The 72,089-nt window shown below is 43.4% G+C and overlaps 1 protein-coding gene across 1 annotated transcript; it reads left to right on the top strand.

Annotated features, from left to right (window-relative positions):
- Positions 1-9,369: 9,369 nt before the first annotated feature.
- LOC310867759 (very-long-chain enoyl-CoA reductase-like) lies at positions 9,370-39,376 on the top strand. The gene is made up of 13 exons (XM_083777883.1): positions 9,370-9,718; positions 23,483-23,533; positions 24,680-24,731; positions 26,118-26,162; positions 26,882-26,985; positions 29,729-29,844; positions 30,106-30,211; positions 31,872-31,944; positions 33,259-33,302; positions 34,123-34,180; positions 35,016-35,107; positions 37,003-37,048; positions 38,353-39,376. Exons 1-13 carry the CDS (start codon positions 9,542-9,544, stop codon positions 38,478-38,480), a joined length of 1,092 nt encoding a protein of 363 aa, XP_083634009.1. The 5' UTR covers positions 9,370-9,541; the 3' UTR covers positions 38,481-39,376.
- Positions 39,377-72,089: the final 32,713 nt, after the last annotated feature.

The following is a 72,089-nucleotide window of genomic DNA, read 5'->3' on the forward strand; positions in this document are numbered from 1 at the left end:
ATAGGATTGGACACACCACGGGTGTAACGGGTCGTCGGGTCTTTCGGAACGGGTAGGTTTTTTTCGGATCCGAACCTGTTTTTATCGGCTCCTGATCGGACCGGGTCAAATTATTTCGGGTCCGGTTCTGGACCGGGTGCGGCCAATTAGAATGTTCTCGGATCCGGATCGGTTCGGTTCTGATATCACCGGGTCCGTTCCGGGCCGGGTCCAATTTTATGGACCCGTGCTGTGCTCTACCGGCAGGGCCCTGCGCTCCAGGGCCCGCAGCCGGCAGGGCCCTGCGCTCCAGGGCCCGTAGCCGGCAGGGCCCTGCGCTCCAGGGCCCGTAGCCGGCAGGGCCCTGCGCTCCAGGGCCCGTAGCCGGCAGGGCCCTGCGCTCCAGGGCCCGTAGCCGGCAGGGCCCTGCGCTCCAGGGCCCGCAGAGAGAGAGAGAGAGAGAGAGAATAGTTGTTTGGTGAAAGTACAGTAAGGAATGCTAAAGGTTTCAACATCAGAGTACAGCGCGGTGCGATGCGTTGGGTGCTGGTCGGTATACATCCGCTGTTTTCGATATGTTTTGAGTGGTGCAACCACTCCTACAACCAGCAATGTCCGTGTGCACCTATGTGTTGTTCACCCATGTATGTATGTGACGTTAATGAGCACCAGTATATGACTATTAGTACCAGTAGGGGGCGCCAGAAACAGAGAGAGAGGGATAGTGCTGCAGTGTTGCCTGCTAATGAGAGAGAGAGGTGTGTGTGTGTGTGGGGGGGGGGGGGGGGGGTTGCACCACTCAGTTTTTCTTCAAAAGTGGGAATGTAGGGAATGTCAGCCCCTACCTCTATAACATTCTCTGGACGTCACTGTATAGAGCGTCGCAGCCCCGCCCCCTCGAGAGACCCGGAAAATAAATCGCCGTTCATTTTCCTCATAGGCATTTCTTAAAGTATTTATTTAAAGACGGTTATGCCGCAGACAAAGACAACTCGGATCGTGACAAATCATGACAATGAACACAATATTTTGGGGCCGATCAAATCATTAGAAAGAAGAAAATAAAGGCAGGAGACAACACTATTTGTTTTGTTTTTCTTTCTTATAAATCATTTGATCGGCCCCAAAACATTGAGTTCATTGTCATGATTTGTCACGATCCGAGTTGGCTTTAACCGTCTTTAAATAAATACTTTAAGAAATGCCTATGGGAAAAATGCATTGGGATTTATTTCCTGAAAGGGGGAGGGACTGCGACGCTCTATTGTTTATTGTTTATAAGGATCCCCATTAGCTTTTGCCTTGACAAAAGCTAGTCTTCCTGGGGTCCGACACAGACAAACATTTAACATCTAACAAAGGCAATACTTACAATTGTTTACAAACACTATAACTCAAAATAAAACACAGTGAAATAAAATATAAAATAAGAAATAAAAAAACAAAGAAAAACATAGCAAAAAAAATCACTTTCAACATGTAGCAGTATGGGCGTCGACTTCTACTCTGCCCATCCTCCTCCCAGTAATCAGTGAGCTGATTGCTTGCGGTGTGTGTTCCCGAACAGAGCTGGCCCTTTGGGGGCTTCAGCAAGCCACGCAGTCCCACAGCGTGTGTGTCATGAAGGACCCCTTCATGACAATTATCCCTCAAACAAGGCTGGCCTATAATGGGCTTCAGTATTGTTTGTTTCATTATTATGCCCAAGCCAGGTATAAGCCTCTCTCGTGCCTGCAGTCAGTGTATTGAGTGAGTTATGGTCATGAAATTGACCGGTTGTCTCTTGCTTTGTAGTCTGTGTGCTACCGTCCGTCTCCTCGGGTTGTCTACCCCTTGTGTGCCTGGAGGCTGCCTGACTGTGCATCCTGCCCCTAAATGAGTGGTAGGTCTGTTTGTGTAGATATTCCTTGTGTAATATAATTGATTAGCTTAACTTACGCCTTATTGAAATAAGGCCTGCAGTGGTAACACTGCGGCTTGTGTTTCCAGGGCTTGGTGGTGAAAGGAAGCCACGCTGCTGTTTTGCCTTGTCTGAATGATATAGTTCAACACTGACCGACCAACTGATCCACTGCTCAAAGGAATCAAAGGAAGAAGCTCTGCCTGTGAACCGGGAATGTCCTATCGGACACTGTTTATGGAGACCTGTTTGTGTAACAGTGTAACCCTGTGTTGTCTGGATTCTCATTGAATGTGTTTTAACTCTCTCCTTGCTAGTTCCGGTGCTGAGGCCTCCGGGTCTGGACCAGGCGACGCCCGTCCCAGTGGTATAGTGGTATATCCCCTTTCCTTTTATTGTGTGGCATGAGTTTGTTTTTGCTGTGTTCTATGCGGTTTGGGGTGCCACTGCCCTGGGCGGGTTTAGCTGGTCCCCTGTCCCCCCTGGTAACCCTCAGCACCGGTCCCTGCAGTGTCCCAATCTGTCATTCTGAAGTACTTGAATACTAATGACTAATAACTTGTTTATGTCCAAGAAACATCCTGATCTTTTACCATGAAGTGAATGAAGCTTTGTACTTTGGTTACACACGTTTCTGCCTTGCCTATCTATATATACGGTTACTGAATCTGTGTCATTACGTGCTCCGGGTGTCCAGTATTGCATTTAGTGAATATCTCCTGGGGCGCAATTCCCCAGGTGGCGTAGTAGGCTACCTTAAAGGTATATTCAGTGATTTCACTTAATTCAAATATCACTTATTTTTTTGTTTTGTTGTGATAATCCTCCCTACTATAGAGTGTGCTGACCATATAAGGAGTTCCTCCCTGTCCCCAGTTAACCCCTGGGGGTCAAAAAACCTTAGGTTTCGTTTTTGACTCTCTATCCTGATTGGACGAAAGGCTGGGTCCCAGCCAAAAACGAAACCTAAGGTTTTTTGAGTGAAATCACTGAATATACCTTTAAGCAAAACCACCTTACCACAAACACATTATACATTTGAATTATTATTTTCCCAGGGTTACTGCAGTATGGTTTACATATTGGGTGTTCTTTTAACTTGATTTTAAAGATGAATTTTGTATTTGTATTGGTTATACACGTTGGTAGTGCATTCCAACCTATTTCTGCTCTATAGATAATATATAAGATTTAAGAATATTTGTTCTTGGTTTAGGTGCCACCAAAACACCCCAACTGGCTTGTCTATAGTCATATGGTTATGTTCGTCTCTTACCAGTGGCGTGCACAGATAGACACTAGGGGGTGCTAGAGCACCCCCTGCCCTTTTGGCAATTTTGCTCTTAAAAAAAAAGAAAAAACATTTTTTTTTTCTTAATTTGTAGTGTGTGGACCATGTGGTGACATTGATCAAATCTTGATAAACGCTTCTACTATATTATTTAGGCCCCCCACAATCTAAAGCTATGTTTCTATGTCAGTGGTTCTTCGATAAAAAAAAATAGCAGACCTACAAGCTCGTAGCGCGCCACTCGGTGGCGCGCTATGAGCTTGTAGATCTGCTATTTTTCAATAGCTATAAAGCATCAAAATGGGTTCCCGCACCCTTGTTTCACTTGAGCACCCGCCCCTCTAAATGTCTGTGCACGCCACTGTCTCTTACATGTGCTACCTGTTCAAAGAAATACTGTATGAAAGCAGCACCCCGGGGTGCACATTAGCATGCATGTGCACACACACACCCTTGCGCCACGCACAGCCTATACATGTGCATATATTTATATATCCCCCTCACATATTCATGGCCAGGGTATTCCATCTTCATATTGGATTTCCCCGACCGTTTTCACTAGAACATCATAAAGGTGTCGCTTCCATTTCAATGTCGAGCTCTGAATCTCAAAGCACAGCGTACGCACACACACACACACACACACACACACACACACACACACACACACACACACACACACTGGTTTGCACGCGCGCACACACACACACACACACACTAGCACGCGCACGCCCACACGAAGGTGTCGCTTCCATTTCAATGTCGAGCTCTGAAGCTCAAAGCACAGTGCGCACACACTCGGCAGTAACACGCACATGCAAGCTCGCACACTTGTGCGCACACACGCGCAACGCACACACACACACACACACACACACACACACACACACACACACACACACACACACACACACACACACACACACACACACACACACAGAGAGAGAGAGAGCAAAGGCTCCCATCTCTGTGAGGGAGGTATTATAGAAGGAGACATCTTGCTGGGCCCTCAGCAGTCATCACATGCTCCATTCCTCCTCCTCCACTCCCCCCTCCTCCTCCTCCACTCCCTCCTCCTCCTCCTCCTCCTCCTCCTCCTCCTCCTCCTCCACTCCCTCCTCCTCCTCCTCCTCCTCCTCCATATTTATGTATCAATGACAGAGTCCATATATATATATATATATATATATATATTTGAAAATACTTCAAATAAATGCATGCAGTTGTTTCAAAGTCAGTTTCAAATTGTTATGTCAACAGTGTAGAAATGGCTCACGATTGACGGGAAGTAAAACGTGTAAAGAACTGAATTGGTCTTTGTCAGTATGTTGATGTTTAATCTGGAGTTCAGCTGGAGAGAAGTGCCTGTTGCTGCTGTCAACATGCGAGGGAATGTTTTAAGCATTGTTATACTTTAGCTATATAAAAAAAAATAGCAGATCTACAAGCTCATAACGCGGCACCCATCGAGTGCCACACTACGAGCTTAGGAGCTTGTAGATCTTCTATTTTTGGCGCACATCTTTGAACAGATATTATTTCAGAGCGAACGTTTTTTTTTAACTCTAAATCTTTGCTTCTGGGGGGGAGGGGAGGGGAGGGGGGGGGGGGGTCCCTGGAACAACGTTTTTACAGATGGGGGGGCCAATTACATATAATTGTAACCCTTGACATGAAACAGTTTGAGAATGCAGAAACAGAAAACTGTCATGATTTAGAAGACACTTGTAGAATCCTTATATATATATATATATATATATATATACTCTAAGGTAGAATCGTCCTCTGCAGGTCCAAATGTCTTCTATATTGCTGTCTCAAACTGGGACGCACTGATCAGGTTGTCCAGCAGAGGGCAGTCACACTCCACATTGATGGAAGTGGTCTGTTGAGATTAGAGTGGAGCTCATTCATAGAGATTAGTGTATACTAGTCCTATAGTAGTCTGTACCAGTGTTGTTTTCGTCGACTAAAACTAAGACGAAAAATGTTCGTCGACTACCTTTTTTCACTGACGAAAACTAAATGGAAACTAAATTAAAACTATGCTATGGTGACTAAAACTAAGACTAAATATACTGACAATTTCGTCAACAAATAAAAACTAGACTAAAATGTTAGGAAGGGACTAGTGGACAAGAGATCCAGTATAAGTCATTTTACACTTGGTTGCATGCTGAAAATAGCCGATCTACAAGCTCACAACTGCGACGCGTTGTGAGCTTGTAGATCGGCTATTTTCAGCAAGTGTAAAATAAGTAATTATGACGGCAACAAGGCCCGCAAAAATACATTTTAGTCGACTAAATCGCCTGTAGATTTAGTCGACTAAAATCTTATGACATTTAGTCGACTAAAACTAGACTAACACTAATACATTCCAGGTGACTAAAATGTGACTAAAACTAAGTGAAAACTATTCAGGAGACTATGACTCAAACTAAAATAGAAATTTGCTGCCAAAAACAACACTGGTCTGTACTCATTCATAGATGGCTCATTAGGGCCTATGTTAATTGATTGAATTTAGTGGATTGAAAGAAAGTCATCCCCGACTATACACAATTTAAAAACTCATGATTCTAAATGACCGTATATAGGCCTATGTGCAATAACAATTGATCCCATTGATTGATTGATTGAAAAATGTATTAACAGTTTGTAGAATTACAGTATACATTTCAAGCACAAACTCAATACAAAGACTGTTAACTGTGAGTGCGGGACGACCCAATTAAGCATTACACTTGTTTACAACAGGGTCCACATTGTTCAATTCATCAAAACATTTAGAGACGTACAAATAGACACTTCTATGTAGTTAAAGAACAGAACAGGAATTCATCATAAAGGAAGCAAAAAGGGAACAGATACATATACAGTGAGGGGAAAGGGGGGGGGGGGGGGGGGAATTCAGATTTTACGGGGGCCAGTTTCTAATTGCAGCCGTCCGTAGGTGCCCTTTGAGAGCGGTTTTGAAGGAGTCAAGGGATTTGCATGTCTTAATGACTGTTGGTAGGGCGTTCCACATTTTGGTGGCGAACCAACCAAGTTAGCCTTTTAAGAAAGCCAAACCCTTTCAAACATAATGATATGTTATGTCCTTATATGGGAACAAACGCTGTAACTATAATGACCACTGGGTGGAAAAAGTACTCAATTGTTTTACTTAAGTAAAAGTACCAATACTGCAATTTAGAACTACTCCGTTACAAGTAAAAGTACGGAATTGAAAATGTACTTGAGTAAAAGTACAAAAGTATCGGCATCAATATGTACTTAAAGTACTACAAGTAAAAGTAATCATTGTGCAGAATGTGTCGTTTCACAAGTTCAAAATGTGTACCAAATCTATTGAAAATAGCAGATCTACAAGCTCACAATTGCGACGCATTGTGATGACCACTTCAGTGACCGCATCCCTGTCGCGGCAATAATCACGTTAACCCACACCCTCTCGTGTAATATCGCTTAATTGACCCACATTACAGGAATTGAAATAGTACTTCTTTACATTGTTCTCCCCTGCCATTACATGATGTGTGTGTACTCAGTGAGTCAAGATGTGTGAGCTGCTGTGATAGGAGAAGGATATCAAATGGAACACAACCACCCTAAAGACTAATCACTGTGTATATTCCTGCACTATACCTGCATCCTGCAGACATAGAAATGTCTATTTGTATGTCTCTAAATGTTTGTATGTCTTTAAATGTTTTGATGAATTGAACAATGTGGACCCTGTTGTAAACAAGTGTAATGCTTAATTGGGTCGTCCACTCACAGTTGACAGTCTTTGTATTGAGTTTGTGCTTAAAATGTACTGTAAATTCTACAAACTGTTAATAAATATTTCAATCAATCAATCAATCAATCCAGTGATCTTGGTACATAGAAGTTGATCTATTGAAGATCCTGACCTTCAGTTCAAAGTACATAATTTTTGTTTTGATTGTATTGCTGTATTGTTGTATTGTTCTTTCTGCTTTTGGCAATGCAAACGTATGTTTTCTCATGCCAATAAAGCCCTTTGAATTGAATTGAAATTGAGTCAGCCCCCCCCCCCTCGTGAGGTGTCATAAAGACCCCTCACGCTCCAGGATGGTGTCTTGTTACCCAACCCCCCTTTATGGCCTTAATGGAATGTGAAAGACCCACCAATTATTAGAGACCTTTATGTTGACAGGTCCCCCTCCTCTCTCTCCCTGACAAGAGCACATATCCAGATCACATGATACATTTACCCCAATTATTACATTGTTTTATTGGGTTTTTTCATTTTTTTAAAAATACAAGACATACAAGGAACATAGTGCACAAAAACTAAACGGAACAAAACACAAAAAAAAACGACACCATCCAAGACAAAACAAACCTGACAATAACACATTCCCACCCACCCGAGTAGCCTGAGCTAACGTGTTAGGTTTCTGGTCTAGAGGGGCGGGTCGCGGCTCAGATTTGCGCACGCCCTGATTGGATCTCTCATCGAAAACTAAGACTAAATATACTGACAATTTCATCAACAAATTAAAACTAGACTAAAATGTTAGGAAGGGACTAGTGGACAAGAGATCCTGCAGTACGAGTAATTTTACACTTGGTTGCATGCTGAAAATAGCCGATCTACAAGCTCACAACACGTCGCGCTGTGACGCGTTGTGAGCTTGGAGATCTGTGTAAAAGTGTAAAAACAGTCATTAAGACGGCGTCAAGGCCCGGCAAAATGCATTCTAGTCGACTAAATCAACAAGATTTAATGAAAGAACAAAAATAATACGATATTTAATCGACTATACAACTGGACTATCACTAAAACATGATTCCAGGTGACTAAAATGTGACTTAAGACTATAATGAAAGCTATATTGGAGAAGACCACTGACATGACTACAACTAAAATAGACATTAGCAGTCCAAATCAACACTGGATGTCAGCTGACATCCTCCCCCGTGCATGGCAACCCCCCCCCCCCCCCCTCCCCCTCCCGCTGGGGTCAGCTTTCTGCTGACTCAGCATAGCACATCAGGGCCTGGGAGTTACTGTCCGTTGCCACGTCTGCTGTTTATAAGCAACTTAAAGGACCACTTCACCACTTTTCAACCTATCTTCATGTAATAAGTCCTCACTAATAATCATGAAAAAATGGCGCAATCTTTTTCTACTCTGTCTGTGACTCATAATAGGGCTGTGGGCAGTTCAGAAACCGTCGTCCAGTGACATCATCGATGGGAATACATGCTGATAAAAACTGCAGGCTTTCTAGTCCTGAAAAGTTGCAATGTGAAAATGGAAGCCGAATCTTTCTCACAATAATGAAAATCTAAACATTTTTGTAAAAAAAATCTTGTTTAAAAAAAAAGAAATCTGCCTAATGATGATGTCACTGGAGGACGGTTTCTAAACTGCCCACAGCCCCTCCTATGAGACACAGACTAGAGTAGAAAAAAATCGTGCCATTTTATCATGATTATTAGTGAGGACCTATTATATGAAGATAGGTTGAAAAGTGGTGAAGTGGTCCTTTAATTGGGCTTGGTTTCTCTGTCAGGCTGTACTGTATATATAGTCGCTTGTAAATATTGGCAGTTGTGGCGGGGGGGGGGGGGGGGGGGGGGGGTTGTTTGACTTGTTTCCTAAACCCCCAAATAGAAGTTTGCACTTTTGCACTTTAAAGAAAACACATTAACTCGAGGTACGAGGCCAAATTAACATGTTCTCCTGTGAGCATTGAACCTATACCGCTGTCTGTCTGAATATATATATATTTTTAAAGAAATGAATACAAATAAATTAAAGGATAATTACATTAAAACTCTTTCACTGCCAACGTTTCTTTAATTCGTCCAAAGTGGTTTGTCCTTTTTAATCACTTTTAAGTAGTCAAGGGGATATTTATGTGTCCACTACAATCAATTATCTCTCCTCTCCTCTCCTCTCCTCTCCTCTCCTCTCCTCTCCTCTCCTCTCCTCTCCTCTCCTCTCCTCTCCTCTCCTCTCCTCTCCTCTCCTCTCCTCTCCTCTCCTCTCCTCTCCTCTCCCCTCCCCTCCCCTCCCCTCCCCTCCCTTCCCCTCCCCTCCCCTCTCCTCTCCTCTCCTCTCCTTCTCTCTCTCTCCCCTCCAGACACGGTGCCAAAATGACTCCCCCGACCCCCCCACCCCCCTCACCCCTCATCCCAAAGTTCAACAACCGAGTCCTCCAGGGCGAGAGGAGAGGAGAGGAGATACACCGACAGTGAGGGTTGGAGTGAGGGGAGTAGACTGGAGTCTCCTTCGCCGTCGGTGACAACCCTGATCTGATCCCCTCTGTCCCGGGACTATCGCTGTGTCCACTGGACGGACGGACAGACAGACAGACAGACAGACAGACATGGGATACCACTCAGAGAGAAGGGGTGGAGTGGACAAGAGGTCAGCCCCTTCGGGGGGCATTGCCGCGGACAGGAGAGGGGCCACCTGGCTCTGTGCCATGAGCAACATGTGTGGACTGAACCCGAGGGGAGAGGCAGCGGCCGAGGGCAGCAGGAGCAGACCCACCTTCTTTGAGGTAATTGATTGATTGGAATATGTATTAACAGTTTGCAGAATTACAGTACATTTCAAGCACAAACTCAATACAAAGACTGTTAAAGGGACACTTAACCCTTTTTGCAAAAATATATATGTTAATGACGTTTAGAAGCTTTAGATCACTTTCCTGGGGGTATTTATGTGTGTAATATGTGGTTTTAGTTATTTTAGATTGTAGCAGTGAGCCTGTTGTCTCTGATGTCATGGACACTGGTCTCACTACCTTCCTGGACTACAATTCCCATAATTCTTTGGTGCACTGCTCCTCCTTGTGGATAGGGGGAGAGCTGTCTTACTGAGACAACATGTAGTCCAGGAAGGAAGTGAGCCCAGTGTCCATGACATCAGAGACAACAGGCTCACTGCTGCAATCTAAAATATCTAAAACCACATATTACACACATAAAGATCTCCAGGAAAGTGTTCTAAAGCTTCTAAACGTCATTAACATATATTTTTTTGCAAAAAGGGTGAAGTGTCCCTTTAACTGTTTTCAGCATTGAACCAAGTGTAAAATGACTTATACTGGATCTCTTGTCCACTATAGTCCCTTCCTGACATTTTAGTCTAGTTTTTAATTTGTTGTCGAAATTGTCAATATATTTAGTCTTAGTTTTAGTCATCATAGCTTTCGTGGACTCCCATAAGAGATGTTTTTTTTTATTGATTAATTGAAATATTATATAACAGTAATAATAATTATATAACAATTTGCAGAATTACATTGTACATTTCAAGCACAAACTCAATACTGTTAAGACTGTTAACTGTGAGTGGACGACCCAATTAAGCATTACACTTGTTTACAACAGGGTCCACCATGTTCAATTCATCAAAACATTTAGAGACGTACAAATAGACACTTTCTATATAGTTAAAGAACAGAACAGGAATTCATCATAAAGGAGGTAAAAAGGGAAAAGAAACATATACAGTGAGGGGAAAGCGGGAGAGGGGGGGGGTAGGGGGGGGGGGAGATTTTACAGGGGCCAGTTTTGAATTGCGGCCGTCCGTAGGTGCCCTTTGAGAGCGGTTTTGAAGGAGTCGAGGGATTCACAAAATAATTTAGTCCCTTGTTTGTGCCGAATCTGGGTTGTACATGGTTCGTTGCACTCCTTCTGGTGTTGTGGGTGTGGACTTCGTTAACATTAAGGAAGTATCTAGACAGGTACATGGGTATCTTAGTGAAGTATCTAGACAGGTACATGGGTATCTTGGTGAAGTATCTAGACAGGTACATGGGTATCTTGGTGAAGTATTTAGACAGGTACATGGGTATCTTGGTGAAGTGTCTAGACAGGTACATGGGTATCTTGGTGAAGTATTTAGACAGGTACATGGGTATCTTAGTGAAGTATTTAGACAGGTACATGGGTATCTTGGTGAAGTATTTAGACAGGTACATGGGTATCTTAGTGAAGTATCTAGACAGGTACATGGGTATCTTGGTGAAGTGTCTAGACAGGTACATGGGTATCTTGGTGAAGTGTCTAGACAGGTACATGGGTATCTTAGTGAAGTATCTAGACAGGTACATGGGTATCTTAGTGAAGTATCTAGACGGGTACATGGGTATCTTGGTGAAGTATTTAGACAGGTATAGGGTATCTTGGTGAAGTATTTAGACGGGTACATGGGTATCTTAGTGAAGTATCTAGACAGGTACATGGGTATCTTGGTGAAGTATCTAGACAGGTACATGGGTATCTTAGTGAAGTATCTAGACAGGTACATGGGTATCTTAGTGAAGTATTTAGACAGGTATAGGGTATCTTGGTGAAGTATTTAGACAGGTACATGGGTATCTTAGTGAAGTATCTAGACAGGTACATGGGTATCTTGGTGAAGTGTCTAGACAGGTACATGGGTATCTTAGTGAAGTATCTAGACAGGTACATGGGTATCTTAGTGAAGTATCTAGACAGGTACATGGGTATCTTAGTGAAGTATCTAGACAGGTACATGGGTATCTTGGTGAAGTATTTAGACAGGTATAGGGTATCTTGGTGAAGTATTTAGACAGGTACATGGGTATCTTGGTGAAGTATCTAGACAGGTACATGGGTATCTTAGTGAAGTATTTAGACAGGTACATGGGTATCTTGGTGAAGTATCTAGACAGGTGCATGGGTATCTTAGTGAAGTATCTAGACAGATACATGGGTATCTTGGTGGTGTATCGAATCTTGTGGACCAGACCCACTGCAAGGTGCTGTACTCTGTCGTCGACCCTAAGCCATCCCAGCTTTTATAGACCTTTTAAGACTTTTATATAGTAGAGTTAAAGGCCCACCTTCTTTGAGGTAAGACTTTTATATAGTAGAGTACAGTTGTGGACGAATTGGAAGCTTTGTTGCATTTTATTTCACCCAGTATTTTGTGCGTGCGTGCGTGCGTGCGTGCGTGCGTGCGTGCGTGCGTGCGTGCGTGCCTGCCTGCCTGCCTGCCTGCCTGCCTGCCTGCGTGCGTGTCTGCGTGCGCGGAAAACATCATCCCATTTCTTTGATAAATAAAAGCAGTAGCCGTATTCTGTCACAAGTATAAACTGGAATGTAACATTTAAATATAGGCCCATAAAAGTAAAAATAACAAAAGGATTGGCATCAAAATGTAATTAAAAGTATACCACAAATGCAGAAAGTGTATAAAAAGCTATGAAAGATGATTTGAAATTTTGGAAAGTGTATACTTTCAAATTACCAACATGTATATATAGGGCTGAAATGGTTAATGTATGGGTCTACTGTACCCTTTGTGTTTAATAATAATACAAATCTGCACAGTAAAAGTACAATATTTGCCTCTGAGATGTAGTGGAGTAGAAGTGCAAGCACTGCAACTCCGGTAAGGTAAGAAAAAATACCAGATTTAAGTGCAGTACTCTGTGGTATTATATATACTTAGTTACATTCCACTATGACAGTCAGCAAAGTGTTAGTTAAACTCCTTGACTCTTTCATTTTTAAAGTTTTCATTAAAGGGATTGTGACATTAAAAAAAAGGTTTTGGAATTGTTCTTATTTTTTTTTAGGTTTTCTAATCTCAATTGCACCCAAAAAACATGAACTTTTAACATTCAGTAGACTTTCTTGTGGTCTGGGGTTTTCTGGCTCAAACAGGCGCTCTGATTTGCCGGCAGTTTGTGATGTAAGATCCTGCAAATCCCATATATGTCAATGGGATTTGCCAGCAGATGTCACTGTTTTCATAGCCTCGATACCCAGGCTTTCATTTCGTCTGCGCGAAAGATGAAAGCCTGGAAAAAGCTGTGGGCTGAACCAGTCTAAAAGTGGGAGTCAACCCTTCCGCGTAGGCGTCGCTCCAAATTATGTGACGTCAGGGCTCTGAGCGGTGTGCACCGCTCAAAATAACACCGTGGGGAAATCATTACCAGTGGAACTTCAAACGAGGCTAAGCGAGGAAAGTCAGGAAAATTAGGAGAATGGCTGAAGAACCCACCACACCGTCTAAGAAAAAACCCAACGTGTGCCGACTCTGTGGAAATAACTTTGACATTTCGAAGAACAGACACCAGTTAATAATAAAGGACGTCAAACAAGATTATGCAGTTGTTTTAGAGGAGCTCACGGCAACTGAAGTGACTGGCGCGGATGATGTAAAGGCAGTTTGCCACCAATGTCGCACTAAATTAAATGCATATCGACGATGTCAACAACAAATTGTAAAACTTGCGGATGAGATTAAAGAGTTGTCTCTCCGTAATCAAGCTTCAAGGGTGAAACGATGTGCAAAGTCCACACCAGAACGAAGAGAGAAAAAGAGAACTTGCGAAGAAAAGCCTAGTAGCCCAACTTGCCCAAGCCCTGCTCGGCGAAATCTATTCAAAGTGCCAACATGCATTAGCGATGTGAGTAGCCTACTATTTATAATTCATATTTAGCAGATGTACTATCTTTTTTAATATTGCATATAGCCTATGTATTATTTGTTGTTAGATTCAGGTTAATAACGAACTATTTTTCTTTATTGAAGCATATCCTGTGATAAACAAAACGAGTTTGATGCCTGAAAGCCCCGTTGGTGACCAGCAGTCTTTTGTGCACAAGTTTGACGTTTTATTATTAAATAATATTTCACCTCTTCTTTACATTGCCTTTCTGATATTTGACAGTCTTATCACCCTGCTCTCAGAGAGAATCCCCCCTCCTTATTTAACTTTTCTGTAAACCCATTCATTCATCCATCCATCCATCCATCCAATCTAATACTTTCATTCATTATCTCTAACTCAAACCCCAAACCTTCCTTTTTTATAGTTCTTGCTTTACATCTATCTTTGACCTTTTACCCACTATAGAACGTAGTATCTGTTATACACATACATTTGGTGAAATAACTGATCTACAAGCTCGATCTGAAAAGTTACAGCTTTTAGTTTTGAGCTTTTACATCATCTATTTACTGTCAAAATGTGTAAACAATAATATACATTGTTTTGTTTATATTGCTCATACTATTAAAGTTGTGGCTATCTAAATATGTATTCCCATTGTGCTATAGACTATCTCAGTTGCCATGAAGACATCAAACTGGGAGGCACTCCAGTATAGTTCATTGCCTTTGAAAGCACAGACCCAGCTGACTTCTACTTTGACTGGAGTGAGGAAAACAATATCTGTATTCTGTACACTAACATTATATTGAATTACAATGTTTTTAAATTTAAGGAAAGCCATTCTGATGTGTTTTTGGTGACAGACCTCTTGAGAGGCCAGAACCCATGCTGAGAATCACTAGTAGTAGAACAATGAGCCCTGTTATCTTTTACAACCAACACACTGCAGAGGATTTGACCCCAGCTGTTTCAGGAGTTCACATTCTCAATGTGTAGGAACCCCTGTTGTTCTCATGGAGATAAACAATTTTAAGCCTCCTAAAGAGAGACACTCTGTGAATTAATTTAACTATAAATGTAATTTGAAAGTGTCCTCAGAAATATTTAAAAGACCAACTTCTATTTATTTTAAAAAGCACAACAATTACATGATATCCCGTGAAGATTATCAACACCTTGTTGTGAACTTATAGATACATTTTCATACATTACAATCCCTTAATTACTGTTTGTTTAATATTATTTTTTTCACATGTTGCTAGTTATCAGTTTCCTCGATGGCCAAACAATGGGAAGAGCACCATCCCTGTTCTGCACCTCCGTCACCGTCAAAGTCATCATTTCCGCCTCATGACAGTACAGGAGCGGTAAGTATAAAGAGACATAATATGCTGTGTTCTGATGACCTAAACCCCTGGCTTATAAGTTATTGTGGATATGATACAATATTGAAATACTATACATTGTACAGACTGAACACAACATTTGTGCAATCACACCCACCTCAAAGCCCAATTATTTCCCCTGTTATATTGCAGAGTTCATTTCCTGACATGCCTGTAAATTGGGGGTCTCAAGCGTCCGGGTCATCAACCCCAAAGGCCAAAATCCTGACATTTCCCACTGAAGGAATGGTGGGAGAAAATAAATAACTTTTCTATTTTCTTATAAAAAAATATGATCATGTCACTAACACTCTTCTATCACTATTCCCATGGCTATTCATTCCTGTGATGTACACTATAGGCTTTTAGCTTTAATTGCTTGTAGATATGGTATTGTATGACAAAACTGATGATCTATTGCACACAAAATGTGTTACAGACTTCATTCCAGTCCATTTCACCACCACAGCCCAGGGCCAGATCCGATGAAATGGCAGTGAGACCGAAAACCACTGTATTGAGTGCACAAAAACAGGTGTTTTTATTTTAAAAAATGCATTAACTCGTGCCATTTCCATGGAACAAACTTAAATTCTGTTCCACAGGCTGTGTACAGAGTCTAGTTCTATAGCCCCTAAACAACTGTTGGGAGGGCTGTTGTTCTTGTGAACCCTTGTGTGACCCTGCTGATCCCTGAACCGTAATGAGCCAGTCTCAGTTCTCTTTGCTATCTTTTGAGAAACCCCTGCTGTGACTTCTGAGATAATTAACTATGGTATTTATGACCACTTGGGGCCTTATAACCTTGTTTAGAGATGTTAAAATGACACTTCTGTGTTTTGTGATATGATTTTGTGTGGACCACAGAAAGACTAGCTTATTGTCATAGTATTAGCTTGGTCCTTTTAGAAAAAATAACAAATACTGCACTCTTATTTCTTATAGACTTCACTTTCAAGTTGGGATAATTGGGAGAGCCTACGGTGTGTATCACCACCAATGGGACAGCCCCAGACAACCAGGCCCAAATCCATTGAAATTGCAGTGAGACAGAAAACCTCTAGTCCAGGCACTGTGTTGCCTGCACAAAGACAGGTATTATACATTACATTTGGATACATTTTTCATTTCATTTCCATTTAACCAAATTAATTTATAGTTTCCATTCGGAATGTACACAGACGGAGCAGGACACACACACTAGTGCTGACATCCAACCAACACTAAGATCACCAACATACCCACGAACGCCGCGGAGACGTCAAACAAAGGTTTGTTTGTATATATATATACAGTATGTGTTTTTTTTCTTCTAAACAAAACCTTGATGAGTTTTAGTTTTAGCCATTAACTTGTAGACTGTTTTGAAGTAATTGAGTTTTTCCCCCATAGATCAGCATGAGACATGCCTCTTCCTACCAAAGCCGGATCATTACTGGACCCTATGAGTCACTGATTGACAAGATATACCGAAGACGTGACCAAGCAATTCCACGTGCAGTTATGGCGATTCCTGGACTGTCTGACAAGGTGGTTGAGGAGCTAATGAAGAAGGTCCATAAGGAATGTCAGATTTTGACAAGTTTGAAATTCAATTCGAAATTGAGGCAGACAACACTAAATTCATTAAAGAATTTCAAATGGGCTGACATTGTTGCAGAGTGGAGAACAAATGTGTCTGTGTGTCTCCTGAAAGTGCCCTTCAAAAACTCAAAGACATTGCACGGACATGGGACAGAAAAGTCATCAAGTGGAAAAAACACGTGTGCAAGTCATATTTTGCAGGTCACCCCCTTGCCAGAGAAGAAGCTAATGCAATGGAGAAAGAGGCAGATCACCCTCTCACTCCCCCAGATGACCATCCTGCTCCAGCAGCTTTTGCTTCTGTGGACACAGGTGTGAATAAACCCCCCACTCAAGGAGCCAATGACCTCCAGGTTCCTGATGTTGAAAATCAGGTACATTGTAATACTTTTTTAAATGTTTATTTCAAGAATGTGTACAGTTGTGTACAGTGGTCTTTAAAGTAAATATGTACAGTTTAGAATGATTACCGTAATTGTAGTTTTTCTCTGCTACACCTCAGAGTCAAATATTGTACTTATACACCACTACTTTTTTTTTATCTGCTTTAAAAAAAAATACTTTATACATTTGAAAACTTGAAATTGGACATTCTGCAAAATGAGTACTTTTAGCAATTGAAGTACATTTTGATGCCAATATTTTTGTACTTTTACTCAAGTACATTTAGGATTCTGGTCTTTGACTTGTAATGGAGCAGTTGTACATTGCAGCATTGATACTTTCACTTACAGCACCGATTGTTTTCTACAGGAGTCCACAGGTAGTGGACCAATGCCAGAGGCTGTAGCTGTCAGATATGGTGCTGATATGTCATCATGTGAGTCTGATGTTTCCGACAAAGAGGTATGTTACCAATCAAGTTATGTATTTTCATTTATTCATAAAATGTTGAAATCAAAGGTTACAAATTATTAACCAGTTAATTATACTTAGTAGAATGGGATCTCCCAGAGGTATTTACTTTCTCCCCTTTATTCCTCTAGTCGACAGAATTTGTTCAGCAACAACAGCTTCAATAAGTGTTGTGTTGGGACACTATTTGTTGCAATTTCTTTCAAAATACGATATTACTGGAATAGAGATGCTATTGTTCAGTTTGTTAGAATTTAATGTTTACCCTGATCCTGCTTAAAAGAATGATAGCAAATATGCCCTCTATACTCGTCGCACTTATGTTTTAATAGGACTTGGAAGATGACAGCAAATCTTCAGTCGAACTACGCCATGAATCTACATCTAGCTCCTCCCAAGATTTGGATCAACATGTAAGTCTTTCCTAAACTGAAAGGTCTCGAGGCAAAGATTTGAGTTAAGTGTTAGCTCTGAAAGAATATATATTCAAAGATCTGTGCCACATTTTCACAATTTTTCAGAAATAGCAGATCTACAAGCTCATATCAATGTGGCCTGTCATGGGTATGTAATGGTAGTATACCATTAAAAAGATAATTTGTTATTTTCAATGTTTTAACAAGATTGTAGGTATTGTTTGTTCCAAGATAAAGTGATTTGTCCTGATGTCTGCTGAGTATTATACCTTTCTATTCACCTACGGTAATCTGTTCATTATATTTATATTCTATTTACATGTTGTGAATAAAGCCTCATTTTCTAATTACATCATTAATCATGGTGCTTTTGTTCATTGAGGTTTTGCCTTATCGATGTAAATTGTTTTTTAATGTGTATTTGCCGAGGGGCCCTTGTACGTAGGTGTGCAAAAGCCTTGCTTTTTATTGCTATTACAGTAGCCTCGATACACAGGCTTTCATTTCATGAAAAATGAACTATTACAGTAACACCTTAAATATGTAACTTCAGATATTATGCAGGCATTGCTAAAGGTTAACATTAAAGATGGCGACAACATTATTTTCAATGTTTAAGAAAAAAGGAGCACATAAACATATTTAGAGGTTGGTTGCTGACCACGGTAGATATACTGTACAACTGAAAAAAAGTTGTCTGTGCCACATTGGAATTGGAATACTTGAAATTCTTTCTCAATGGCTAAGAGCTGTGAAGACTTTGCTATCAGTATATATTCTTGGTGTGGTTAGCATATTCATATTCATATATTCATATTTCACATCATCCTGTGGGTCTATTCACCATTTGTGACCTGGGTGCATGGTCAGAATTAAACATCTCTTAATGTAAGGGATAAATACACTCATCTCCCCGCTCAATTAGGGGAGCGTGAACATGCATGTTTGACACCTCTGTCTGAATTGATCAAAGTGTGTAATGAAACCCTTTATAATGTCACTTTATTATATATTCACCACTGACACTTTACACTAGCAAAATGATTGGGCAGTTAAGAATCATTTCAATTAGATTACCATGACCACTACACTTTATAGCTTTGTAACACACCCCTTTTGGAAAAATCAAAAACATTGGCTTAAAATAAGGACGTGACAATTTATTTGAAGCTCTGACATGTTTTATTGGTTTTCAGGCAAATGTACACTTTGTCAACCACATAATTCTAATTCACCGAATGATGCTTCCAGTATATCTGCACTGTCGTCATCATCCATGCTCTCTTCATCTTCATCATATTCAACATCCTCAAACACATCCCTTAAAATGGTCATTATTGCAAGTGCCTCCTGGACATTGCTAACTTGGACATTACAAAATATGTCATCCAAAGTGAAAAGTACGTTGCTTTTAGCAATAACAGCATTAATGAGGTCTCCAATGTTATCAGACTGTGTAGCATGATAAACAGATACCGCTCCATAAAAACCTTCGTGATCAATATGCTGTGTCATGTCTTCTAACTTTTCCTGAAGAATACTTCTTTGATCAGGACTAACAGTTCGCTCTTTAATAGGGGCTTCCTGCCCTGCCTGTGTTTCTAATGCACTCATCTGCCCATCACATTCGTCATTGCAGTCACAAGAAGTGGCACAGTTGCTACAGCATTCATGCAGGCTAGGCAAAGGATCAGACTTCTCTCCATCAAAAAGCATTAACAGTTTTACTCTCCTACAGGTTGTTTGACCAGTGACATACTGCCTCATTTTGTCTGATAAATGTTGTAGCTGTCTTCCATTATACAGAATTAGAGAATGTGCTGCAGAACCGTCTCTCCCCGCTCTGCCATATGCTTGCATATAGGACTCAATGTCCCTGGGTGGCCCGTAATGAATTACATTGTTAACTCCTCTGAAATCTACACCCATACCTAGAGCTGATGTGGCGAACAAAACTCTAAGAACAGATGAAGGGTCTCGCAAAGACTGTCCAATGTTTCGTTTTTCATCCTCGCCTATCCTGGAATGGTACATGTCTACGACTCTGGCTGAGGTTACATCTTCTGCTCCAACTGGAAAGACTGATTTCGGGCCTAGGTTCAGTAGAGAGAACAATCATAGATGCTATTACAGTATATGACATATCTATCAGTGTCTTTTCCCTTTGACTCTACTTCACGAATGAGCCATGAGAATGTTTTGGCTGGATCAGCTGAGACCTTTTTTACAGCTAGCCTGATGTCCACACGGTCAGGGCTTTTGACAATCTCCACATACTGTCTCAGACCCAGCGTCTAGCCTGATGTCCACACGGTCAGGGCTTTTGACAATCTCCACATACTGTCTCAGACCCAGCGTCTAGCCTGATGTCCACACGGTCAGGGCTTTTGACCATCTCCACATACTGTCTCAGACCCAGCGTCTAGCCTGATGTCCACACGGTCAGGGCTTTTGACCATCTCCACATACTGTCTCAGACCCAGCGTCTAGCCTGATGTTCACACGGTCAGGGCTTTTGACAATCTCCACATACTGTCTCAGACCCAGCGTCTTGACCACCTTCTTGCGAACGTCTTTGGATGCAGTTGCTGTAAGTGCTAGTAGTGGCACAGGTTTTGGCAGCAATGATCTGAGTTCGCCAACCATTCCACACCACTTTCTGAAGGGCTGTTCTGTTTGTGTTGACTGGCCCCATGTGAGAAAGACAAAAACACAATGAAAATTAGCAAACAGCATTATGACATGATTGAATAGGACACACTTACAGTATCTGAAATCCTAGAATCAAGTAGTCATGTGATTATCCATAAAAAAATCACAATCACATGACTATTAGGATAATGAATTAAATATATAATACGGACTATCACACAGGCTTGTTTTAGTTTAAATTAGAGATAAATGGAAATAAAGCCTGTACTGTATTCAACATTTATACTCTCTACCTGGCAGCAGAACAAAAGCCATATTAGCATTTGAATGCCCAAGTTGGGCGGCCCAACACCTCTTGGCCCAAGGTGGGTGCAAACTACATAACAGACAAGGAAAACTACTTCCCATTGAGTCAATGTTATGCTTTTAAAAATAATAACCTGTGCATACATTTACTTTGTTGAGCTTTCTATAATACATTTAAAAGTATGGCTTCATAAAGACCACATTATTAATCAAATTAAAATAACGGGCGGTCTAAAACCTTCTTGTTTTTTTGTAATAGCATGTTGTAATGTTTTTGTTGTCCCGCAATTTCTGTCTTTGTTTCTCTCTACAACCACCCAAAAAAACACAACGAAAGCAAACCCTATTATTTGTTCAATAAACGAATCAATCAACCCAAATAAGAACGGGATTTTGTATTTGATTATTAAACAGCTATATTTGTACCACAGGGATTTAATGTTGTTTTACGACCCAGGAGCTACTTTTAACTGAAAGCCTAGGTAGCGACTACCGAGGCTACATACTCTCAGTATCAAATGCCTATGAACACATTATTGCCCTGTACACAACAAGATGTAGTCAATTCATTCATTACAGTTTAAGGATTTCTAATAACACATTTATGAAATCATAATTTAGGCTTACCATTGAATGACTGTGTGAACTTCGTCTACAGCTAATCCAATCAGTCTGTCGCGAAACAAAGGAGTTTGTAGGGATTTTCTCCAAAAGGCATTCCCAACGAAGGTTTCAGGAGATCCGTAAACAAAAGTAAAGTCTCCATTACAGATCCTCTCGTCTGTGATCGCGTCTTTACCAGCAGATGCAGCGGAAAGTCCCTTTTCGTTCAAATACTTCACTTGGTCCTCCATTATTGAATCCAGTGGGCAAACGATCAAAACCATTGCTTCTTTTGGAAATGTGCCTGGGTATTTGTTTGATAGCAAACTGCAAACTGTAGGCCACGCTTGATAAACTAAGGATTCCCCGAAACCCGAAAAACAAGCTAGAATATCAAGGTTTTGGGATATGAGTGTATCCAAACAAACGCGCTGTATAGGTCTTTCAAAAAGTCCACCCCATGAATTTCACAAGCCTGTAATATGGCCAGATTAAAGTCTTCTTCGAATTCGTCCATTTTTAGTAAGTTTCAAAATGTTAATCCGTGATAAAAAGCGTTAGAATGATTTACTCCAGCAACCAGTGGTTTCTGCTTCAGCGTGCTTCTGGTCGAGACAATAACAGTGCTGCACTCGGAGGGGGAGGAGAGACCGGGGCTGACGGACAGATCGGTGAACCAATCAGGGTGCGCGCATTTCTGAGGCGCGACCCTCCCATCTAGGCCAGAAATGCCTCAGCTTAGGTCAGGCTACTGTTTTCACTGTGTTGCCTGTTTTCATTGTAGCTCAAAAGGCTTCCAAACCCCAAAGAAAACTCCAGACCACAGAAAATCCACTGAATGTTCAAAGTTCAGGTTTTTTGGGTGTAATTGAGGTCATAAAAACTAAAACAAAAAACAAAAATGAATGAAAATGATAGAAATTAATATTTTTTTGGAAGTACACCAAAGATTGCCACTTCAGGACAGGGGGAGTAAGGATATATACTAAATATCTCTGATAAGGATCGAAATATAACAGTCCAGTATTGTATTAATTGAGAGCGCATGACCAAAACATGTGTGTTAAATTAGCTGGGGATATGTGGCATCTATCACACTTGTCGTCAACACTGGTATACATTCTAGCTAGTTTAGCTTTGCAGTAATGAGAGCGGTGCAGAACTTTAAGTTGGATTAGGTTTAGCCTGGCACATGATGAGGTACTACTTGACTCTTTGACAGCGTCTTACTCCCCAGTACTGCTACGAGCTATACTGTGTCATGCTATAGCAGCAGGTTGTGTGCGTGGGTATATTCTTAAACACATTTCACATTTCACTGACCTCTCTAGGGCTAATTTATAGCTTTGCTCTGGTATTTGTGTGTGTGTGTGTGTGTGTGTGTGTGTGTGTGTGTGTGTGTGTGTGTGTGTGTGTGTGTGTGTGTGTGTGTGTGTGTGTGTGTGTGTGTGTGTGTGTGTGTGTGTGTGTGTGTGTGTGTGTGTGTGTGTGTGTGTGTGTGTGTGTGTGTGTGTGTGTGTGTGTGTGTGTGTGTGTGTGTGTGTGTGTGTGTGTGTGTGTGTGCGCGTGTGCGTGAGAGAGTGAGAGACATCCAGACCGCCAGGAACGTGCCCAGGGGGCCAGGCTGATTCCGGCGAGCTACCCCACGTCTGAAATGGTTGAGATATGACACAGTTATACCGTGTGGGGGTCCCTCTACTCACTGTACTGTCACGTACTGTACTGGCACACCCGAAATCATCATCATATACAGTTAATATGTGCGTTTGTGTGTTAGGTTGCGCACAGGTGGTGAAAAACAACCAATGCTGTTTTCGTGCTCAGACGCACCCAGCCACACACACACACACACAGCTCCGTAAGGGAGTGTTTGCACCACTCGGAAAGACCAGCGCTGTGCGAGCCTACAGGTTACGACAGGACGAGAATACGCATCCCTAGTGGCGAAGACTCATTATCCTGATTGGGAGCGTCTGACCAGAGAAATGGCCTGTCAGACAGACCGTCGTGCAGCGCTTAATCCATTTAAGTCTGAACAAGGATTGGTTTTTTTTATGCTAACGTATGTCTTCTGTGTTTGACAGGTTGAAGTCCTCGATTCCAAGACAAAGAATCAGCTTTGTTTTGTTGATAAGGTACGTTTCTGTATGGTCGCATCTCTCTAAAGTCTCATTCATAGTCTGGATTTTTTCGATGGTGAGGTGACCACCGCTCCGGTGGTGAGGCGACCACCGCTCCGGTGGTGAGGTGACCACCACCGCTCCGGTGGTGAGGTGACCACCGCTCCGGTGGTGAGGTGACCACCGCTCCGGTGGTGAGGTGACCACCGCTCCGGTGGTGAGGTGACCACCGCTCCGGTGGTGAGGTGACCACCACCGCTCCGGTGGTGAGGTGACCACCACCGCTCCGGTGGTGAGGTGACCACCACCACTCCGGTGATGAGGTGACCACCACCGCTCCGGTGGTAAGGCGACCACAGCTCTGGTGGTGAGGCGACCACAGCTCCGGTGGTGAGGCGACCACCGCTCTGGTGGTGAGGCGACCACAGCTCCGGTGGTGAGGCGACCACAGCTCCGGTGGTGAGGCGACCACAGCTCCGGTGGTGAGGCGACCACCGCTCTGGTGGTGAGGCGACCACAGCTCCGGTGGTGAGGCGACCACAGCTCCGGTGGTGAGGCGACCACAGCTCCGGTGGTGAGGCGACCACAGCTCCGGTGGTGAGGCGACCACCGCTCTGGTGGTGAGGCGACCACAGCTCCGGTGGTGAGGTGACCACAGCTCCGGTGGTGAGGCGACCACCGCTCTGGTGGTGAGGAGACCACCGCTCCGGTGGTGAGGTGACCACCGGAGCTGAAATAACGTTGAGCGGTGGTGAGTAAAAGCAGAGAGAAGGGCTGGGGGGGCGGTGGCGGTGGTTTGCTCTTCACCGCGGCTCAGTGACGTCATGTTGTAGTTGCGGTGTTCACCTCACCACCGAAAATATTAGACTATGAATAACGCTTAAGTCGCCTCGTTTCGTGGGTTGCATATATTCTCAGGGTGATAACACCCTGTTCTCAGGGTGATAACACCCTGTGTAATTAGGAGAGAGAACTCCTACACAGCTGGTAAAGGGTACAGGGTGATACAGGTACAGGGTGATAACACCCTGTTCTCAGGGTGATAACACCCTGTGTAATTAGTGTTCTCCACACCATACTGGTTGAGTAGTAGACGCTCATTGTTAAATCCACCAGAGGAAATGACTATAACCACACTTGTACGTTTTGCATTCCATTCAGTTGGAGCCTCACACCACCATAGCAGAAATCAAGACTCTTTTTCACAGATCAAGTGAGTGTTCATTCATTTTTTGACTGTTTCTGTGTCCATGTCATGTGAAAGCAGGGAACCGTACAGCTTCAAATTGACATATTGGTTGTTCAGTTAGGCCCACCAGTTTTGGAGATATGGCTTATAGAGTAATGTCTGGCAGAGAAACAGCGAGTTGAGAAAACGATTCACTTCTGTGGTCTCTAACATTACACCTAGCTACATGTTTACGCATTTATTTCATATTTACATGTCGATTTCATCAGACATGCGCTAGTATGTGAAGATAGTCTGGCTGTACTATTAACTTATTTTGGATTAAAAAACAAAACATAGATAGTCTTGTTTCCTCCTCTCCTGAACAGTCAGTCTTGTTTTCTCCTCTCCTCAACAGTCAGTCTTGTTTTCTCCTCTCCTCAACACTTAGTCTTGTTTTCTCCTCTCCTGAACAGTTAGTCTTGTTTTCTCCTCTCCTGAACACTTAGTCTTGCCACAATGACTGTCTCTGTATAAAGAATTGTCACATTTCAGGCCAAATATACTGTTCTGTCTCGCTATGCAAATGTTTTTTCATCAACTAAAACTAAGACGAAAAATGTCCGTCGACTACCTTTTTCCGCTGATGAAAACTACATGAAAATGATAGGAAAACTAAATTAAAACTAAGCTATGGTGACTAAAACTAAGACTAAATATACTGGCAATTTTGTCAGCAAAACTAGACAAAAATGTTAGGAAGTGGACAAGAGATCCAGTATGAGTCATTTTACACTTGGTTGCGTGCTGAAAACAGCAGATCTACAAGCTCACAACGCGTCGCAGTTGTTCTATTTTGTTGTTCTATTTTTCTACTGTTCTATTTTGAAGGAATCCCGGCGCTGATTGTGTTAATATTAAGGATTTAGGATAAGGGTAGGTACCCTCACAAAAAACATGCAGTAATCCTGGTCTCTAAACTGCCTCCCCCTGGCCAGCCGGGGCGCCTGATGGAGGAGAAAGGAACTGGTTGGAATAACGTGTTCCTTCCACGCGCTACGTCCTACCAGGGAAACTCCCCCCTGTCAGGTGGAAAGGAGCAACTTGGACACTCAGGCATGAAGGAAGCATGAGTTCAAGTCCGTTGCTCTCCCCTTGTCCCATGGGGACTAGGTTGGTGGAGGGTGTGTAGAGCCCAGGATCACATTAGATGATTGACACAGGGGTGAAAAATGGGTTACAAAATCGTGGGATAAAAAATATATTTTTAAAAAGTATTAAGGATTTAAACATTAACTGATGTTAAGTTGGAAGTATGGAAAAATGTATTATTAGAAGCTTCTGGTAATGTTGACGATAAAGTTGTCACGTGTCGCTGACTATCTCTCTCTGTGTGCGTGTGTGTGTGCGTGCGTGCGTGTGTGTGTGCAGATCCCCATTGGTATCCATCTAGACAGGCCTTAAAGCTTTACCCAAGTGAGTACAAACATGTGTGTTGATTACATCATACATAATACAGTCATATCACATGCCACTATAGCATATCTCTCTCTCTCTCTCTCTCTCTCTCTCTTTCTCTTTCTTATTGGTTCTCTCTCTCACTCTCTGTCTTTCTTATTGGTTCTCTCTCTCTCTCTCTCTCTCTCTCTCTCTCTCTCTCTCTCTCTCTCTCTCTCTCTCTCTCTCTCTCTCTCTCTCTCTCTCTCTCTCTCTTCACTCTCCCTCTATAAACTCGTTATTAACATTTCATATTAAAACAAATCAAAAGTAAATAGTCTTTTTTTTTTAAATCACTTAAAAAAACGTTATTGGGCGAAGTCACACAATTGGACTGGTGTGTTTTTGTACATGATATTGTTTCTGTACATGATATTGTTTCTGTACATGATATTGTTTTTGTACATGATATTGTTTCTGTACATGATATTTAACCTACATTATCTATTTATCTTTGGCATTCTAATGTAATTGAACTTAGATTTAGACAGACAAGTGTCAGTTGTTGTTTGTATGCATGCATGCATGCATGTATATATGGTATTGTATGTTGTTTATGTATATGGTATTGTATGTTGTTTGTATGTTGTTTGTATGTATACTGTATGGTATTGTATGTTACAACATACAATAAAGAATAAAGAAAGAAAGAAAGAATATTGTTTATATTACTCAATCGTCTTGTTTTTGTGTTCCAGACGGCAAAGCCCTGTCTGATGACGAGACCTTACAGTCTCTACCGGTCGGAACCACAGCTACCATGTACGTCTCGGACCTGGGACCGCAGCTAGGGTGGCCCGTGGTGAGAAATAAACGCACCCTATCTCTGTCCCTACAGCTAGGGTGACCCATGGTGGGAACTAAACACACCCTATCTCTATCTCTACAGCTAGGGTGACCCATGGTAGAAACTAAACGCACCCTATCTCTATCTCTACAGCTAGGGTGACCCATGGTAGAAACTAAACGCACCCTATCTTTACAGCTATAGGGTGACCCATGGTGAGAACTAAACACACCCTATCTCTACAGCTAGGGTGACCCATGGTGAGAACTAAACACACCCTATCTCTACAGCTAGGGTGACCCATGGTGAGAACTAAACGCACCCTATCTCTATCTCTACAGCTAGGGTGACCTGTGGTGAGAACTAAACACACCCTATCTATTTCTCTATACAGCTAGGGTGGTTTACTTTAAGATGGGATACTGGTTTAACACCCATGCACTTTAAGAGTGTATGGGGTCCTCTCCTCACCTCTCCTCTATATTCCAGGTGTTCCTATCAGAGTGTATGGGGTCTCCTCTCCACCTCTATATCCCAGGTGTTCCTGTCAGAGTGTATGGGGTCACCTCTCCTCTATATTCCAGGTGTTCCTGTCAGAGTGTATGGGGTCACCTCTCCTCTATATTCCAGGTGTTCCTGTCAGAGTGTATGGGGTCACCTCTCCACCTCTATATTCCAGGTGTTCCTGTCAGAGTGTATGGGGTCACCTCTCCTCTATATTCCAGGTGTTCCTGTCAGAGTGTATGGGGTCACCTCTCCTCTATATTCCAGGTGTTCCTATCAGAGTGTATGGGGTCACCTCTCCTCTATATTCCAGGTGTTCCTGTCAGAGTGTATGGGGTCACCTCTCCTCTATATTCCAGGTGTTCCTGTCAGAGTGTATGGGGTCACCTCTCCTCTATATTCCAGGTGTTCCTGTCAGAGTGTATGGGGTCACCTCTCCTCTATATTCCAGGTGTTCCTGTCAGAGTGTATGGGGTCACCTCTCCTCTATATTCCAGGTGTTCCTGTCAGAGTGTATGGGGTCACCTCTCCTCTATATTCCAGGTGTTCCTGTCAGAGTGTATGGGGTCACCTCTCCTCTATATTCCAGGTGTTCCTGTCAGAGTGTATGGGGTCACCTCTCCTCTATATTCCAGGTGTTCCTGTCAGAGTGTATGGGGTCACCTCTCCTCTATATTCCAGGTGTTCCTGTCAGAGTGTATGGGGTCACCTCTCCTCTATATTCCAGGTGTTCCTGTCAGAGTGTATGGGGTCACCTCTCCTCTATATTCCAGGTGTTCCTGTCAGAGTGTATGGGGTCACCTCTCCTCTATATTCCAGGTGTTCCTGTCAGAGTGTATGGGGTCACCTCTCCTCTATATTCCAGGTGTTCCTGTCAGAGTGTATGGGGTCACCTCTCCTCTATATTCCAGGTGTTCCTGTCAGAGTGTATGGGGTCACCTCTCCACCTCTATATTCCAGGTGTTCCTGTCAGAGTGTATGGGGTCACCTCTCCTCTATATTCCAGGTGTTCCTGTCAGAGTGTATGGGGTCACCTCTCCTCTATATTCCAGGTGTTCCTGTCAGAGTGTATGGGGTCACCTCTCCTCTATATTCCAGGTGTTCCTGTCAGAGTGTATGGGGTCACCTCTCCTCTATATTCCAGGTGTTCCTGTCAGAGTGTATGGGGTCACCTCTCCTCTATATTCCAGGTGTTCCTGTCAGAGTGTATGGGGTCACCTCTCCTCTATATTCCAGGTGTTCCTGTCAGAGTGTATGGGGTCACCTCTCCTCCTCTATATTCCAGGTGTTCCTGTCAGAGTGTATGGGGTCACCTCTCCACCTCTATATTCCAGGTGTTCCTGTCAGAGTGTATGGGGTCACCTCTCCTCTATATTCCAGGTGTTCCTGTCAGAGTGTATGGGGTCACCTCTCCTCTATATTCCAGGTGTTCCTGTCAGAGTGTATGGGGTCACCTCTCCTCTATATTCCAGGTGTTCCTGTCAGAGTGTATGGGGTCACCTCTCCTCTATATTCCAGGTGTTCCTGTCAGAGTGTATGGGGTCACCTCTCCTCTATATTCCAGGTGTTCCTGTCAGAGTGTATGGGGTCACCTCTCCTCTATATTCCAGGTGTTCCTGTCAGAGTGTATGGGGTCACCTCTCCTCTATATTCCAGGTGTTCCTGTCAGAGTGTATGGGGCCACCTCTCCTCTATATTCCAGGTGTTCCTGTCAGAGTGTATGGGGTCACCTCTCCTCTATATTCCAGGTGTTCCTGTCAGAGTGTATGGGGCCACCTCTCCTCTATATTCCAGGTGTTCCTGTCAGAGTGTATGGGGTCACCTCTCCTCTATATTCCAGGTGTTCCTGTCAGAGTGTATGGGGCCACCTCTCCTCTATATTCCAGGTGTTCCTGTCAGAGTGTATGGGGCCACCTCTCCTCTATATTCCAGGTGTTCCTGTCAGAGTGTATGGGGTCACCTCTCCTCTATATTCCAGGTGTTCCTGTCAGAGTGTATGGGGTCACCTCTCCTCTATATTCCAGGTGTTCCTGTCAGAGTGTATGGGGTCACCTCTCCTCTATATTCCAGGTGTTCCTGTCAGAGTGTATGGGGTCACCTCTCCTCTATATTCCAGGTGTTCCTGTCAGAGTGTATGGGGTCACCTCTCCTCTATATTCCAGGTGTTCCTGTCAGAGTGTATGGGGTCACCTCTCCTCTATATTCCAGGTGTTCCTGTCAGAGTGTATGGGGTCACCTCTCCTCTATATTCCAGGTGTTCCTGTCAGAGTGTATGGGGCCTCTCCTCACCTACCTGCTCTTCTATTTCCGCGTCCCATACATCTACGCCCCCGGCCACGCCTTCACGTCCAGCCCCTACACCGTCGTCACGTAAGTCACGAAATTCAATCACACCTGTGTACAGTGAGAGGCGCTAATATATTGAAGTGACTGTAATGGTGATGTAAAACAAAGTGGTGTTAGCATCATGTTATGCTTTAGCTATTGAAAAACAGCAGATCTACAAGCTCATGGCGCGCCTGGACCACACACAGATGTTATCGACCGATGAATTAATCACCACATGTTCATTACCGACACACTATCTGAGCGTACCGACATCTCTCCGTCGTGTGTCTCTCTCTCTCTCAGACTGGCCTGTGTCTGTCACACCTGTCACTACGTGAAGAGGCTCATCGAGACCATCTTTGTGCACCGTTTCTCCCGCGGGACCATGCCTCTGAGGACCACGGTGAAGGTAAGACCCTCTGAGGACCACGGTGAAGGTAAGACCCTCTGAGGACCACTGAGGACCACGGTGAAGGTAAGACCCTCTGAGGACCACGGTGAAGGTAAGACCCTCTGAGGACCTCTGAGGACCACGGTGAAGGTAAGACCCTCTGAGGACCACGGTGAAGGTAAGACCCTCTGAGGACCTCTGAGGACCACGGTGAAGGTAAGACCCTCTGAGGACCACTGAGGACCACGGTGAAGGTAAGACCCTCTGAGGACCACTGAGGACCACGGTGAAGGTAAGACCCTCTGAGGACCACTGAGGACCACGGTGAAGGTAATACCCCCTCTGAGGACCACGGTGAAGGTAAGACCCTCTGAGGACCACTGAGGACCACGGTGAAGGTAAGACCCTCTGAGGACCACTGAGGACCACGGTGAAGGTAATACCCCCTCTGAGGACCACGGTGAAGGTAGGACCCTCTGAGGACCACGGTGAAGGTAAGACCCTCTGAGTACCAATGAGGACCACGGTGAAGGTAAGACCCTCTGAGTACCAATGAGGACCACGGTGAAGGTAAGACCCTCTGAGGACCAATGAGGACCACGGTGAAGGTAAGACCCTCTGAGGACCACGGTGAAGGTATAAGACCCTCTGAGGACCTCTGAGGACCACGGTGAAGGTAAGACCCTCTGAGGACCTCTGAGGACCACGGTGAAGGTATAAGACCCTCTGAGGACCTCTGAGGACCACGGTGAAGGTATAAGACCCTCTGAGGACCTCTGAGGACCACGGTGAAGGTATAACACCCTCTGAGGACCTCTGAGGACCACGGTGAAGGTATAAGACCCTCTGAGGACCTCTGAGGACCACGGTGAAGGTATAAGACCCTCTGAGGACCTCTGAGGACCACGGTGAAGGTATAACACCCTCTGAGGACCTCTGAGGACCACGGTGAAGGTATAAGACCCTCTGAGGACCTCTGAGGACCACGGTGAAGGTAAGACCCTCTGAGGACCACTGAGGACCACGGTGAAGGTAAGACCCTCTGAGGACCACGGTGAAGGTAAGACCCTCTGAGGACCACGGTGAAGGTAAGACCCTCTGAGGACCACTGAGGACCACGGTGAAGGTAAGACCCTCTGAGGACCACGGTGAAGGTAAGACCCTCTGAGGACCACTGAGGACCACGGTGAAGGTATTAGACCCTCTTGGTTTTAGTCGACGAAAACAACACTGCTCTCTAGAACCCTCGTGGGTGGAACTCTACAGAACTCTGTTCTGGATTATAAAACTGGACTCTAATAGAACTCTGATTTTAGAACTGGACTCTAATAGAACTCTGATTATAGAACTGGACTCTAATAGAACTCTGATTATAGAACTGGACTCTAATAGAACTCTGATTATAGAACTGGACTCTAATAGAACTCTGATTATAGAACTGGACTCTAATAGAACTCTGATTATAGAACTGGACTCTAATAGAACTCTAACACAGTGTTGTCTCTGTTCTGGATTATAGAACTGGACTCTAATAGAACTCTAACACAGTGTTGTCTCTGTTCTGGGTTATAGAACTGGACTCTAATAGAACTCTAACACAGTGTTGTCTCTCTTCTGGGTTATAGAACTGGACTCTAATAGAACTCTAACACAGTGTCGTCTCTGTTCTGGATTATAGAACTGCGTTTATTACTGGAGTTTCTCAGCATGGCTGGCCTACTATATCAACCATCCTCTGTACACACCTCCATGTGAGTTACACGCACGCACGCACGCACGCACGCACGCACGCACGCACGCACGCACGCACGCACGCAGGGCGGCGGTGGCTCAGGGGTAGAGTGCCTGGATGGTAACCGTAAGGTTGCCAGTTCGAACCCGGGCTCCCCCAGAGTTACTGTCGAAGTGTCCTTGAGCAAGACACTGGACCCCTAATTGCTCCCGATGTGCTGGTTGGTGCCTTGCATGGTTTCCGCTGCCATCGGTGTGTGAATGTGTGTGTGAATGGGTGAATGTAATGCACAATCTCTGTAAAGCGCCTTGGATAAAGGCGCTATATAAATGCACCATTTACCATTTTACCATTTAGCAAAAGCAGATTGACAAGCCCAAAAGCACATTGGAAGCTATAGACACATATGTATAGACACAGAACTATCCAGACTAGCGCTCTCTCCCCTATGTCATAATTATACTGTTCATGTTCCAAATAGTCATTTTATTCAAATTGTGATCTCATGTTGTGTTTATAGCTATCTAGATATATATCTCATGTTGTGTTTATAGCTATCTAGATATATATCTCATGTTGTGTTTATAGCTATCTAGCTATATATCTCATGTTGTGTTTATAGCTATCTAGCTATATATCTCATGTTGTGTTTATAGCTATCTAGCTATATATCTCATGTTGTGTTTATAGCTATCTAGCTATATATCTCATGTTGTGTTTATAGCTATCTAGCTATATATCTCATGTTGTGTTTATAGCTATCTAGCTATATATCTCATGTTGTGTTTATAGCTATCTAGCTATATATTAGAGACTCCTCACTCAAACGTAGACTTGCAACTTGGGCAACTCCAAAGCAAACTCCACATGATGCCCCAACATTGTATTTACCTGCCATAGTGTCGACCCCTTACCCCTGTGTGGGATCACTGGTTAGACTGGCATAGTGTCGACCCCTTACCCCTGTGTGGGATCGCTGGTTAGACTGGCATAGTGTCGACCCCTTACCCCTGTGTGGGATCACTGGTTAGACTGGCATAGTGTCAACCCCCTTACCCCTGTGTGGGATCGCTGGTTAGACTGGCATAGTGTCGACCCCTTACCCCTGTGTGGGATCGCTGGTTAGACTGGCATAGTGTCGGCCCCTTACCCCTGTGTGGGATCGGTGGTTAGACTGGCATAGTGTCGACCCCTTACCCCTGTGTGGGATCGGTGGTTAGACTAGCATAGTGTCGACCCCTTACCCCTGTGTGGGATCGGTGGTTAGACTGGCATAGTGTCAACATGATTTCATGATCTGAATTAATCTGTTTTAAACCTCCTCTCTCCACAGCGTACGGAGACCTCCAGGTCAACTATGCACTGGTCATATTCGTGGTATGTTTGTACTGTACCACTGACAACACCATACGCTTCTACACCAGCAATTATTATTATTATTCTTTTTTCTATAATTTTTATCCCACGATTTTGTAACCCATTTTTCGCCCCTGTGTCAATTATCTAATGTGATCCTGGGCTCTACACACCCTCCGCCAACCTGGGGAGAGCAACGGACTTGAACTCATGCTTCCTTCATGCACGAGTGTCCAGGTTGCTCCTTTACACCTGACAGGGGGGAGTTTCCCTGGTTGGACGTAGCGCGTGGAAGGAAGACGTTATTCCAACCAGTTCCTTTCCCCTCCATCAGGCGCCCCGGCTGGCCAGAGACCAGGATTACTGCATGCTTTTTTGTGAGGGTACCTACCCTAGGGGACACGGGGAGAACATGTGAGGGTACCTACCCTAGGGGACACGGGGAGAACATGTGAGGGTACCTACCCTAGGGGACACGGGGAGAACATGTGAGGGTACCTACCCTAGGGGACACGGGGAGAACATGTGAGGGTACCTACCCTAGGGGACACGGGGAGAACATGTGAGGGTACCTACCCTATAGGGGACACGGGGAGAACATGTGAGGGTACCTACCCTAGGGGACACGGGGAGAACATGTGAGGGTACCTACCCTAGGGGACACGGGGAGAACATGTGAGGGTACCTACCCTAGGGGACACGGGGAGAACATGTGAGGGTACCTACCCTAGGGGACACGGGGAGAACATGCAAACTCCACACAGATTATTATTATACTCCAATAATTATTATTCCGTTTAATTCTGGTTTCTGTTTGTTTCTCTTTCGTATGACTATAAAGTTGTGTGAGATGGGGAACTTCTCCATCCACCTGGCCCTCCAGAACCTCCGAGGGGACGGTAAGATCATTTACATTAAGATCATTTACATTAATAATAATAATAATAAAACTTTATTTGTATAGCACCTTTCATGACATGAAATGCAGCTCAAAGTGCTTTACAGAACAATGGAGAATAAAAAAGAAAAGCAAGGTAACGACATTAAAAAACAAGCAGTAATGCAATACAGTGAGGACATGAATAACAAAAAATAAAAGATCAATTCAAAGCAATGTTGTAGAAGTGGGTCTTGAGCTGAGCTTTAAAAATGTCTACAGAGGCTGCCTGACGAAGGTACAGTGGGAGTTTGTTCCATGCCGACGGCCCGTAGAAGCAAAAACTGCTTCCCCGTATTTTTTAGTTGCCATTTTTTTAGGCAAAGCGAGCAGGCCAGCAGTGGAAGACCTTAGGGGGGGCGGTTTGGGACATATTTAGGCCGGCAGTCATGTAGGTAGGAAGGTGCGAGACCATTGAGAGCTTTATAGACAAGTAAAATAATTTTAAAATCAATCCTAAAAACAACCGGAAGCCAGTGCAGTGAAGCCAAAACTGGAGTAATATGTTCTCTCATCTTAGTTCTAGTTAAAACATTAGGATCATTTACATTAAGATCATTTACACAGAAAATAGAATAAGAAAAAAAAGATGAAATATCGAAGCTACACGTATACAGTTTCTGCCCGACAGAGACGACGTATAATGTCGCCAGCAGTAGTTGTGTGATCTTGTAGATCAGCTATTTATTTTATTTATCTATTTTGGAGGGGGGGGGGGGGGGGGGGGGGTGTTATTACCAATACTTCACGGATCAAATCTAAAGTTGTTGTTTTTTTTTCTATTCTATGTTTTGCAGGAACCAATAAGTGCAGGACATTTCCTCATCCGACTAAGAATCCCTTCACTTGGCTCTACTTTTTTGTGTCCTGCCCAAACTACACATATGAGGTACAGTAGTATACCACGACTACAGTTTATTTAATACAGTACAGTATGCACATCAGCACTGTGTTCTGTTCTGTCGTATGTCCTTAGACCTTCAGCTCCGTTGCAGCCAGTGTTGTTTTTGGCAGCAAATTTCTATTTTAGTTTTAGTCATAGTCTCTTGAATAGTTTTCACTTAGTTTCAGTCACATTTTAGTCACCTGGAATGTTCTAGTGTTTAGTCTAGTTCTAGTCGACTAAATGTCATACGATTTTAGTCGACTAAATCTACAGTTGATTTAGTCGACTAAAATGTGTTTTGACAGGCCTTGATGTCGTTGTAATGACATATTTTACACTTTGGTTGCATGCTGAAAATAGCAGATCTACAATCTCACAACGCGTCGCGCTGCGACGCGTTGTGAGATTGTAGATCTGCTATTCGGGTGTGGGAGTCTCCCGTCTCCTGGAGTGGTGCTGTAAGGGCCCTGCATCGGTTTTGTCTTTTGGGCAACTCCGAAGCAAACTCCACATGCCCCAACATTTGATGTACCTGCCATAGAGTGTCAAACCCCCCTCAACAGGATCGCTGCATGGTTAGACTCATTCTGAACGGGAACCCATTTTGGTGTCGGCATCATGTCATGCTTTAGCTATTGAAAAATAGCAGATCTACAAGCTCATATCGCGCCACCGAGTGGCGCGATACGAGCTTGTGGGTCCGCTATTTTTGAAAGATCGAAGAGCGACGGACATTTTTAGAATCTGATCTCAGGTCAGAATGGGTTCATCAGACCAGTGTGTGTGTGTGTGTCCAGTGGAAACCTCGTATGAATCTGATCTCAGGTCAGAATGGGTTAGACTCATGGGCTTTTCACAGACACCAATATGACCCGATATGACACATAAGGGCAGATCCGGATACAGTATCAGGACACCTCGTCTAGGTTGTCCTTTATCCCTCCAACTCTCTTTCTGTCCATCTGTCCTTCTGTCCATCTGTCCATCTGTCCATCTGTCCTTCTGTCCTTCTGTCCATCTGTCCATCTGTCCATCTGTCCATCTGTCCTTCTGTCCTTCTGTCCTTCTGTCCATCTGTCCATCTGTCCATCTGTCCATCTGTCCTTCTGTCCATCTGTCCTTCTGTCCTTCTGTCCATCTGTCCTTCTGTCCATCTGTCCATCTGTCCATCTGTCCATCTGTCCTTCTGTCCTTCTGTCCATCTGTCCATCTGTCCTTCTGTCCTTCTGTCCATCTGTCCATCTGTCCTTCTGTCCATCTGTCCTTCTGTCCTTCTGTCCATCTGTCCTTCTGTCCTTCTGTCCATCTGTCCATCTGTCCTTCTGTCCATCTGTCCATCTGTCCTTCTGTCCATCTGTCCTTCTGTCCATCTGTCCTTCTGTCCTTCTGTCCATCTGTCCATCTGTCCATCTGTCCATCTGTCCTTCTGTCCTTCTGTCCTTCTGTCCATCTGTCCATCTGTCCATCTGTCCATCTGTCCATCTGTCCTTCTGTCCTTCTGTCCTTCTGTCCATCTGTCCATCTGTCCTTCTGTCCTTCTGTCCTTCTGTCCTTCTGTCCTTCTGTCCTTCTGTCCTTCTGTCCATCTGTCCATCTGTCCATCTGTCCATCTGTCCATCTGTCCTTCTGTCCATCTGTCCATCTGTCCTTCTGTCCTTCTGTCCTTCTGTCCATCTGTCCTTCTGTCCTTCTGTCCTTCTGTCCATCTGTCCATCTGTCCATCTGTCCTTCTGTCCATCTGTCCATCTGTCCTTCTGTCCTTCTGTCCTTCTGTCCTTCTGTCCATCTGTCCATCTGTCCATCTGTCCATCTGTCCATCTGTCCTTCTGTCCATCTGTCCATCTGTCCTTCTGTCCATCTGTCCATCTGTCCTTCTGTCCATCTGTCCATCTGTCTAGGTGGGGGCGTGGGTGAGCTTCTCTGTTATGACGCAGTGTTTACCAGGTACAAGACACAGTCGCTGTAGCACGCACGCACCCACGCATGCATGCACGCACGCACGCCACGGTTGCACGCACGCACGCATGTCTTAACCGGCCAGGCATGTGTCTTAACCAGCCAGGCATGTGTCTTAACCGGCCAGGCATGTGTCTTAACCAGCAACACATGTGTCTTAACCAGCCAGGCATGTGTCTTAACCAGCCAGGCATGTGTCTTAACCAGCCAGGCATGTGTCTTAACCAGCAACACATGTGTCTTAACCAGCCAGGCATGTGTCTTAACCAGCAACACATGTGTCTTAACCAGCCAGGCATGTGTCTTAACCGGCCACGCATGTGTCTTAACCAGCCAGGCATGTGTCTTAACCTGCCAGGCAAGTGTCTTAACCAGCCAGGCATGTGTCTTAACCGGCCACGCATGTGTCTTAACCGGCCACGCATGTGTCTTAACCAGCCACGCATGTGTCTTAACCGGCCAGGCATGTGTCTTAACCGGCCAGGCATGTGTCTTAACCTGCCAGGCATGTGTCTTAACCAGCCAGGCATGTGTCTTAACCAGCCACGCATGTGTCTTAACCAGCCAGGCATGTGTCTTAACCAGCCAGGCATGTGTCTTAACCAGCAACACATGTGTCTTAACCAGCCAGGCATGTGTCTTAACCAGCCACGCATGTGTCTTAACCAGCCAGGCATGTGTCTTAACCAGCCAGGCATGTGTCGGCCTGTTGAATGTCGGACTGCTATAGTTAAGTATGTCGCTTCAATTAGCATATATGTGTGCCTCGGTTTCATTTGTCGACGCCGGAATATCGCCGATATCTTCAGTCTCAGTTTTAGTCGTCGTCATAGCTCCGTTTTTACGTGGTTTTCGTCAGCGGAAGAAGGTGGTCGACGCAGACGGCCGGCCGACGGACATTATTCGTCATAGTTTTAAGGCTCATACATAGTCTGGATTTACGTTGGTGGGGTGACCAAAACATGACGTCACGAGCTGCCACCGCTCCAGCCCTTCTCTCTGTTTTTACTCACCACCGCTCAACGTTATTTATTTATTTATGGTCACCTCACCACCGGAGCGGTGGTCGCCTCACCACCGGAGCGGTGGTCACCTCACCACCGGAGCGGTGGTCACCTCACCACCGGAGCTGTGGTCACCTCACCACCGGAGCGGTGGTCACCTCACCACCACTCCGGTGGTCAGCTCACCACCGGAGCGGTGGTCACCTCGCCACCGAAAATCCAGACTATGAATAGGCCTTAAGTCGACAAAATCAACACTGTTTCTTTTTCCTGTCTCCCACCACACAGTGGCGCTGTACTCGTTCCTGGGCTTCGTCCAGATGACCATCTGGGCCAAGGGAAAGCACCGCATCTACAGCCGCCAGTTCAGAGAGTACCCCAGACTGCGCGTGGCCATCGTCCCCCTGATCCTCTGAATGGGAGAATACCGCCCCCTAGTAGCCTGCATCATCCCCCTGATCCTCTGAATGGGAGAATACCGCCCCCTAGTGGCCATCATCCCCCCTGATCCTCTGAATGGGAGAATACCGCCCCCTAGTGGCCATCATCCCCTTGATCCTCTGAATGGGAGAATACCGCCCCCTAGTGGCCTGCATCATCCCCCTGATCCTCTGAATGGGAGAATACCGCCCCCTAGTGGCCTGCATCATCGCCCTGATCCTCTGAATGGGAGAATACCGCCCCCTAGTGGCCATCACCCCCCCTGATCCTCTGAATGGGAGAATACCGCCCCCTAGTGGCCATCGTCCCCCTGATCCTCTGAATGGGAGAATACCGCCCCCTAGTGGCCATCGTCCCCCTGATCCTCTGAATGGGAGAATACCGCCCCCTAGTGGCCTGCATCATCCCCCTGATCCTCTGAATGGGAGAATACCGCCCTCTAGTGGCCATCATCATTCATATCAAGGCCTATTATTTATTCCGCGTTTGAGCCACGGAACCACCGTCTGATGACATTTAGCCTCTCGGACCCATTTGAGCCACGGAACCACCATGTGATGACATTTAGCCTCTCAGACCCATTTGAGCCACGGAACCACCATTTGATGACATTTAGCCTCTCAGACCCATTTGAGCCACGGAACCACCATTTGATGACATTTAGCCTCTCAGACCCATTTGAGCCACGGAACCACCATGTCAAACATAAACACATTATTATTATTAAATCACTGCGTCGCGCGTCAGCTAACTTGCCGATATTGCTTAATTCTTAAACGCGCTGGACATGATCAGCAGTGGAAAGAGGAAGGCACTGCATGGAGCAATCTGTGTTATTCTAAACCCGTTTTAATAAACATGGTTAATATGACATACTGTATATGGTATTAGTGTTATTTCTTCATTCAGAGCATGCCAACACATCACACAGCATAAGAGAGATAGCACTTACCCTACCCCCTTAGATAGCATTTGACACAGACTTATAGCATGTTATGTAGACAGCATTGTATATAGTCATAGCACGCCATAATACATATGTATAGCATAGTAGTAAATATGTATAGTTTATATGTATAGTTTCATTATATAGATATTCCACTGTTACGTTCTTAGCTTACGCATGTTTTATGATAAATGCTTTTATGTGATGTATCAGTATTCCCATGCTTTTTGTTCTTGCTTAATGTAAATCGCTCTGGATTAAGAGCGTCTGATAAATGCCTAAATTGTATTGTAAATTGTAGAGGTGATGGAGCAATCGGTGTAAATGTATGACAGCTATCATTTAAATGAACATGGTTATGATGACATGTGCGTTGTAGACACTATGTGTAGGTGTATGTTCTTGCCGTAGTAGAAAGGGCTGCGACGGAGAACAGGTTTATGCATCGATGCACCGATCCATTTAGAACAGGTTTATGTATGGATGCACTGATCCATTTAGAGCAGGTTTATGTATGGATGCACTGATCCATTTAGAGCAGGTTTATGTATCGATGCACTGATCCATTTAGAGCAGGTTTATGTATCGATGCACTGATCCATTTAGAGCAGGTTTATGTATCGATGCACTGATCCATTTAGAACAGGTTTATGTATCGATGCACTGATCCATTTAGAACAGGTTTATGTATCGATGCACTGATCCATTTAGAACAGGTTTATGTATCGATGCACTGATCCATTTAGAGCAGGTTTATGTATCGATGCACTGATCCATTTAGAGCAGGTTTATGTATCGATGCACTGATCCATTTAGAACAGGTTTATGCATCGATGCACTGATCCACTTAGAGCAGGTTTATGTATCGATGCACTGATCCATTTAGAACAGGTTTATGTATGGATGCACTGATCCATTTAGAACAGGTTTATGTATCGATGCACTGATCCATTTAGAACAGGTTTATGTATCGATGCACTGATCCATTTAGAACAGGTTTATGTATCGATGCACTGATCCATTTAGAGCAGGTTTATGTATCGATGCACTGATCCATTTAGAACAGGTTTATGTATGGATGCACTGATCCATTTAGAACAGGTTTATGTATCGATGCACTGATCCATTTAGAACAGGTTTATGCATCGATGCACTGATCCATTTAGAACAGGTTTATGTATGGATGCACTGATCCATTTAGAACAGGTTTATGTATCGATGCACTGATCCATTTAGAACAGGTTTATGTATGGATGCACTGATCCATTTAGAACAGGTTTATGTATCGATGCACTGATCCATTTAGAACACGTTTATGCATCGATGCACTGTTCCATTTAGAACAGGTTCATGTATCGATGCACTGATCCATTTAGAACAGGTTTATGTATCGATGCACTGATCCATTTAGAGCAGGTTTATGTATCGATGCACTGATCCATTTAGAACAGGTTTATGCATCGATGCACTGATCCATTTAGAACAGGTTTATGCATCGATGCACTGATCCATTTAGAACAGGTTTATGCATCGATGCACTGATCCATTTAGAACAGGTTTATGTATCGATGCACTGATCCATTTAGAGCAGGTTTATGTATCGATGCACTGATCCATTTAGAACAGGTTTATGTATGGATGCACTGATCCATTTAGAACAGGTTTATGTATCGATGCACTGATCCATTTAGAACAGGTTTATGTATTGATGCACTGATCCATTTAGAACAGGTTTATGTATGGATGCACTGATCCATTTAGAGCAGGTTTATGCATCGATGCACTGATCCATTTAGAGCAGGTTTATGTATCGATGCACCAATCCATTTCCGGTTGCCGGAGCCGACGGCCGTAGCCGTCATTGATTAGAGTCGCTATTATGACTTTAGGGAAAACTCGACGGGTGGCTGGCGTCTCCCTCAGAGATAGGGTGAGAAAGTTCAGTCGCGCGAGAGAGACTCGGAGTAGAACCGCTGCTCCTTCGCCTGGAAAGGAGCCAGCTGAGGTGGTTCGGGGCATCTGGTCAGGATGTCTCTCGGGCGTCTCCCTATAGGGAGGTCCTCGAGGCACGTCCCACTGGGAGGAGACCCAAGGACCACGTCCCACTGGGAGGAGACACCGGGGCAGACCAAGGATCACGTCCCACTGGGAGGAGACCCGGGGCAGACCAAGGATCACGTCCCACTGGGAGGAGACCCCGGGACAGACCAAGGATCACGTCCCACTGGGAGGAGACCCCGGGACAGACCAAGGATCACGTCCCACTGGGAGGAGACCCCGGGACAGACCAAGGACCACGTCCCACTGGGAGGAGACCCCAGGGCAGACCAAGGACCACGTCCCACTGGGAGGAGACCCCCGGGGCAGACCAAGGATCACGTCCCACTGGGAGGAGACCCCGGGGCAGACCAAGGACCACGTCCCACTGGGAGGAGACCCCCCCGGGGCAGACCAAGGCACAGTTGGAGGAAACACATCAAATCACTGTCTCGGAATCCCCCAGGAGGAGAAGTCACTAATGTTGCTCTGGAGAGGGAAGTCTGGAGCTCTCTGCTGGAGTCAGTCCCCGCGACCCGACTACGGATAAGCGGTTTCCTCCTGTGAAAGTGTAGTGACGGAATATGGAGGTTCCAAAGTTTAACTTTTAAAAGTATGTGTTTTTCTCCAGTATATGTTCTAGTATGTAGTATACATCTAACTCTATGGGTTACTTGCATTCATCCATGCGTACAGAACACACGTGACTTTTTCCCCTTTTTTTTGCGGTTTAAGGGAACCCCTCTTGGTGTTTTAAGCGTTATGTTATACTTTAGCTATTGAAAAATAGCAGATCTACAAACACAGGGAAGATTGCCGTATATTAGATCAGTCGATGGGTGGACTAGTGTAGAAACACAGGGAAGGTTGCCCTATATTAGATCAGTCGATGGGTGGACTAGTGTAGAAACACGGGGAAGGTTGCCGTATATTAGATCAGTCGATGGGTGGACTAGTGTAGAAACACAGGGAAGGTTGCCGTACATTAGATTAGTCGATGGGTGGACTAGTGTAGAAACACAGGGAAGGTTGCCGTATATTAGATTAGTCGATGGGTGGACTAGTGAAGAAACACAGGGAAGGTTGCCGTATATTAGATCAGTCGATGGGTGGACTAGTGAAGAAACACGGGGAAGATTGCCGTATATTAGATCAGTCGATTGGTGGACTATAGTGTAGAAACACAGGGAAGGTTGCCGTATATTAGATTAGTCGATGGGTGGACTAGTGTAGAAACACAGGGAAGGTTGCCGTATATTAGATTAGTCGATGGGTGGACTAGTGTAGAAACACAGGGAAGGTTGCCGTATATTAGATTAGTCGATGGGTGGACTAGTGACAAATTTTGCGCTGTCATTCCAGTGTTGTTTTTGTCGACTAATACTATGACGAAAAATGTTCGTCGACTACCTTTTTTCACTGACAAAAACAACATCAAAACTGAATGAAAACTAAGCCATGATGACTACAATTATGACTAAATATACTGTTGATTTTGTCAACAAATAAAAACTAGACTAAAATGTTAGGAAGGGACTAGTGGACAAGATATCCAGTATAAGTCATTTTACACTTTGTTGCATGCTGAAAATAGCAGATCTACAAGTACTTGTATATCAGCTTGTTGTGAGCTTGTAGATCAGCTATTTTCAGCCAGTGTAATATCAGTCATTATGACGGCATCAAGGACCCTGCACCAAAGCACATGTTAGTCGACTAAATGGACCGTAGATGTAGTCAACTAAAATCTTATGATATTTAGTCGACTAAAACTAGACTAACACTAAAGCATTCCAGGTGACTAAAATGTGACTGAAACTAAATCTAAGCTATTCAAGAGACTAATGACTAAAACTAAAATAGAAATTTGCTGACAAAAACAACACTGTCTCATTAGAAGGCCATCCAACCAGTTCTCTAGTAATAGTATACCTTTGAGGTGTGTGTGTGTGTGTGTGTGTGTGTGTGTGTGTGTGTGTGTGTGTGTGTGTGTGTGTGTGTGTGTGTGTGTGTGTGTGTGTGTGTGTGTGTGTGTGTGTGTGTGTGTGTGTGTGTGTGTGTGTGTGTGTGTGTGTGTGTGTGTGTGAGAAATCTTCCTTTAGGCTGAATGGCAGGAATGTTGTGTTTGGAGGACACGTCAAAGTTGTTTCTAAAGTGTAGTTGTTTATTTGGTCTTGTTTCTAAAGTGTAGTTGTTTATTTGGTCTTGTTTCTAAAGTGTAGTTGTTTATTTGGTCTTGTTTCTAAAGTGTAGTTGTTTATTTGGTCTTGTTTCTAAAGTGTAGTTGTTTATTTGGTCTTGTTTCTAAAGTGTAGTTGTTTATTTGGTCTCATTTCTAAAGTGTAGTTGTTTATTTGGTCTTGTTTCTAAAGTGTAGTTGTTTATTTGGTCTTGTTTCTAAAGTGTAGTTGTTTATTTGGTCTTGTTTCTAAAGTGTAGTTGTTTATTTGGTCTTGTTTCTAAAGTGTAGTTGTTTATTTTGTCTTGTTTCTAAAGTGTAGTTGTTTATTTGGTCTTGTTTCTAAAGTGTAGTTGTTTATTTGGTCTTGTTTCTAAAGTGTAGTTGTTTATTTTGTCTTGTTTCTAAAGTGTAGTTGTTTATTTTGTCTTGTTTCTAAAGTGTAGTTGTTTATTTGGTCTTGTTTCTAAAGTGTAGTTGTTTATTTGGTCTTGTTTCTAAAGTGTAGTTGTTTATTTGGTCTTGGAGAGAGAGAGAGAGAGAGAGAGAGAGAGAGAGAGAGGTGTGATTTTTTTTAAGGCATTCGTTTATTTTAGTTTTTCTCTCCCCTCCCCCTCATGTTTGTAAGGGAGCTCACATTACGTGTCTAAACGTGTGGGGCACACACACACACACACACACACACACACACACACACACACACACACGCACACACACACGCACAAAACAGCCTTTCTCAGCATGTCGGTGTCACGGTGGAATCGGCGACCCGCCGAAATGTGTGACCGCCGCGTAGACAATCGCATAACGTTCGGGCGTCCCACCGGTTGGTTCATCAGCACAGCAGATGCTCAATGTTAATTTAATAGTCCACGGAGTTAAAAACAAAACCTCCTCCCTGGTGGTGAGTTATAGTGTGAATCAATAAATAATACGTCGCACCATTAAGATGGTCACACATCTCATCAGGTCACCAATGTCGCCGTGACACCGCCATGCTGCCTGGTATATGGCGAGTGAATTAAACTTTACGTGTGACCAAAACGAGCATAGAATGCCATGCCTTTGTAATACTATTTAAATTGTCTTGATGGAAATAAAATGCTGCTTATATATTTGTCCCAAAAAGTGACGGCAAAACTATTTATATATAGGCCTATACCCTGTATACTATAGGAGGATGTGACATATAGCTCTGTCTATACTACCTCCTCCAACTACAATTATGCCTTCCGCATTTTCAACCGTTTTTGATTGTGACACAATTGCTTCTGCAATGTTTAGTTAACGTATGTTTTCTCTTCTCGCGCCCAATAAAGCTCCTTTCAATTGAATCAGAGCATTAAAGACGTCCTGTCCAATATGGAGGCTCTTCTCCTACATAATATAGACTTCTATTGAGATTTTAATTGGAGTCCTGGACCTCTCAAAGGGCACCTATGGACGGCTGCAATTCGAAACTGGCCCCTGTAAAATCTGAATCCCCCCCCCCTTTTCCCCTCACTGACTGTCTATGTATATTTTCCCTTTTTGCTTCCTTTATGATGAATTCCTGTTCTGTTCTTTAACTATAGCTATAGTGTCTATTTGTATGTCTCTAAATGTTTTGATGAATTGAACAATGTGGACCCAGCTGTTGTAAACAAGTGTAATGCTTAATTGGGTCGTCCACTCACAGTTAACAGTCTTTGTATTGAGTCTGTGCTTGAAATGTGTAGGCCTACTGTAATTCTGCAAACTGTTAATAAATATTTCAATCAATCAATCAATCAATAGTAGGCAGAATGCATTCATGGCAACAGCCCAGCTAGCTGTATAATGACCTTAAATCCCTTTATTTTAGACTACTAGTTTTGTAGTGTAGTAAATAGTACAACATAAGACATCACACAGAGACTTTATAGTTGTCACTGTGCAATACCTTAAAACAGTCATGGGAGGTTGCACAATGCATACATTATCTGCCCACTCAATGTCTCTTCTATTAGATGGCTCTGCATCAGTGGGTTTTTTGGCAGCAAATTTATTTCTATTTTAGTTTTAGTCATAGTCTCTTGAATAGCTTTCACTTAGTTTTAGTCACATTTCAGTCACCTGGAATGTTCTAGTGTTTAGTCTAGTTTTAGTCGACTAAATCTACAGTTGATTTAGTCGACTAAAATGTGTTTTGACAGGCCTTGATGTCGTTGTAATGACATATTTTACACTTTTGCGACGCGTTGTGAGATTGTATATCTGCTATTTTCAGCATGCAACCCAGCATAAAACTGGATCTCTTGTCCACTAGTCCCTTACTATAAACATTTTAGTCTAGTTTTTATTTGTTGACGAAATTGTCAGTATATTTAGTCTTAGTTTTAGTCATCATAGATTCGTTTTTAAAAGGTAGTCGACGAACATTTTTCGTCTTACTGTAGTTTTAGTCGACGAAAACAACACTGCTCTGCGTCACATCGGATGGGAGCTATAGGGGGGAGTGTCCTAGAGGTTATAGGCCCCGGCTCAGGGTCCGAGAGAGAGGTTAGTAGGGGACGGGGTGAAGGAGGAACTAAGGTTCACACTTCACAGAGGAACCTGAACAGAGCACAACAATGGAGGTCCTGTCTTCTCTGCTCGTCGCGGTAAACAGCAGAGTTTTAACGGCTTTGAGGCCGAAGATTATCATGCGGATTAATTTCTACGTGCTCCTGGTGATGGTCGTATGGAGCAGCTGTAACACACCGGGGACAGGTAACTTCAGGCTATTATGTACACTATTATGTACACTTATGTACACATTCACTTGTTTTACACTGTTACTAAAAACCCTTTACTCTTTAACACTATAGTACCGGAAGGAAAACAGGGTGTGGTTTTCAAAAAGGTCCTTCCAAATGGATTCAATGTGGTTTTATATTGATTTATACAGCTGTGTATCATTAGTGTGACTGTCTGGATATAGCCCAAACATTTAGACTCTCGTAGAGGGTTTTTTTTTTTATGTTTGGGCTATAGGCTTATAGGCTATGCATGCGGTCTGTGTGCATGCCACGATGCGCACATGCACGCGCGTGCGTGCGCGTCACGTTCCGTGATACCAGTAAAAAAAAAAAAAAAGCCTAGGCCTAGCCTACTATATTTTGTTTATTTGGTCTTGTTTCTAAAGTGTATTTGTTTATTTGGTCTTGTTTCTAAAGTGTAGTTGTTTATTTGGTCTCGTTTCTAAAGTGTAGTTGTTTATTTGGTCTTGTTTCTAAAGTGTAGTTGTTTATTTGGTCTTGTTTCTAAAGTGTAGTTGTTTATTTGGTCTTGTTTCTAAAGTGTAGTTTATTTGGTCTTGTTTCTAAAGTGTAGATGTTTATTTGGTCTTATTTCTAAAGTGTAGTTGTTTATTTGGTCTCGTTTCTAAAGTGTAGTCTAAAGTGGTCGCGATTTGGATGCGCACATGCACGCGCGTGCGTGCGCGTCACGTTCCGTGGTTGGCCCACCAGTAAAAAAAAAAAGCCTAGGCCTACTATATTTTGAGGGAGAGCCGGATTAACAATGGAACTAGGTGGAGTTTATAAGCGCCAGGGCCCGAAGGTTGCAGGGCCTGGTACGAGACTATAGGTACAGCTGTTGCTTCTTTCCAAAAATATAACGCAACATATATAAGAACCCCCGCTAGTGTTTTTGGTCTTCAGAGAGTTTCTGTAGCAGTTTCCCTGGAGGAGGGGGGGCAGTCGGTTTGGGGGGGTTCCCCACGGCTGCGCGTCGCTTCCTCCTCCGACAGCTAAGGGGAAGCGAGTAAGCGACGCCGTCAGAAGCCCCCTTGCTCAGGAAGGCCCCCTCCCCTCACTCAGACGGTTGCAAGTTGGGACAATAACATACAGCCTATGTAAAGTCAGGAATATAAACAAGACCTTGGCGCAAAACTTCATATTTACCCTGCTCTAATGCAACAAAAGTGTGTTCTTACATCCTCCATTTCACTCGTGAGTAAATTAATTTAATTGCTATTATGAAAGTTTAGAGTGACGGTGGACCCACAGGTTGCATTGTCGTCAATAATTAATCTGTCTTTAAAACGTTCTAATATTAATATAGCATATTGGCATTGTCTGTTGGTGCACACAACACATGTTATATGGACCATGTAACAACATGGTCAACAGCACTGTTTGCAAATGTAGCTACATGTGTTGGCGACAAAACCTGCCTGCTAATGGAGCTTGTAGATATAGGCTAATTATTTTTCGGGGAAATTGCAGTTAGTTTAGCAGAGACTGAAGTTGGAAAGGCTGTGCGCAGTGCAGTGCCTGCTGGCTGCTGTGTCTTGTGTCAGCGGGCAGCGCAGGCAGTAGTGGATATGCGCTAAACGCATGCATGTTAATTAATTCATTAATTAATTAATTGGCTGATTTGGTGAAGCGCCAGGGCCTTGAGAGGGGTTAATCCGTCACTGGACACATGACACTTAAATCGTTTAATATTACCTCTACATTTCACATGCAAATATTATATACCTTCGCTACAATTATTAGTTATTACTAGACTAGGCTACTGTTACGTTGTACTACTTAAAACTACTGTTTTACTGTATTATACTAGTTGGGCTGGAACCGATAAGGCTACTGTTAATTTGCGTATTTACTCTGAAACTTAACCACTTGTAGAGCATATTACATTGTGATACTGCTATAGACAACTTTTACTTGAGTTAAAAAGGGGGGGGGGGGGGGGGGAGTGTCATGGCGCAGCCCCGGCGTCCAGTCACGCGACAGAACAATAGAATAATGTTATACTTTTGGACAGCCTAACTATCAAGTACATTTTGCACTTTCAACTCGAAGTAAATCCCAGGCATTTACTTGCAGTGTCTTTAAGCCCAGGTGTGCCGTTTGATTTGAACAAAAAGTAGCCTCGGAAACAGGAGGAAAAGTAACCCCATAGCAATATATAGCCTAGTACTGGGCTGCCCATCCCCAGCAGTCTAACGAGCCTCGGCCATAGACATGTTAATGTATGGTTTTGTTTACATGGGGGGACATCACCTATACTCTCCTGTCCTGGCACGTCCTGGCGGACTGTATAAAAAAACACACCGCAATACCTCTGCGCGTTCCAGCCTGCTTTTTGCTGTTGTCTTTTAAGCTGACCTACAAGCCCATCAGCCACGGCTGTGTTACAAGTTCCGCTCAGTCCATGCATGTCCATAAGAGACACACAAGAGAGAAGCAGAGTAGCCAGGCGCCACTGACCCAGGACCAGCTCAGTCCACTGCATGTCCATAAGTTACTACACGAGAGAGAAGCAGAGTAGCCAGGTGCCACTGACCCAGGACCAGCCAGGTCCTTCATGTTTCAGAATAACGTTGGCTGTTGTCAATGTGTCATAACCGTAAATGTTACGGTTATGTTAAACATGTGTGATTCAGCGTGTCCAGATTGCGACCGCCTGCACGGGCTGCACACACACAAGTTGACACAACACACACACACACACACACACACACACACACACACACACACACACACACACACACACACACACACACACACACACACAGTCAGAAAGTGACTTTCTGTGTGTGTGCAATGTGCACTGCATGTAGCCTACTCAAACTGTGTTGATCGTGCGTGGCGCGATGAAAGCAATTTAAAGCAATTGTATTCGCATTGGTATAGGCCAGGAAATAAAATGTATAAATATTAAAAATATTTTTGTTAAATATATAAAACGTGTCATATTGTGTAGCCTATATGAGAACAAATATGTTGTAGCCCTGTAGGGTTTCAAATACACATTGCTGTGTGTGTGGAAAAAAGGTAATATATATATATATATATATATATATATATATATATATATATATATATACACCGTATATTACCAAATAACAGCCCATGCTCAAATAACCGCCCAGCACCAAATAACGGCCCAGGTTCCGACACCATTTTGCGTAATATTCGCCTCCATCAAATAACCGCCCTCCTCCATATAACGGCCCATGGGCAAAATTTATATTATTATATGCGTGTTCACCGTGTTGAGTTTGCAGATCTCCGCCCGCCACTCGATCATTTCACAACAGCGCAACAGTCCTCCACATCCATAAAATAAATCATAGTTTCACAAGTGCCTCCTATGTGCACAACCAATTGTTTTAATGCAAAGTGGTGTATATTCTGTGTAATGTTTATTGTCATCCGTGTATCACTATCTACAAGCACTAAGTGTTGCATGACAGCGCTTTGTGAGCTTGCAGAGAAGGAAAAAAAAATAACCCTTTTCGGTGCGCGGCGTGCGCCAGCCAGGTCCTCACAAGTATAGTAGGCCTACTATAAAACACCTCGGCGCAACAAGTCCTCAGCGCAACGAAAAAGTTGATATTTAAATCGTTCTGTACTCGGGCATTCTTCAACCGATTGTTCTAATTCCAAATGGCCTATAATCCGTGAAGTGTAAATTTCCATTGGGTGAAAATCTACCGGTACGTAGGCCTACAGTTTATAATGAAATCATATATTTGTCCGCTGCTTCTCCATGCTCAATCAGAACATGTAGTGGTTACACCTGTGTGTTGATACTCTCCCTCTTACAATTAAATCAAAATGCATTGCCTGCAATGTTTATTGCTTACCATACTAAAAAAAGATGACTGCATGGAACTGTATGTAACTATGGGCGCGTTCGGAAATAGCGCACTGAGCCCACTGCGCAATGCAAACTAATAGGCGAGTGTGGTATTTCCGAACGCGCCCCAAATGATGGCCCGGGGTGCTGACCGGTGCAAAAAGCCGTGGCCGGTGTGCAAAGAAATAGCAGATCTACAAGCTCACAATGCGCCTCGTGAGCTTGTAGGTCTTGTACAAGTAGGCCTACAATATTGTTGCACTAAATTGGAGGAGGATGATGAGTATCTGTAGCATTGAGATTGCTACAGTCAGGGTTCCCACAAGTTTAGTTCCCACAATATGTTTTTTTAACAATTCATATTCTACAACATTTCCAGGCCTATATGCATTAATGAGGATATTGTATGCTATATCAATCCCCCCAAGCAAGATAACATGGAAAAAAGAACAGATGTAAAAAAAGTAACTAACACTATGTTGTTAGGTTGTTATTTATTAAATGATATCCGAACATTTTAATTCCAAATGATCTTTTCTAGGCCTGTATTTTGAGAAAACATAAAGGGGAGCTCCGCGCACTCAGATCTGCTGCACAATCAATGTATTTATGTAGCAAGCTTTGGGTCTACTGACCTTCTTCAGGCCTGTATTTTGACCATAAAAAATATGGACAAAGCGTTTTCCGGGTCTAACATGAACGTAAAATGAAGCCTGAAATAATAAGTCGCCATCTTTCTAGATCCGTTTGGGCCCAGCTGGCCCATTGGCTGGCTCCCTTTTGGACCAGCTGGCCATTGGCTGGCCCAGACAACGAGGCGGGACTTCCCCCCCTTCTTCTCCGTTGGTTTTTATTTTGACTCGAGTGGGAGGGGAATCCCGTTCATAGACTGTAACGGTAGCCACGCCCCTCAGAACATACGCGACTTTACGGTCATTTTTTAAATAAATACGACCATCATTTTCCAAAAATAATATTATGACATTAGAAATGAGACTTTAAACTATAGTGACTGGAAGAAGAAAGTATTCATGACCATGTTTTTTAAGGTAATACAGTCTAGGTGAAGTTGGGCCAAAATACATGGGCCTCTATGGAGCTATGGGGCTTTTTGGGTCCAGTCCAGCGCCACAACAGGCCATTATATGAACTACCGTTTTCAAATGAGGCTTCACGAAATATCTGGCTGACTGTCCCCCTGATTTTAACCCATTCTGACCTGAGATCAGATTCATACCAGGTTTTCCACTGGACACGCACTGGTCTGATGAACCCATTCTGACCTGAGATCAGATTCTAAAAATGTCAGTCGTTCTTTGATTTTTCAAAAAATAGCAGATCTACAAGCTCATATCGCGCCACCGAGTGGCGCGATATGAGCTTGTAGATCTGCTATTTTTCAATAGCTAAAGCATAACATGATGCCGACACCAAAATGGGTGCCCGGTCAGAATGGGATAAAATGAAAAATAATTCACTGAATTTCATGGCAGTAAGGAACCCTGTATTATTATGTTGTTTTGTACAGTATATTTGTATAAACGCTTTACTGTATGTACTGTAGCTTTGTTTTTATTTTGTATTATTACGGTAATGCCAGTTCCAAACAATATTTGCACTACATGTTACTGTATGTTACTGTATGTATATACTGAAACCAAAATAATGGCCTTGTGCAGGCCGGTGCAAAAACAAATAACAGCCTATAGGCAAATAACGGCCCGGCTCCTTATAACAGCCCGGGGGTCCCAATCGATTTTGCATTTTAACCCATTCTGAACGGGCACCCATTTTGGTGTCGGCATCATGTTATGCTTTAGCTATTGAAAAACAGCAGATCTACAAGCTCATAGCGCGCCACCGAGTGGCGCGCTACGAGCTTGTAGGTCTGCTATTTTTGAAAAATCGAAGAACGACTGACATTTTTTTAAATCTGATCTCAGGTCAGAATGGGTTAAATCAGACCAGTGTGTGTCCAGCGGAAACCTCGTTATGAATCTGATCTCAGGTCAGAATGGGTTAACGGCCCGGGCTACTATTTGCTAATATACGGTATATATATATGTATGGCTGGGGAAACACTGGCTTAAAGGACCACTTCACCACTTTTCAACCTATCTTCATATAATAGGTCCTCACTAATAATCATGATAAAATGCCACGATTTCTTTCTACTCGGTCTGTGTCTCATAGGAGGGCTGTGGGGCAGTTTAGAAAACTGTCCTATACAGTGACATCATCATTAGGCAGATTTTTTATAAACAAGATTGTTTTGCAAAAATATTTAGATTTTCATTATCGTGAGAACGATGGCTTCCTTTTTCACATTGCGACTTTTCAGGACTAGAAAGCCTGCAGTTTCTATTAGCTTGTATTCCCCATCGATGATGTCACTGGAAGACGGTTTCTGAACTGCCCACAGCCCTCCTATGAGACACAGACCGAGTAGAAAAAAAGTTTCGCCATTTTTTTCATGATTATTAGTGAGGACCTATTATATGAAGATAGGTTGAAAAGTGGTGAAGTGGTCCTTTTGATTAGAGCCCGACCGATGCCGATGTTTTGGACCGATGTTTAGTAATCAATTAAAACATAAAAAATACATTTTAAAAACTTCAAAATACGTTTTTTTAATTCAATTAACAATAGAATACATTGAAATAAAATGTTTTGGCACATAAGGCATTTTGTTCTAAATGAAATGCACCCCTATATATGCCCTCCTATTATTCAGCTATTAGTGTAGATGTCCCTCCCACAAAAATATTACATTCTCATTGACAATTTTATGTCCTAGTGTCTGAGCAATAGACATTATAATCACCATTACATCACCTAATCAACATGAGTTAGACTTTAATATAGTAGCACCCCTCACTTCACACAGCTGTGGTTTTTGTTGTGTGTGTGTATAATATATATATATATATATATATATATATATATTTATTAGGGCTGTCAATCGATTAAAATATTTAATCCGATTAATCGCATGATTGTCCATAACTGTGATTAATCACAAATTAATTGCATATTTTGTATACGTTCTAAATATACCTTAAATCAGTGGTTTTCAAGATTTTTCATATCAAGGACCATTATTTATTCTGCATTTGAGCCACGGACCACCATTTGATGACATTTAGCCTTCCAGACCCAAACTAAAGAACTGTATTGATGTTGGCCAATGGTACCATTACGAGAGATAACAGGCCATGTTGATCAAAATAACATGTTTTCTAAGTTTTCTAATTGTGTAGACTCACTGGGAGAGAGAGAGAGAGGGGGAGAGAGGCGGGGCTCACTGACTGCCTGCATTCACATGCATGCGTCTCTCAACCATTCTGTCAAACTTCAGTGCGTTAATCGCGCATTACAAAAATTGTTGGGAAAGTTTTTTTTTTTAGGAACTAGTTCAGTTCACAGTTCAAAATTTTAAAAATGAACTAGTTCCGTTCATAGTTCATCATTCGAAGTTCATCGTTTGAAACTATTATAGTTCTTTTTTCGTTCTTTTTTTGCTTTTTTAAATTATTATTGGCACAGCCCATAGCCATATAAAACCGCAGACTTTATTCCAAATTAAGTCCTTTGGGATTAATAAAGTGACAACGTTTACAATATCTCCATTACCATTATCCAAATTAATTCCTTATATTTTTTACATGATTTTACAAAAAATGCTCTTTTGCAATGTGAAATGCCACCACATTCTTAATTATTTTCCTTCTCTATATGGGCACACTTTTATTGTGAAGGCAAAAGTTTCTGAATGTTCTCAGAGCCTGCATCTCCGCATGCTGGGGGTGGCTGATCTACAAGCTCACAACGTGTCCGGACGTGACGTGTTGTGAGCTTGTATATCAGCTATTTTCAACACGGAACACATTGTACGACGAAGAATAAATCAGGCATCACTGCGCTTCATTCACTGTGGAAGAGTGATGTCTTTTGTTGGCCGTAGTAAAAACAGAGATGTGTTTGGGTGATCGGTGAGTCTCTTACCACCGCGGCTCAGTGACGTCATGTTGTAGTTTTAGTAAAAACAGAGAGATGTGTTTGGGGTGAGAGGTGAGTCTCTTACCACCGTGGCTCAGTGACGTCATGTTGTAGTTTTAGTAAAAACAGAGAGATGTGTTTGGGGTGAGAGGTGAGTCTCTTACCACCGTGGCTCAGTGACGTCATGTTGTAGTTTTAGTAAAAACAGAGAGATGTGTTTGGGGTGAGAGGTGAGTCTCTTACCACCGCGGCTCAGTGACGTCATGTTGTAGTTTTAGTAAAAACAGAGAGATGTGTTTGGGGTGAGCGGTGAGTCTCTTACCACCGCGGCTCAGTGACGTCATGTTGTAGTTTTCGGTGGTCAGCTCTTCACCCAAAGCGAGTATGAATAAGGCCTTTACATTCCACTACACTTTAACTGTTCAACTTGACTGCCATGCGTTTCTCTCCACAGCCCATGAGGTGATTTACCTTCCACCACGAGACGGAGGCATCCGCGTGGAACTGTTCCCAGATTACCGCTCCGTTCCTGAAGCCATCGACCAGATCCTGTGGCAGCACGCACCCGATGCTTCCGCACCCTGGCCCGGTATGTGGACTGGTGATGACACGGTATCGAGTTTCAAACCGACGCTCTTTATAGTTGGTGAAGCAGCGTGAAAACTACAAAATAACACAAAATACAATAGTCTTTAAACAAACAGTTGAACAAAATAAGCTTCAACTTGAATTGTATTCAAGTAAAGCCAACAGAATAGGCCCTGCGGTAAGCCCCGCCCGCTCGCTCAGCTGCCTCGATACCGTTGTTAAGCAGGACAAACATCAGCGAACCTCCATTGAGGACCGTGTTATGTCGGCGTTTTTCCGAAGAGGAATAGAAGCATTCATATCAACAACATTCATACTATAATAACGCCATGGTGAAACATTGCTGTTGGGCGTCCTGCAACAGTGCTTCATAGGCACCCAGAACGTTTGGGGCATTTATTTTTATTCCTTTTCCCGTGGGTGCGCACATCATGCACATGTCAATGTTTACATTCTGGAGGTGGAGGACGCGGCGGTCACTCATTCACCCTCCCTGCTACTAAATCATACTATTAACGTCAACTTTTACTAAACAATGTTTAAATCAATCGTCTAATAAACAACTAACAACTTACCTTGGAGCAAAATGGTGTGCTTTGTAACTTTCTAATCTCCACGCTCAGTTGCTTCAAGCTTGTGTTGGTCGGACGGCAGCCACAGGCTCCAGCCTCCAGTCACGTTCCCTCCCACTGCGGTTCAGAAAAAGAACGCTGCTTTAATACCATTTTCTGCACATTGTATCCAAAAAGTGAAGGTCTGCTAATGGTCTAAACTATTTTGAATTTAGGAACGGCAAAGAAAATAGTTTAGACCATTAGCGGACCTTCACTTTTTGGATGCAGAAGGGGGGGGTAAGCAGCGTTCTTATTTTTCAGATCCTCAGTTATGTGGCTGCCGTCCAACACAAGCAAGTGGCAACTAGAAAGTTACAAAGCACACCATTTGCTCCAAGGTAAGTTGTTAGTTGTTTATTAGACAGTTGATTTAACCATTGTTTAGTAAAGGTTGACGTTAATACTAGTATGATAGTAGCAGGGAGGGTGAACGAGTGATGCCACCGCCGCTTCCTCCTCTAGAATGTAAACATTGTGCGCATCCACGGGAATGGAGTAAAAAGAAATGCCCCAAACGTTCTGGGTGCCTATGAAGCACTGTTGCAGGACGCCTAACAGCAACGTTTCACCATGGCGTTATTATAGTATGAATGTTGTTGATGTGAATGCTTCTATTCCTCTTCGGAAAAACGCCGACATAACACGGTCCTCAATGGAGGTTCGCTGATGTTTGTCCTGCTTAACAACGGTATCGAGGCAGCTGAGCGAGCGGGCGGGGCTTACCGCAGGGCCTATTGCGTTGGACATGAAATCCAACCGTTGCAAACAAAAACATGCCTTAACGGTTACCCATTTAGACCTGAGGACGAATCTACAAATGTCTTCTAAGTTTTCTGAAAACATTTCTATGTTTCTATGTCAGTCATTCTCAAACAATTCCATGTCAAGGACTCCCAAAAATATATGTAATTGGCCGCCGACTCCCATCTGAAAATATTGGGACCTCACAGATTTGAGTTAAAAACGTTCACTCTGAAAGAATACACAGGTGTATTCAAAGATATGTGCCACATTTTCTTGATTTTTCAAAAATAGCAGACCTACAAGCTCGTAGTGCAGCACTCAGTGCTGCGCTACGAGCTTGTAGATCTATTTTTCAACAGCTAAAGTATAACATAATGCCTGCCCAGAATGGGTTGAGGAAGGCAGAACATGCGTTGCATTAACTGTAGCGTGGTATTTGTGATATATTGAAGTTGGCTAACTGCCAGTGCAGCACAGGCCTGCAGAGGGCAGCAACGGACTGTCTTGGGGGGGTTGCTGTGGGTTATAGCAGGTGAAGATGTAACCTTGTGTACCCAGAAGTGATGCGTGGGACGGCCCGTTGCCCGCAGGTCCCGCGGGTTGTCCCGCGGGACGGGCGGGCGGACGGGACAAGGTTATTAGCGTAATTATCGCGCGGCGGGTGGGGCGGGTCACTCCAGAAAAGGAGGGAAAAACAGCATTCCGCTACCTGCTCTCCTGTCTCTACTCCTGAAACCATCAGCTTGTTCTGTTGTTCTACCTGCTCTCCTGTCTCTACTCCTGAAACCATCAGCTTGTTCTGTTGTCCTACCTGCTCTCCTGTCTCTACTCCTGAAACCATCAGCTTGTTCTGTTGTTCTACCTGCTCTCCTGTCTCTACTCCTGAAACCATCAGCTTGTTCTGTTGTTCTACCTGCTCTCCTGTCTCTACCTCTACTCCTGAAACAATCAGCTTGTTCTGTTGTTTTCATATAATCTATATAATCAATTTGTTTTATGCTAATACTTTGTAGATAGATAGATAGATAGATAGATAGATAGATAGATAGATAGATGGTAGCTCTGTTCCATACCTCTAATACGTGCAACACATTAGAGCTATGGACCAGAGCTAGATAGATTGATAATATGTTGCTCATGGATGGATAGACAGGCTATCCGTTTTTATCCTGCTGTTCTATCACGTTAGTGTGACATTCAGTGCAGAGGCTGCTCGATGGTGAATTAGTATTGTAACATTCTCCTTGGCTTTGACTGCTTCAGTTTAGACAGTACTAAATCAGTAGTCTACTGTAGCCGATATGTCCGATGTTCTAATCTAAACTATAGTCTGCTTCAGTTCAGACAGAACTAAATCAGTAGTCTACTGTAGCTGATATGTCCGATGTTCTAATCTAAACTATAGTCTGCTTCAGTTCAGACAGAACTAAATCAGTAGTCTACTGTAGCTGATATGTCCGATGTTCTAATCTAAACTATAGTCTGCTTCAGTTCAGACAGAACTAAATCAGTAGTCTACTGTAGCTGATATGTCCGATGTTCTAATCTAAACTATAGTCTGCTTCAGTTCAGACAGTACTAAATCAGTAGTCTACTGTAGCTGATATGTCCGATGTTCTAATCTAAACTATAGTCTGCTTCAGTTCAGACAGAACTAAATCAGTAGTCTACTGTAGCTGATATGTCCGATGTTCTAATCTAAACTATAGTCTGCTATGTGCAGGAGGTCGGACAAACGAAACCTCGGCGACTCGGCGTGGTGGAAGGGGGACAAATCTTTGCCTTTTTTTCGTTGCTCATTATGCAGGTCACATGACCACTGACTGACTGACTGATAGGAACGAGGGACCGTCACCTCTCTCTCTCTCTCTCTACCTTTTTTCCCCCGACAAAAACTACATGGAAACTAAATGAAAACTAAGCTACGATGACTAAAACTAAGACTAAATATACTGACAATTTCTAGACTAAAATGTTAGGAAGGGACTAGTGGAGAAGAGATCCAGTATAAGTGCTTTTACACTTGGTTGCGTGCTGAAAATAGCAGATCTACAAGCTCACAACACGTCGCAGATCGGCTATTTTCAGCGAGTGTATACAATCGGCCATTACGACGAATGTTTTAGTCTACTTTTAGTCGACTAAATATCATACGATTTTTGTCGACTAAATCTACAGTTGATTTAGTCGAACAAAATGTATTTTGGTGGGCCTTGATGCCGTCGTAATGACAATTTTTTTCTCTCGCTGAAAATAGCTGATCTATCACAACGCAACGCGTTGTGATCTTGTAGATCAGCTATTTTCAGCATGCAACTAATTGTAAAATGACTTATACTGGATCTCTTGTCCACTAGTCCCTTCCTAACATTTTAGTCTGGTTTTTATTTGTTGACGAAATTGTCAATATATTTAGTCTTAGTTTTAGTCGTCATAGTTTAGTTTTTAATTCCGTTTTCGCCAGTGCAAAAAGGTTGTCGACGGACATACATTTTTTGTCATAGTATCAATGGATGAAAACAACACTGCTCTGTGGTCTTTTATAGCCAACATGGCAGCAGAATGGAATGGTAAACAACACTGCTCTGTGGTCTTTTACAGCCAACATGGCAGCAGAATGGTTTGGTAAACAACACTGCTCTGTGGTCTTTTACAGCCAACATGGCAGCAGAATGGTTTGGTAAACAACACTGCTCTGTGGTCTTTTACAGCCAACATGGCAGCAGAATGGTTTGGTAAACAACACTGCTCTGTGGTCTTTTACAGCCAACATGGCAGCAGAATGGGATGGTAGACCCGGAACGGAAGACCTGGAATACTACGGGACGTTCAGAGACCGCGCCACACTGGACACACACACCGGACGGCTGGTCATCGACAACATGACCGCAGAAGACATCGGGCTGTATTATGTGGAGTTAAACGAAAGACGTCACAACAAGACTTTCCTGCTTAAAGAGATGAGTAAGTATGACGCACTACAATACTTACCTGGTTAAAGAGATGAGTAAGTATGACTCACTACAATACTTACCTGGTTAAAGAGATGAGTAAGTATGACGCACTACAATACTGACCTGGTTAAAGAGATGAGTAAGTATGACTCACTACAATACTTACCTGGTTAAAGAGATGAGTAAGTATGACTCACTACAATACTGACCTGGTTAAAGAGATGAGTAAGTATGACTCACTACAATACTGACCTGGTTAAAGAGATGAGTAAGTATGACTCACTACAATACTGACCTGGTTAAAGAGATGAGTAAGTATGACTCACTACAATACTTACCTGGTTAAAGAGATGAGTAAGTATGACTCACTACAATACTTACCTGGTTAAAGAGATGAGTAAGTATGACTCACTACAATACTTACCTGGTTAAAGAGATGAGTAAGTATGACTCACTACAATACTTTCCTGCTTAAAGAGATGAGCAAGTATGACTCACTACAATACTTACCTGCTTAAAGAGATGAGTAAGTATGACTCACTAGAATACTTACCTGGTTAAAGAGATGAGTAAGTATGACTCACTACAAGACTTACCTGCTTAAAGAGATGAGTATTATCGATACATTTATTTAACCCATTTAGACCTGAGGACGATTCTACAAAATGTCTTCTTAAAGGAGAATTCCATGCTAGAAGGATTTCTTACCTTTCTTACCCGTCTTTGTAGTTTTTATGATCCCACCAAAGAGGTCCAGGTGTTTTTTTGTGCAAAAGCTCCTTATTGGCTATTTCCCCTACCATAAGCGCTCAATGAATTGCATTGCATTGAATGGGAATTGAATGGGGCTATGGGGTGTTATGCTAATTCGCTTATTCCCATCGAAATAAGTAGTAAACTGTGCCGCTTGGGATATTATTTACATTATGAAGAGAGGATATATACAAAGAAAATATAATTTTGAGCGATGGAAATAAGCAAATTAGCACAACACCCCATAGCCCCATTCAATTCCCATTCAATTCAATGCAATTCATTTAGGGCTTATGGTAAGGGAAATAGCCAATAAGGAGCTTTTGCACAAAATAACACCTGGACCTCTTTGGCGGGGACGTAACAACTACAAAGAAAGGTAAGAAAGCCTTCTAGCATGGAATTCTCCTTTAAATCCTGACAGTTTTTGAAGAAGAAGTCTTTCTTCTTATAAACTAGTCAACTAGTACCAGCATGATCAACTAGTGGATTTACTAGTCGACTAGTTGAATAGTCGACTAGTTAAAGCCCTGTAAAAGTGTGTTCATGATAGATTTTTGGTTGATTCTATATTTAAGTGTCATGCCATAATGCTTTGGTACACTGATCCTCCTTGTGGATATAGGGGGAGGGCTGTCTTAAGCGTTATTCATATAGTCTGCATTTTTGTGTTTGGGTGAGCGGTGAGTCTCTTACCACCGCGGCTCAGTGACGTCATGTTGTAGTTTTAGTAAAAACAGAGAGATGTGTTTGGGGTGAGCGGTGAGTCTCTTACCACCGCGGCTCAGTGACGTCATGTTGTAGTTTTAGTAAAAACAGAGAGATGTGTTTGGGGTGAGCGTTGAGTCTCTTACCACCGCGGCTCAGTGACGTCATGTTGTAGTTTTAGTAAAAACAGAGAGATGTGTTTGGGGTGAGAGGTGAGTCTCTTACCACCGCGGCTCAGTGACGTCATGTTGTAGTTTTAGTAAAAACAGAGAGATGTGTTTGGGGTGAGCGGTGAGTCTCTTACCACCGCGGCTCAGTGACGTCATGTTGTAGTTTTAGTAAAAACAGAGATGTGTTTGGGGTGAGAGGTGAGTCTCTTACCACCGCGGCTCAGTGACGTCATGTTGTAGTTTTAGTAAAAACAGAGAGATGTGTTTGGGGTGAGAGGTGAGTCTCTTACCACCGCGGCTCAGTGACGTCATGTTGTAGTTTTAGTAAAAACAGAGAGGTGTGTTTGGGGTGAGCGGTGAGTCTCTTACCACCGCGGCTCAGTGACGTCATGTTGTAGTTTTCGGTGGTCAGCTCTTCACCGAAAACAAGTATGAATAAGGCCTTTACATTCCACTACACTTTAACTGTTCAACTTGACTGCCATGCGTTTCTCTCCACAGCCCATGAGGTGATTTTCCTTCCACCAGGCATCCGCGTGGAACTGTTCTCAGACTACCGCTCCTTTCCTGAAGCCATCAACCAGATCCTGTGGCGGCACGCACCCGGTGTATCCGCACCCTGGCACGGTATGTGGACTGTTGATGACACGGTATAGAGTTTCAAACCGACGCTCTTTATAGTTGGTGAAGCAGCGTGAAAGCTACAAAATGACACAGAATACAATAGTCTTTAAACAAACAGTTGAACAAAATAAGCTTCAACTTGAATACAATTCAAGTAAAGCCATCGTAGGACAACATAATTGCGTTGGACATGAAATCCAACCGTTGCAAACAAAAACATGCCTTAACGGTTACCCATTTAGACCTGAGGACGAATCTACAAATGTCTTCTAGGTTTTCTGAAAACATTTCTATGTTTCTATGTCAGTCATTCTCAAACTATTTCATGTCAAGGACTCCCAAAGATATATGTAATTGGCCGCCGACCCCCATCTGAAAATATTGGGACCTCACAGAAGCAAAGATTTGAGTTAAAAACGTTCACTCTGAAAGAATATACAGGTATAGAGCACCGAAGTATGACGTCACTTTCAGTAGAGGGCGCCAATACACAGGTTCATGTATTTTTTATTTGCATTGTAATCGCCATAGGACGAACTGTGTTTGAAAAATAATCCGGGGAGTGGCTGTGCGTCGTTAACACATTCTGTACGTAGGACGCCTCAGGCCGTCATAAGGATTCAAACCGAGCTGAGCCATAGACGTCTGTGGACGTCCTAGCGCATCCTCAATGATACAGGGCCAGATAAGAATATTCAGAATTTTTCCTATTTTCTTTGTGGCCCGTTCGCCTTTCGGCTGCCGTATGCTACGCTCTGGGCTGATATTAGCTTACCGTTGACTTACATGTGAAATAGGTAAATGGGTTATGATGTAACTACTAAATATATAATTATCTCTCCTCTACAGTCAACATTTTACATTTTAGACTTTAAATTGTGCGTCTGCTCGCACTGCTTTGCTTTGCCTGTTTTCTTTCTCGTTTTCAAAGCCAGTCCAGGCCGCTTGACTGACAGCTACCTTGTACACGCCCACTTTCAACAAAGAAAAAGCTGCGTCGAAATTAATTTAGCTTTGCTTTGTTAATTAGCGCGGTGCTGTGCTAGGCCTGCAGGCGTGGAACGTGCACGCGCTCACAGAATTATAGCCGATCTACAAGCTCACAGCGTGTCGCAGGCGACGCGCTGTGAGCTACACTGCTGCAGTGCAGCACAGACACAACCCAAACCAGAGAGCTACACTGCTGCAGTGCAGCACAGACACAACCCAAACCAGAGAGCTACACTGCTGCAGTGCAGCTCACAGACACAACCCAAACCAGAGCTACACTGCTGCAGTGCAGCACAGACACAACCCAAACCAGAGCTACACTGCTGCAGTGCAGCTCACAGACACAAACCAAACCAGAGCTACACTGCTGCAGTGCAGCTCACAGACACAACCCAAACCAGAGCTACACTGCTGCAGTGCAGCTCACAGACACAACCCAAACCAGTGAAGTGAATCTTGAGAGCGTAAAATGAAACCAAATGGACCCCTAGGTCTGAGACGGATAGTATGTCGTGTGATGTCATCTATGTGGGTGTATAAGTTTTATATGTTCATTCAAATTATTGGTTACGACTGGTGCAGGAACGAGAGATCGTCACCTCTCTCTCTCTCTCTCTCTCTCTCTCTCTCTCTCTCTCTCTCTCTCTCTCTCTCTCTCTCTCTCTCTCTCTCTCTCTCTCCCCCCCCTCCCTACCTTTTTTCCCCGACAAAAACGACATGGAAACTAAATGAAAACTAAGCTACGATGACTAAAACTAAGACTAAATATACTGATTTCGTCAATCAAATAAAAACTAGACTAAAATGTCAGGGTAGGACTATAGTGCACAAGAGATCCAGTATAAGTCCTTTTACACTTGGTTGCATGCTGAAAATAGCAGATCTACAAGCTCACAACGCGTCGCAGATCGGCTATTTTCAGCGAGTGTATAAAATCGGCCATTACGACGGCATCAAGACACATCTTAGTCGACTAAATCAACTGTATATGTAGTCGACTAAAACATTCCAGGTGACTAAAATGTGACTGAAACTAAATAAACTATTCAAGCGACTATTATGACTAAAACTAAAATCCAGATTTGCTGTCAAAAGCAAGTATCAGTAACCTTCTTGTTGTTTTTGGCAGCAAATGTTGATTTTAGTTTTAGTCATATAGTCTCTTGAATAGTTTTTCATTTAGTTTTAGTCACCTGGAATGTTATAGTCTTTAGTCTAGTTTTAGTCATAAGATTTTTGTCGACTAAATCTACAGTTGATTTTGTCGAACAAAATGTATTTTGGTGGGCCGCGATGCCGTCGTAATGACTTGCTGAAAATAGCTGATCTAGAAGCTCACAACGCATCGCAACGCGACACGTTGTGATCTTGTATAGATCAGCTATTTTCAGCATGCAACTAATTGTAAAATGACTTATACTAGATCTCTTGTCAGCTAGTCCCTTCCTAACATTTTAGTCTGGTTTTTATTTGTTGACGAAATTGTCAATATATTTAGTCCTAGTTTTAGTCGTCATAGCTTAGTTTTCATTTAGTTTTTAATTCCGTTTTCACCAGTGCAAAAAGGTAGTCGACGGACATTTATTTTTTGTCATAGTATCAATGGATGAAAACAACAGTGCTCTGTGGTCTTTTACAGCCAACATGGCAGCAGAATGGTTAGGTAAACAACACTGCTCTGTGGTCTTTTACAGCCAACATGGCAGCAGAATGGTTTGGTAAACAACACTGCTCTGTGGTCTTTTACAGCCAACATGGCAGCAGAATGGTTTGGTAAACAACACTGCTCTGTGGTCTTTTACAGACAACATGGCAGCAGAATGGTTTGGTAAACAACACTGCTCTGTGGTCTTTTACAGACAACATGGCAGCAGAATGGTTAGGTAAACAACACTGCTCTGTGGTCTTTTACAGCCAACATGGCAGCAGAATGGAATGGTAGAACAAAGAGTAAAACAACACTGCTCTGTGGTCTTTTACAGCCAACAAGGCAGCAGAATGGTTTGGTAGAACCAGAACGGAAGAACTGGAATACTACGGGACGTTCAGAGACCGCTCCACACTGGACACACACACCGGACGGCTGGTCATCGACAACATGACCGCAGAAGACATCGGGCTGTATTCTGTGGAGTTCAACGGCAGACTTTACAAAAACGCTTACCTGCTTAAAGAGATGAGTAAGTATGACTCACAACCAGGGGGGCAGTCAGACAGATATTTCGTGAAGCCACTAAGGAAATCGGGACTTCCTGAAAGTTCATATAATGGCCTGTTGTGGCGCTGTCACCTACCAAAAATCCCATAGCCCCATAGAAGTCCGACCGGACCGCGGACCACCTCTCTGCGGACCCTAGGCAAAAAATTGCATCAGGTCAGGCCAGCAAAAAAAAATCTCTCCTAAGCTCAGGCCAGGCCAGCCAGTCAATTTCAATTCAGGCAGTGTTGCTGCAGCACAACTACATTGTGTGTCTTATGTTAATGGAGGGAAGAAGTTAATAATATAAATAAATGAAATTGTGAAATTGCTGCAAAGGCCCCCAAAATGTCCCCCAAGGGCCCCCAAAATTATGGCGCGCGCGCGCACAATGTGATTTGGATTTGGAGTTCCACTCCGGGCCTGCACTCTGCACCCCATTATTGGTTGGTTGGAAGGGGATCTGATTTGTATAAGCTTGGCTTGACCATACTAAACGGGCATAGAGCCCCGCTCTCCGATGGACGCCGCGCATGAGGCCGGACCTCGGTCTTATTCAAAAAAATATTTGTGGACCTTCATAATTTCTAGTTGAGGACCCCTGACCTAGACTGTATTACCTTAATAAACATGGTCATGAATACTTTCTGCTTCCAGTCACTAGTTTAAAGTCTCATTTCTCATGTCATAATATTATTTTTGGAAAATTATGGTCCCATTTATTTAAAAATAAATGACCATAAAGTCGCGTATGTTCTGAGGGGCGTGGCTACCGTTACAGTCTATGAACGGGAGCCACCCCCTGTTCAGTCAAAATAAAAACCAACGAAGAGTAAGGGGGGAAGTCCCGCCTCGTTGTCTGGGCCAGCCAATGGCCAGCTGGGCCCAAACGGAGCCAGCCAATGACCAGCTGGGCCCAAACGGATCTATAAATATGGCGACTTACAGTGCAGGGAATTACAGGCTTCATTTTACGTCCATGTTAGACCCGGGGAACGCTTTGTCCATATTTATTACAGTCTATGCTCACTACAAGACTGACCTGCTTAAAGAGATGAGTAAGTATGACTCGTCATTTATTGGCTGTCCTTTAATATTGTGTTTTTATTTTATATTATCGATACATTTATTTAACCCATTTAGACCTGAGGACGATTCTACAAAATGTCTTCTTAAATCCTGACAGTTTTTGAAGAAGAAGTCTTTCTTCTTATAAACTAGTCAACTAGTACCAGCATGATCAACTAGTGGATTTACTAGTCGACTAGTTGAATAGTCGACTAGTTAAAGCCCTGTAAAAGTGTGTTCATGATAGATGTTTGTTTTGATTGGTTGATTCTTTAAGTGTCATGCTTCCGAAGAAGCCCCGCCCATTATGGACTTACAGGACACTTTTTACACTTTACATAAGCAATGACAATAAACCCACATGACTGTTTGCAAACAATGATCAAGTGAATACTAAACTGACACTCCAGATTACATAATTAAGTAATATTACACGAGAGGGTGTGGTTTAACGTGATTATTGCCACGACAGTGATGCGGTCAGGAACGAGACGTAGCCGAGTTCCGCAAGCATCACTGAAGTAATATGTGTAATATTGCAATTATATAACCGTTACCCTTAAAACTAAGAAAGAACTTTTCTGCGCTCTGGAAGAACAGAGCAGCTGAATTCTTTGTTTTGATTAGGTGTGGAGCGGTGCTCGTTTGAACACATGTACACATGACACATGACACATGTACACATGACACATGACACATGTACACATGACACATACCTACTACGACCTGTGGTATAATATATATAATATACAACATTAGGCCTGTGACAGGAGACACATGTACCTACTACGACCTGTGGTATAATATATATATATACACCATTAGGCCGGTGACAGGAGACACATGTACCTACTACGACCTGTGGTATATTATATACACCATTAGGCCTGTGACAGGAGACACATGTACCTACTTGAAGATAGATGATAGGTGTGTGTGTGTGGTGCAGTAATTAATTCTGTGTCCTCCACAGAGAAAGTCCCGAGGCCAATCCTGAACATGAAACAGTGTGACTCCAACTCCAGCAACTGTACGCTGCACTGTACGATTGACGACGTCACAGAGTCGGGTCCGGTCGGCTATCGCTGGAAGTTCGATGCAGGCGAATGGCGCGGACCCAACTCCTGGGAGACGACCATCTACAACGATGAGGAAGGGCGAAGGGTTAAAACAATATTCTGTCAAATAAAGAACCTGTTCAGTGAGGCGCAGAATTCTTATCGCAACCCTCTTTACAAAGGTATGTAGTTTAGTGTGTGTGTGTGTGTGTGTGTGTGTGTGTGCACGTGTGGTTCAGATTTTTGGACTAGGAAATACTTGCCATTATTATAGCGGTTGTTGTAAAGGTATTAATTGATTGCCCGAGTCCCGTGGTGTGAGTTCTGCTCTGGTTTTGGTGAATATAAGTAGTTCCGGTCATTTGGTGGTGGGGGGGCACTGGGGGCCACTCATTCAAAATAAATGAATCCACAATACTAGCGTCATTTGTATTGTCGACCTATTTCTATATCATATAGTGCAACTTTCATTTTACAACAGGTCGTTTTGAGGAAGCAATTTGATTGTTTGAAACGGCCTTCTAGCCGTGGTTCGAGCACCACTCCACACCTAATCAAAACAAAGAATTCAGCCGCTCTGTTCTCCCAGAGCGCAGCAAACTCGGTGGCTAGGCTAGCTAGTTTCTTTGGACATTTGTGGTCGTAGTGACTACATCTGATTTTCTTAGTTTTGAGGGAAACTGTTGTAGAATTGCAATATTACACTCAAGGGTGTTGTTTAACGTGATTATTGCCACTTCAGTGATGCTTGCGGAACTCGACTCTGTCTCGTTCCTGACCGCATCACTGTCGTGGCAATAATCACGCTAAACCACACCCTCTCGTGTAACATTGCTTAATTCAACTTCGACCCTTCTGTCACATGGAACATAGTGAATAGTGATACAGGACACACAGATTGCATTACTCTGGCATAACTGGCATACTGTTACATAGAAACATACTGTTACATAACTGGCATGCTGTTACATAGAAACATACTGTTACATAACTGGCATACTGTTACATAGAAACATACTGTTACATAACTGGCATGCTGTTACATAGAAACATACTGTTACATAACTGGCATACTGTTACATAGAAACACGATTTAAGTGTGAAACGGCAACCAAGAACAGAGCCTTTCTAATGGTTCAAACGGTATTTGAATTCGTCACACTGTAATCACAGTTAAAATTGGGATGTTTTAAGCCGACGCTCAAACACGCATGCACGCACACACACACGCACGCACACGCACGCACACGCACACACACGAAAAACACTGATCTACAAGCTCACAAGTTCACAACGCATGACGAAGAGCTGTTCCTTAATTGCCTGGATGTGTGTGATCCCATTGCCCAGAGGTTCCGTCCATGTCTCCTCTCATTTGCCAGCCATACCAGTGGTTATCAAAGTGTGGTCCGGGGACCCCCAGGGGTCCTTGAGGGGTTGCTAGGGGGACCATGATTATTGAATCCTATTGGCTGGGCTTTAAACAGCCATAACTCCAGTTTTCAGCATGCTAAAGGTCCCAGACCTCATGGGTGGTCCAAACCTCATGGGTGGTCTTACAGCATGCTAAAGGTCCCAGACCTCATGGGTGGTCCAAACCTCATGGGTGGTCTTACAGCATGCTAAAGGTCCCAGACCTCATGGGTGGTCCAAACCTCATGGGTGGTCTTAGAGCATGCTAAAGGTCCCAGACCTCATGGGTGGTCTAACAGCATGCTAAAGGTCCCAGACCTCATGGGTGGTCTAACAGCATGCTACAGGTCCCAGACCTCGTGGGTGGTCCAAACCTCATGGGTGGTCTTAGAGCATGCTAAAGGTCCCAGACCTCATGGGTGGTCTTACAGCATGCTAAAGGTCCCAGACCTCATGGGTGGTCTTACAGCATGCTGAAGGTCCCAGACCTAATGGGTGGTCCAAACCTCATGGGTGGTCTAACAGCATGCTAAAGGTCCCAGACCTCATGGGTGGTGATTGCCGTCAAACTCCTCCCACAACTCTATGAGGGGGGGGGGGGGTGGAGTTAGATGGTGCAACCCGGAAGGGGATCTGTTTTACCAGGAAGCGGTCGCAGAGGAATGGAAAAGGTAAAGACATTTTCTCTTCTAGTTCTGTTTTATATTTCTGTCTTTCAGCTACTAAAGAACCGACAGCACCGCCAGGCAGAGGATTAAGACGTGGGGTCTTTACTGTCATGGTGATCGTAGCAATAGTAGCACTTGGAGTTTTATTCCTCAGGAAGAGGAAACCTCGTAAGTATTTATAGTGGAACGAGATACCTAGTATTTAAGTGATTTATAATGGAACAAGACACCTAGTATTTAAGTGATTTATAATGGAACAAGACACCTAGTATTTAAGTGATTTATAATGGAACAAGAGACCCAGTATTTAAGTGATTCATAATGGAACAAGACACCTAGTATTTAAGTGATTCATAATGGAACAAGAGACCTATGGCTGTATTTTGCGTGTCTTAAGTACCAGGTCTTATTCCCTAACTTGAGTAAACTAAAGACCTGGAGGCATGGTCAATGCTCTTTTGCCACTCAGAATAGCCAAATGGCATTGATCACGCCTCCAGGTCTTTAGTTTACTCAAGTTAGGGAATAAGACCTGGTACTTAAGACACGCAAAATACAGCCCCTAGGTATTTAAGTGATTCATAATGGAACAAGAGACCTAGGGCTGTATTTTGCGTGTCTTAAGTACCAGGTCTTATTCCCTAACTTGAGTAAACTAAAGACCTGGAGGCATGGTCAATGCTCTTTGGCCACTCAGAATAGCCAAATGGCATTGATCACGCTTCCAGGTCTTTAGTTTACTCAAGTTAGGGAATAAGACCTGGTACTTAACACAAACTAAAAGTACTATTTGGTACTTGGTATCGACGAGTAAAATAATTATATTTAAGTACTGGTACTCTGCCTTACTGTGTAGGGGAGGTTCTATAGGGGGCTGTCATACTGTGTAGGGGGGGTTCTATAGGGGGCTGCCATACTGTGTAGGGGGGGTTATATAGGGGGCTACCATACTGTGTAGTATAACATTTTGTTAAAAAATAATAATACATATTTAGCCCCATGTTCGAATGTCCCCGCCCCCCTGTCAAAAACAGCTAAAATAGCTAAAATGAAAGATTAAAAATATAAATAAAATAACACTCATCTTTTACTTTCTCTAATAACAACCTAAAACATGAACCTGAAAACAACTAAAGTTGTCCTTTAACCCATTTTGGGCGGGAACCCTTTTTGGTGTTTTAAGCATTACGTTACGCTTTAGCTATTGAAAAATAGCAGATCTACAAGTTCATATTAACTTGTAGATCTGCTATTTTTGAAAGATCTTGAAAATGTGCCTCAATTCTTTGAACATATATTCCCTGGAACATCATATTTTCAGATGGGGGTCGGCGGCCAATTACATATAATGTTTGGGGTCCTTGACATGAAATATTGAGAACCACTGAAAAAAAAAATCTAAAATCTCACTGACCAATCACTGTCTCACATCTCACTGACCAATCACTGTCTCACATCTCACTGACCAATCACTGTCTCACATCTCAGCTGTGACAGAAGACGTAGAGATGCTGGAAAGACGAGACAGAGCTGCCAAACTGAGAGGTAAGGGGTGTGTGTGTGTGTGTGTGTGTGTGTGTGTGTGTGTGTGTGTGTGTGTGTGTGTGTGTGTGTGTGTGTGTGTACGTGCGTGCCTGTGCACATCTTCATGTGTGTGTGTGTGTGTGTGTGTGTGTGTGTGTACATGCATCTGCTTGTGCACATCTTCGTGTGTGTGTGTACGTACGTGTGTGTGTACGACTGTACGTGCCTGTGCACATCTTCATGTGTGTGTGAACAGGCATGTACGACTTGCATGTGTCCGTGCACATCTTCATGTGTGTGTGTGTGTGTGTGTGTGTGTGTGTATGTACATGCATCTGCTTGTGCACATCTTCGTGTGTGTGTGTGTACGTACGTGTGTGTGTACGACGGTACGTGCCTGTGCACATCTTCATGTGTGTGTGAACAGGCATGTACGACGTGCATGTGTCCGTGCACATCTTCGTGTGTGTGTGTGTGTGTGTACGTGCATGCACCCGTGCACTTATTCGTGTGTGTGTGTGTACGTGCATGTGCGTGTGCCTGTGCACATCTTCATGTGTGTGTCTGTGTGTACGTGCGTGTGTGCACATCTTAATGTCTGTGTGTGTACGTGCTCGTGCACATCTTTGTGTGTGTGTGTGTGTGTGTGTGTGTGTGTGTGTGTGTGTGTACGTACGTGTGCCTGTGAACATCTGTGTGTGTTTGTGTGTGTGTACATGTGTGTGCTTGTGAGCGACATATGACAAAGTGGAAATGCTTTGTTCGCTCCAGGTCTGTTGAAGAGAACACCAGGATATCGTCACATCACTGACTATGAAGAGGAGCTTCAACGCAACATGAACAGCACATATCTGAGGGTACAACTGGGCACACAGTCTGAGGTCGTGTTTGAAAACGTCTTCATCCCGCTCTACAATGTAGACATCAAAAGAACAGACATCCACAGCCATCATGAGGTCAGACAGATGGAGATGAAGAAGGCAGGAGAAGGAACAGAAATCCACCTGGGTCAGATGTTCAAAGACCTTTCTGGACTGATCATAAGAACAGTGCTGACCGTTGGCTGTGCAGGGATTGGCAAAACGTTCCTCGTACACAAATTTGTGTCTGACTGGGCCAAGAGATGTTTCCCCCAAGACCCACACCTCGTGTTCCCGCTCAAGTTCCGCCAGTTAAATATGCTCAAGGGAAAAAGGTTTACTTTGGCACAGCTAATTCACCGCTGCATCGCGGAAACCAGATTTATTGAGGAAGACGTTCTTAATCATATCTTCACTGAATTGCAGACGGCAAGAGACTACAATGACCTCCCCTTCAAAGTCATGTTTGTTCTGGATGGTTATGATGAAAATAATTTCCAGTTCGATTTCAAAACAGAAATTGGCCTCATGAATGTCAACGACTCTTACCCAGTGAAAGATCTCCTTCTAAACCTCATCAAGGGAGAGCTCCTCCCCTCTGCTCGCGTCTGGATAACCTCACGACCTGTAGCAGCCAATCAGATCCCTAAGGAGTTTGTAAACAGGATGACAGAAGTACGAGGGTTCATCAGAGATGACCAGAAGAAGGAGTTCTTCGAGAAGACGTTCAGTGATGAGAACCAGGCCAGCTCAATCTTCTCACAGATCAAAGAATCAAAGATCCTCCTCACCATGTGTGAAATCCCAGTCTTCTGTTGGATCCTTGCTACCGTTGTGAAGAACATGGTGAAGAACATGGGGACGACAGTCAGGCTGCCCAAAACCCTGGTTGAGCT

The sequence above is a fragment of the Protomyctophum parallelum genome (genome assembly GCF_964188405.1).
Source record: "Protomyctophum parallelum genome assembly, chromosome: 12".
Classification (NCBI taxonomy): Eukaryota; Metazoa; Chordata; class Actinopteri; order Myctophiformes; family Myctophidae; genus Protomyctophum; species Protomyctophum parallelum.

Coding starts and splice junctions, on each gene's coding strand:
- LOC310867759 (XM_083777883.1), top strand. CDS start 9,542: ATGGGATACCACTCAGAGAGAAGGGGTGGAGTGGACAAGAGGTCAGCC. Junction 26,986..29,728: donor CGCAGCTAGGGTGGCCCGTG/GTGAGAAATAAA, acceptor TCTATATTCCAG/GTGTTCCTGTCAGAGTGTAT. Junction 30,212..31,871: donor CTCTGAGGACCACGGTGAAG/GTAAGACCCTCT, acceptor TCTGGATTATAG/AACTGCGTTTATTACTGGAG.